General features: G+C 40.9%; 1 protein-coding gene and 1 long non-coding RNA gene across 2 annotated transcripts; one reads left to right on the plus strand and one right to left on the minus strand.

Annotated features, from left to right (window-relative positions):
• Window positions 1–15,380: 15,380 nt before the first annotated feature.
• Window positions 15,381–16,488, minus strand: DNAJB8 (DnaJ heat shock protein family (Hsp40) member B8). Its single transcript, XM_051976192.1, has one exon. It carries the CDS (start codon window positions 16,202–16,204, stop codon window positions 15,500–15,502), a length of 705 nt encoding a protein of 234 aa, XP_051832152.1. The 5' UTR covers window positions 16,205–16,488; the 3' UTR covers window positions 15,381–15,499.
• Window positions 16,489–23,160: 6,672 nt separating this feature from the next.
• On the plus strand, window positions 23,161–33,962 carry LOC127548737 (uncharacterized). The gene is made up of 2 exons (XR_007950465.1): window positions 23,161–23,219; window positions 33,644–33,962. It is a non-coding gene; the product is annotated as an uncharacterized LOC127548737 (long non-coding RNA).
• Window positions 33,963–66,800: the final 32,838 nt, after the last annotated feature.

Consider the following 66,800-nt stretch of genomic DNA (forward strand, 5'->3'; position numbering starts at 1 on the left):
TATTCAACTAGATGGTAATGACTGTGCCAGAAAGAAAGTGTGATACCCCAGAAAGAATTTTGGATTTGGAGTAGGGAGATTTAGAAGAGGTGAAGAAAAGGAAGAAGGCAGGATTCACTACAGACTACCCCAAAACTTTCTGGCAGTAACATCACCTTCCCTAAGGTTTTTTTGGTCTGGGGTAGAGTCCTTAGCATTCACTGAAGGCAGTGATACTTCTGCCTTCCTGCCATTACCATCCATCTTCCAAAGGTTAGCCTTATTCATCTTATACATGGAAAGTCCATGGACTGATCCAGATAATCATAATTCCTTGGTCTGATTAACATCCCTGAACCAACCCATTCATGAGTCATGACCCACGTAACACTGATAACTGCTCAGGAAGAATATTCACAAGTGTGAGAATGAGGCACAATGAAGAAGACCTGAATTTGACACATCTTCAGTATGTGGAATGGAAGCTGAACCTGTGACTTTAGGATCATAGGGAACCTCTGAATAAGGAAACTCCCTCTGCTGAGGGAGCATCCCCTCTTCATTGTATAGTCTTAGGCAATTGCCTAGGACCCTCAGAGGTTAAATGACCTGGCCAGGGCCACACAGAAAGCAAATGTCAAGAGGGGAGGACTTTTAACTGAGGTCTTCCTGACTCCACAGCCCACTGACTCCTACAACAAGTTGCCTCTAATCAGTGTATGACCCTGGACACACCACTGAACCTCTCAGTTCCCAAGCTAAACCCTTAGATTTTAAGTAATCCATGAGTGAGCCAAGGAAGGAGCTTCCACAAAGGGAGAAATCACGAGTACAGACAGAATGCTCCTATGCAGCAGCAGTAGGCTGCTCACTTAAAATGCTAGGCTTGGAGGCACAAATCCCAATACTGAATCTTGCTAACTAACCCTAAGTAACTCTTATATGCTCCAGGACTTAGCTACTGAGCTCCAGACAAGTGGCTGGCTGCCTTGGTGAAAGGAACTTTCCATTCAAGAGTTCTCCACTTCTAAAGTCACAGGTTCTTCTTATTCAAATATCATTCCCAAATGAGGAGTCACATAATCACGGTAGCTACAAAATCCACTCTTCTTCTACATCAATGGGCCATCACCCATGGCTTCATGTGTTTTATGTTCTGTTTAACTGGTTTCTGCCTCAGCCTCACCTACAGCTGTGTATTCTAATGGAATGGTGACTGGACCTGGGATAGAGCACCTGCTCTGCTGTTAATTTTTGTGTCCAGGTCTTGGTTTCTTCAATAATTTGGGGACATTAAACTAAAATGACCTTTTCAGGTCCTTTTCAAGCTTGAGACTATGTGATCCCATGACTTTAGGGGATGGTTGGGAAGTGACTCCAGGGCTGGCTGAAGTCTGATCATCAGGAACCAGGAGTCTGTGGAAAGACAATAGTTTCCTGCAACTATAACAATTAGTGTGATGGACCTGAATTCAAATTCTCTCACAGATATTTACTAGCTGTGTGATGGTGAGTAAGTCAGAGGCAGCTAGGTAGCCCAGTGAATAAAGTGCTGGACCTGGAATCAGGGAGATCTGAGTTCAGATCTTAAGACACTTGACTAGCTATGTGATCCTGGATAAGTTATTTGACCTCTGTCTGCTTTGGCTTTCTCATCTGTAAAATGGGATAATTAATAGCATCTACCAGTGTGTCTTATGAAACTTAACTGTTTGCTTTGTATATCTTAAAGTACTATATAAATGCTAGCTATTATTTTTTACTATTTCTACACTTAGCACAATACTCAGCATATAGTAGGCACCTAATAAATGCTTATTGACTGATTGACCAACTTTAAAGTTGATAAACTGAGAAATTTTAAAGTCTATCAATGCCAATTAGTAATTGGCATTACTATTGCTCAGAGAGAGGATTTGCTAATGGGAGGTCTGGGACTAGATTGGGGGGGGTGCTTAATCCCAGATCTGGACATATGGGAATCTTCATGATTTTCTTATCCTCTGAAGGTGGGACACCCAAGTAATTCTTAGGTAATTCTTATAGGTCCCTCTCTCCTCTTTTGTTTTTCTTCTTCTTCCTATATCCCTGAGCCTTAACCCTTTTTATGGCCCATATAAACCAAGAACAGCAGATGCTAGATGAGGAAAATGGCCAAAAATGAAGCTGTTCTTTCTCCCAGAGGCGTTCCGAAAGCTGGAGTGAGGAATCACTTGGAAGGACAGATTTATGGAAAATGCTTCTTTTTGCAGTTTTTGATAATAGGAAACTCTGTCCTGCACCCTGGCCCTCTCAGGGGCAGGGAAGATTCAGTGAGGCTTCCTCTAAGGTCAGAATCCACCTCAACACAGATTCAGAGCAGAAACAAAGTTTATGTGGGGAACTGAAGGGAAAAGAGAAATGTCTAATTTCTAAACTGAACCATCATCTCAGGAAATTTTTGCTTGTGTTGCTCCATTTTTTCCTAATCACCAGAACCTAGTTTTAGAGAGCAATTATCTTATCTCTCTGAGATTTGTTTCCTCATCTTCCATATGCTCCGATTTTCTCACAGCTTTCTCCCATTTGTCTTCCTTTCTGGGGACCCCTTTTTTTCTCCTGTGTACATTCTCTCTTCCTTTCTATCTCTTCTCTCCTCTACTGCTTTTCTCCTCTCATTTCTCTTTTCTCTCTTCCCTTCTCATCTTTTACTCCTTTCCTCTATCCTTTTCTCTCCATCTTTCCCCCCTCCCAGTCTCTCTTCTCTCCCTTTCTGTTTTCTTCTCTTCCTGTCTTCATCTGTTTCTTTTCTCCACTCCTCTTTCCTTTCCTCCCTTCTCCTCTCTTCTTCCCCATCTCTTCCTCTCCTAGTCTCTTTCCACTTTTCATTTCTCTACCATTGATATCTCTTCCCTTCTTCCTTCTATCTCCCTTTCATTTCTCCCTTCCCACTTTCTCTTTATTCTTGTCTCCCCTTTTCACAACCATTAAAACCTCTCTTCTCCTAGCATCTCTTCCCCACCCCACCCCTTTTTTTTTTGCTCTGCATCCTCAATACCTCTCCCACCATCATCTCTTTCATTCAGTGACTCTCTCCCATATCATTCTCCTTCCACTTTCTAAGCTTTTCTATTTCTCACTGTGTACCCCAACCCCTTTCCCTTGTCACCCCCCTCCCTTGATGTCTCTCCCCCCATTCATTCCCCTCCCAGTTTCTCTGCCCATCCTTGTCTGTCTTTTCCCTGTCTCCCCCCACTTCAGAACTTCTTTTCTCTTTTCTCCCTCCCACCTTCCCTCCCTCCCCTTAGAGCGCCCTTATCTGGGATTTTGGCAAAGAGCACATTTGCTGGGAGCCGATCCCCATGGCAACGGGGCAGATGGTGACTTTTGATTAGCTCTGCCTGGTTTTCTCTCCCCTCCTGCCACAGCACAATCCGTCTTTGAAATTAAATCAGCCTGCGATACCATCGCTTGTTCTGGAGAGGGGACTAGGGAGAAACAAGGCTGCGCCAGGCCCGGCTGAGAGAGAGCCCAGGGTTGGGGGCAGATACTCAGCCCCCCGCCCCTTTCCTCCAGCCCTGCCCACTCTCTGTTCCATGCCCACCCAGTTCCCCACCCCTTCCATGGCCTCCCAGACCAAACTATCAGTCCAGGTAGCTTCTGTATATGCAGCCTTTTCTTCCCACCTCTACCCCTTTCCCATCCTATGGCCTCAACCTTAGTCACTGTGATGGGGAGGACACCAGTGGCTGATGGGAATTTATCAGGGAGATGTCCTAGGTTCCAGGCACCAGTTGAAAGGAGCATTCTCCCCTAGAGTTCCTGACCTTGCCCAGCCTCTTCCATCCCTCAGCTGGAAGTCTGTTCCTGTGTAACTCCTCTACCTCTGCAAACTGTTTCTGGGATTCAGACCTAAGGACCCACTAAGGTAGGGGACAAGACCTAAAGCCTCATCCTAGGCACTGACTCCTAGTCTTCTTGGGGGCTGGATACTCCCCTGACCACCAGACTCAGCTGTTCTAGTAGAAGCAGCTCTGCATTTGGAGTCAGGGAACCTGACTGGAATTCTAATTCTTCCTCTGTTCCTCACCTGTAAAATGAGCTGTACTAGCCCAATATCTGATAATTTTGTTTTCTGTGTAACCTAAATCCCAAGAGCAGGACCCCACTAACATGGGACGAAAGGGAGAGGATCAGGGCATTGCCTGGTATCCCAAGGTAAGAGGCAGTGAGGAACTTTAGCCCTATCCTGCAGGAGAGTAACCTGAGGAAGCCCCGACTCTGCTCATTGCCTTGTCACCAGAATGAGAACCTGAGGGTCATGGCTGAGTCAAATGTCCAGGAAGAGCCATCAGCTGCCACAGTGCAGAGAGAGATGATCCAAGGCTCCCTGAGACATGGTACTGATGACTCAATTATAAAAAGCCCAGATGTGTCCAAAGGACAATTTCACCCATTTGCTGTCCGAAAACAGCTGGATTCTGGTCCCAGCCATTAAGCCCATGAATAAACTTAGATACGTCATCTGGTCTCTCTGAAAGTTATCTCTAAGGTGGAGGTCATAGATTTAGTGCTGGAAAGGATCTTAGACTAGAACAAAATCCTAAACCCAGAGGAGTGTCTTTCTCCAAGCTAATGGATAGCAAACCCACAAAGAATTGAATTCAGATCCTGAGAAAATAGATCTAGGATTCTTTCTACCACACTTCAGTTTTTCCTGACAATGAACACTTTTTCTACCTATTACACAGAAATGCTGCAGGTCCCAAATGAAAGCTTGGCTATCTTAAAGGTTAAAGATTGTAGAATCAAAGAACCTTAATGTTGGAAGGAATCCCTAGTCAAAGGTCCCACCCAGTGAAGAAACATCCCTTTCTTCCCTGAACCCTTCCAGTGTTGGAGACCATCATGGCTCCCTCTTTATATTAAACCAGAATCTATCTCCCTGTGACTTCCAGTGGTCTTTGTCCTGCCCTCTGGTCTCACACAGAACAAATCTGATCATGACTCACTGAAGTCTTTCATTCTCCAAAGCAAGCACCCAGGGCTCCTCATATGGTGAGTGAATCCCCTTTGCTATCTTGAGATCACCGCCCTTTGCATTGATTCCCATTTGCCAATGCTTTCCTTAAAATGTACCCCTTTGTAAAGTGGGAGTCTGTGGGTGTGGAACAGTGCATACAATGTCAATCTTTTTTCTATGTGTTGGTTAACTGCTAAACAGTTTCTTTTCTCCTTTTATTATTCTGTTATAAGAGATGGTACTTTGGGAAGGAAGCTGGGAACAGGTACAATGGGAAATCTAGGTTATATAAAAAGCAAAATAAAAAAAATTTTAAATATGCTCAGAACTGGGCACAGGATTGAAAATATTATCAATCACAAGTTTTAGGAAGAGCTGATAATATATGATTCCCTAATGTCATCCTAACCTTCCTCAAAGTGTCCCTTGATGGTTCCAGGGCTGGAAGGTCAATCGAATCTAACAAAAGGAAGACAAAAGCCTTTTTTTTTTTATTTTAAATAGTTTATTTTTTCCAATTACATGTTAAGAGAATTTTCACATCCATTACACTTTCTTTTTACTGTGACAGACCCAAACTTTAATTCTTGTACTCATTAACTATGAAATTTAGGCCAATACCTAACTTCCCTGGGCCTCATCTGTAAAATCAAGGAATTAGACTGATGGCCTCCAAGTCTCATGAACAATTAGGCCCGTTTTACAGACAAGAACACTGAAGCTTAGAAAGGAGAAATGTCTTTGAACCTGACTCTCCAAAAGCCAGGGCTAGGGATCTTCCCATCACACCATATTGCCTTTCTGGCTGCTAGTCAAAGAGAAAAAAAGGCTCTTGGATGGACTCCAGTTTCCCTTAGCCAGTTCTATCTCCCAGGCCTGAAGCCTCTGACTCCAGTCCTATTAGAGCCAGAAGAGAGGAAAGCAGGTAGGCCCTGGGACGGTTAGACATAATTGGATTTCCAGAGCAGATGTCATTAGTGCTAAACAGTCCCCACTTGACTCAGCCACTCGGGCAGCCTCGGTAATTGCTAAAATTAGCAGGTTGGTGGGGGACAGAGGTCAGGTGGTTAATGTTGTGATTTAGGCTTTCATAAAGTTAATTCCCAGCTCCTAGGGCCCGGGCAGGTTCCTGCTCCTTCCTTCCCTCCCTCCCTTTGAGCTCCCAGGAGCATCAGCCTGCAGTCATTGGTCGTCTCCCAGCCCATCCTGCCCAGTCCAGAGATTTCAGACCTGTTTCCCTCAGAGCCCACCCCATCCAGGCATTTGCCTTGAGCCTCCCAGGCTCAAGGATGGCGAACAACTTGAAAAAAGAGTCAATCATCAGGGAGGTCTTGGCAGTGCCCAATATTCATTTTTTCTTATTGGAGATTTTTGCTACAAAATGACGAATATGCAAATACGTTTTATATAATTGTACATGTATAACTTGCATCAAATTATTTACCATCTGAGGAAGGGGGGAGGGAAAGGAGGGAAGGATAGAATCTGGAACTTCCAAGTTAAAAAAAAATGATTGTTAAAATTTGTTTTTAAATGTAATTGGGAAACATTTGTGACACAAGGTTTTGCAAGGATGAAAGTTGAAAACTGTATGTATTTTGAAAAATAAAAAGCTATTATAAAAATTGGGGGAAAATATTCTTTTAAATGAGTCAGACTTAAAGTCTTTAGAAGCCCCTTCTAGTTCCTCTTCTAAGCACCTTATCCCTTCTGATTTTACTTTCTGAGGCTCCTGCTCTGCTTCCCCCCAAATCCTGACTTGGGTTTTCCTCAATTCTCCAAATTAGAAAGTTGGAATCTACCAGGAAATCAGTTTCTACTGTTCCCCCTCCTGCATAGCTCAGTGCTAGCCTTTGGGGATGACAAATGCTGACAATAACCACCCCAGCTGGGTAGATAATTATTTAATTGTAGAAAGTAGAAATTGGACTAAATCAGGATTTTTTCAGGTTTTGTTTTAGGCAGAGTTGTGGCTTAAGCAGGATCACATATATAGTAAAGTGTCTGAGGCCATATTTGCACTCAGGTCTGCCTGGCTCTAGGGCCAATGCTCTGTTCACTACACCACTTTACTAACCTTAGATCAGTTCTTAATTTCTGTGACTTGGTCCCCCCTTTGCCAGTCTGATAAAGCTTATGAACCCTTTCTCTGAATAATATTTTTAAATGCATAAAACACAAAACACAGTGTTAAAAAGGAAACTAATTATATTGAAAGCATCTTGTCAAAATATTTAAATAAGTTCACAGACCCTAAGTTCCTAACTTTTGAACTAGATACCCGCCCTTCTAGCTCTAATAATCTATGATTTTCTGACATTCTAAACCTCTGAACAGATGGATTATATAACCAGATCTATGTTTGGCGATTGCGTGAAGCATAGAATGGAGGAGCAAGAGAACAGACAAAGCAGAAAGACATGCAAAATTGTACGGTTTGATGTAAGATACAGATCTGACCGTGTTAGTCTCTCATCAACAATCTTTAGTAGCTTCCTCTTTCCTCTAGGATAAAATGTGGGCTCTTCTGTCCACCACAGAGGAGTCCCAATCTCCTTTCCCCTATATATTTCATACAAGTCCTCTTCATGCCTTTTACATCCTATCCAAATGGGCTACCTAACTTTTCCCCAAACTCAACATGCCAGCCATTACCTTTGTACTTATTCCCCACCTTCTCTTACAATCCCTCTTTAGCTCAGGTTCCCCCCTCCTGTAAGAAACCTTTCCTGATTCTCATCTCACCCCCTCCGATTATTCTCTGTTCTCCTGAAATTGGTTAGAATTTATGGGCCCTGCATTTTCCCACTAAAATACAAGCTTCTTCAAGGCAGGGGCCATTTATTTCATCTTTGTGCAGTCTCAGCACCTTGATTGTAGTAGGCACTTAATAAATGCTCCTTGAATTATTAGAAACTACAGCAACGATCCAAAGGATTGCTCATTAGAAACTAAACTGAGTGGGGTATTGAAAATGGAGAAAGGCCTAGCTATTGAATTCCCATTGGATTTCTAGTGACCACTGTTTCTTTCCTAGTTATTCAGATCCTACTTAAGTTTTTTTAACTGGTCCAGTTCCTACCGCAGTCCCTTGAACATAGTAAATGTTTCAAAGCCAATGCAGCCAAGATTAAAAAGTAAGTAGAAAGCTAGGAAAAACTTTTTATAGCTAGTGTTTCTGATAATTTCTAAAATAGAGAACTTTCTCGAATTTACAGTAATACAAGTCATTCCCCAATTAATAAATGGTCAAGGGATATGAACAGATAATTTTCAGATAAAGAAATTAAAGCCATTCCTAGTCTTATGAAAAAATGCTCTAAATCACTATTAATTTTAAGAAATACAAATTAAAACAAATCTGAGGTACTCCCTCAAACCTCTCAGATTGGCTAAGATAGGAAAAGATGATAAATGTTGGAAGGGATGTGAGAAAACTGGAACACTAATACATTGTTAGTGAAGTTGTGAAATGATCCAACCATTCTAGAGCAAATTTGGAACTATGCCCAAAGGGCTACCAAACTGAGCATATGCTACTGGGTCTATATCCCAAAGAGATCATAATAAAGAGAAAAGGATCCATAGATGCAAAAATGTTTGCAACCGTTCCTTTTGTAGTGGCAAGGAATTAGAAATTGAGTGGAACTGAATGGGATGCCCATCACTTGGGGAATGGCTGAATAAGTTATGGGATGTGAAGGTAATGGAATATTATTCTTCTATAAGAAATAATGAGCAGGTTAACTTTAGAAAAGCCTGGAAAGACTTACATGAACTGATGCTGAGTGAAATGAACAGAACCAGGAGAACATTGTACACAGTTACAAGATTATATGATGATTAACTGTAATGGACTATTCCAGTAGACTTGGGATGGAAAACGCCAATCATATCCAGAGAGAGAACTATGGAAACGAAATGTGGATTGAAACATAGTATTTTCACTTTTTTGTTTTCTGTTTGTTTTATTCTAGTGTTTTTTTCCCTTTTGGTCTGACTTTATTTGTACAACATGATATGAAAATGTTTAAAAAGATTGCACATTATTTAATCTATATCAGATTGCTTCCTCTCTTAGGGAGGATGGAAGAGAGGGAGAAAACTTTAGAACACAAGACTTTTACAAAAATTAATATTAAAAACTATCTTCACATGTTATTTGGAAAAATACTATTTTTAAAAAGAACATAGTAGGTGCTTAAGATATAGTTATTGTGCTAAGTGAAATGAGCAGAACCAGGAGATCATTATACACTTCAACAACAATACTGTATGAGGATGTATTCTGATGGAAGTGGATTTCTTTGACAAAGAGACCTAACTCACTTTCAATTGATCATTGATGGACAGAAGCAGCTACACCCAAAGAAAGAACACTAGCAAATGAATGTAAACTGCATTTTTGCTTTTCTTCCTGGGTTATTTATACCTTCTGAATCCAATTCTCCCTGTGCAACAAGAGAACTATTTGGTTCTGCAAACATATATTGTATCTAGGATATACTGCGACATACCTAACATATATAGGACTGCTTGCCATCTAGGGGAGGGGGTGGAGGGAGGGAGGGAAGGGAAAAAATCGGAACAGAAGTGAGTGCAAGGGATAATGTTGTAAAAAAATTACCCTGGCATGGGTTCTGTCAATAAAAAGTTATTATAAAATAAAATTAAATTAAATTACTTTTAAAAAAGATATAGTTATTGGATTTGAATTTTAGAATTTAGAATTTTATATATACTTTCAATATACATACATATTTGCACAAAATGTGTAAAAATTAAACAATATGCTTGTTGATTCTGTTTTCCTAGGAAATAAGGGTCTATTTTACCTCTGGTGGGAATTATCACTCAATGCATATCTTAAGATATTCATTTTGTGATGAATCCTGAAGTGACTGACCAGTGGACACCTGAATGGTAAAGGCTGGTTAATCTGGTGGTGAAGGATTTCATCACTGATTAGACTCAAAATCTACAAAAGGAGCAGGGCTGGAGGCCTCCTTCAGACCAGGAACAGAAACTTGGCCAGGAAGCCCAAAAGAAAACTAGGACTCTTGCCTGTAGAAAGTAAGCTCCCCAAAGGCAGGGACTGATTCCAGATTTTCTCTTTGATCTTCAAGACCTAACTCAATGTCTCACATAGAGAGTAGGTTAAACTTAATAAATGAGTAAACTTAATGACTATTATAATGAATCAAATCAAAAAGATGGAGAGACAACCTCCAGCTTCTGGGAGGGGTCAATCTGATTCCCATCATTCCTGATATGTGCTTTTGAAGCCACAGGGTCATCAAAGATGAGGTTATATTGACTTTGAACTTAGAACAGTAAGTGAAGGAAGTGTCATTTACCCCCAGCTGGTGAATGTGATTCAGGCAAACAGAACAGGATAGGAATAGGTCAGAGATGAGAAACAGGGCTTCCCATGGGGTTGGAGCCATAAACACCTCAAAGAGATTAGAAGGAGCCAATTCCCAGGTCAAAGCAGGATTCCTGAAGCCCATGGAAAAAGTCCTGGGGCCAAATAGGAAGTGCCTTCCTCCAACCCAGGGGCCGAGGTGCAGCCCAGCACAAAGCTGGAGGTGGGGCTCACCTGGAGATGGGAACTTTTAAGGAGTAGGTTGGATGAACAGACAAGTCCATAATCTCATTCATTTCTATGCTTTTGACTTTCCATGGGATTGATCTTTTTCTTAGATTCTTGGCAAAAGTTTCTTTGTAAAAGACTGTTATTTGTCTAGCTGAACCAACCAGCAGGCAGGAAGGTCCCACATCCTTGTCCTAAAGGATTTAGAGCAAAAAAAATTTCAGAAATGATCTAGTTTAACTTTGGCCCCATTTTACTGAAGTGGAAACTGAAGCCCAGAGATGTACCCCAAGAAGCTAGGTAAGGTTCTGGCAATTAGACAAAAATGATCTTGCGAGAAGTAATCAGCTGAGACATCTGCCTTCCTGAAGTACTTCTCCACACACATGAGCACACGTACATACAAGTGTCTTTCTTTCTTACCTTATCTTCCATTCATTGGGGAAACCCTTACAGACCCAAGCTCACGTCTGGATCTATTTTGTCCCCAGCTCTGAGCAATCTGTGTTGATAGAGACAACATAATGCAGTGTCCAGGGTATAAAAGACATTGGGCAGTGCCATTCAGTCTCTCTCCAGATCTCAGTTTCCTCATCACTAAACTTCTAAGGAACCTTTCCTTTCTATTATTTTATAAGTTCAATCACAGTAATGATGGCAGCCAAGCTTAATCCTACAAAATAAGACAATGTACTTCTCCCCTTTCTTGGGGGAGCTAAAGAATTAAGGGTGTGAAACACTGCACACACTTTTGGACTTTATTGATGTGCCGATTAGTTTTGCCAAATATCTTCCCTCTTCCCTCAATTCCTTGCCTCTTTTTTATGTTTTGTTATAGAAGATGGCTCTCTAGTTAGAAGAGATGACTGGGAGAAACATTTGGAAATGAAGGTGATGTAATAAGAAACTATGTCAATACTTTTAAACCACTCTATGAACTCAATGAGTGGGTTAATCGAATGAATTTCCACCAACCTAGAATAATATATGGAATAGCACGACGTGACAATGTCCAGAGAATATATTGACACATGCCTCCCCACCAGCTTTGAAATGAAAGCCGTTGTCTCTTATGAAATCTGGGTATAAAATGAGTTCTGAGCTCAATGATCCTCTTTTCTAAATTAAAGGCATATTGGGAAATACATCTTATGAAAGCTTTACCTTTTCCTCAAGTAAGCAGTAGTTGCCTTGTGGTTCTCAGACCACCAAAACCCCAAAAGCCATCAGTTGTTTTCCTGATTTGCTGAGAACAGGTTTGGATTGCAAGCTGACTAATGGGTTGTGGCCCAAGGGAGCAATTCTCAATAGACAGGCAATGCTCTGCGTCCAACATCACTTAAGATTTTCTTGTTGTGAGTTCCAGGCTCCCTGAAAAGCTCTTATCTTAAAACTTTAAACTTCATCTAACCTAGGATGGCAGAATTCTAGGGTGGGAACCTTTACAAATACTTTTGATTACCTGGATATTTTGGATCTACTCCCCTTATTTTAAAAACCCCTAGAAAACACATTCCTAAGCTGATGACAGTGGGGAAAAAATGAGACAAGGGAATAATTGCTAGAATCTGTCAATAAGATACTGAGGCAGGGTCAGGAGGAGGACTGGGCGTATCAGATATCCAAATCTAGAGTCCTAAACATGCTCAGGATGAACCCAACATGCAGGCACACAAACATTTTTAAATTGGTAATGGAAAAATTGTTGGTTCAAAGATGTTATCGCAGTAGAATATAAGCTCCTTAAGGACAAGGACTATTTGACCATAGTATTTGTACCTTCTCCAGCATCTACTCCAGGGGTTTGCACATAGTAGCTGTCTAATAGATGCTTACTGATAGACTAAGAATCTCATGATCTAATCTAGAAGTAGATATGATCAGCAAAGCTTAAGACATCATTGTCACCTCTCCAAGCTAGTCTCTCCACTAAGACAACAGGAAGGATAACCAAAGGCATTGTGGTGGTCTAGAAAGAGCTCTAGATTGGAGACATGGAAGTCATGGCTCTCTTCCCTATCAACTGCATGATTGGCAAAATGAATGCCTTTATGTTTTTGTAAGGGTCTGGTTTTGTTTCATTCTGTTTTTCAATGGTGGGGGAGGTAGGAAAGAGACACAATAAATGCTTAGTAATTATAAAAATTATTTTTAAGTGAAAGTTTTGGATGTCCATCTCTCTGGATGGATCTTGGTAGGCTTTCCATCCCATTCTAAATGTATGAATCCCTATCCTTCTCCTTCTCCTTAGGTGGCTGGAAGTTACTCTAAACTCAGTCATTCTCTTTATTTTTGGAACTAGACTTCTGCCTGAACTGTTGAGGATTTTAAAATCCCTTTGTTACTTTCCTGGCACTTTTACCCTCATAAAATGCAAAGAGCCTTTCATTTGGAAAGCATGGTACAGATTCAGAGTCAGAAGACCTGTTTCAGGATTCACATTTGGCTGGGTGACTTTGGGCTATAGTCCTTTCCTCTCTGTGGAACTCTACTTCATCAATGGAGATCATGGTATTTCATATACCTTAGATCCCTTCCAGTTTTCAAAAGCCTGAGCTCCAAAATGGTTGGTGCCATATTGATCTGAATAATGAAGCATAAGAAAGCTTACTTTCTTCTTGGCGGAGACCTACAGATCCTAGGAAAAGAACACATGGAACTGATCTCCCTTATTCCATAATAGTCCCTCCAGTCACCTCAGTCAAATCAAGTTACACTCCCTTGCTCTGAAACATTTAGTTTCTTGAAATAAAGTCTAATTTGCTTAGCCTGGCATTCAAAGCTTTCAGTGAATTGGCTCTACCAGCCTTTGTTTTATCCCAAATGGAGTCCCCAAAGAAGACAATCCCCCAATGGAGCCTTCTATTCTACTCTTCTACTGATTCTGGTCTACTCACTGCCTCCCTACTGTGGATTTTATTTTTCTGCCTTTATGCCTTAGTATTTGCCATTTTCATGCCCAAAGATATTCTTCATATTCCAAACACCCCTTTGTCTGACTCCTTCCTTCTCTTTAAGTCCTAGCTTGAGAACCAACTCCACCAGGGAGCCTCCCTGATTACTCCTGGCCATACTCCCTCTTCCACTCAACTTTAGAATTAACTAAGTGCATCTTTCACAGCCCACCTTACTTTTATTCCTCCTCATCATCAATATTCTTACATTTCTCTAATGCTTTAAGGTTTGCAGAATACTTTCTCAACAATATTCCTGTAAGCAAAGTATCATAACTCATTGTGCCCATTTGACAAAACAAAAAGAAAATTAAAAAAAACCTGAGACTCAGAGATAAGCTTGTAAAACGTGGCTCCAAATCCAGAGCTCTTGCTCTTGAACATAGGACCATAAATTTAAATCTGGAAGGGACCCCAGAGGTGAAACCTAAATAGTGACTTACCCAACACCATATGGATAAACAATAAATGGCAGAGCTAGGGTTCTATCCCAGGTCCTCATTCCAGGGTTCTTAGGGGGCAAAGGCTGGACCTCTTTTACTTCCTTATTTCTCAGTATTACCACAAAGGTCTTCCACCATTTAGACATCTCCCACATATTAAGACCCAGCCCTTCAGTCCAACCTCCCCAACCTCAACCCCATTTCTTTCACAGAATCTCAAAATAGAAAAGGATTATGGGATTGTAGAACTTAGACCTGGAAAAGGCCCTGGAAATTATGTAATCCACCCCCCATTTTGTAGACGAGGAACTGAAGGAAACGGCTTGTCCAAGGCCACACAAATACCAAGTAAGAAAATCAGAATTTGAAGTTAAGTCTCCAGACTCTGAAAATCAGGGTTCTCTCTACTATACAAGGTTTCCATCAGAGGTCAACCAGGTAGATTCAACAGTCCTCCCTGAAGTATGAAACCATTCTCTTGACAACGCTCCTCATGGACCCAGCCCTAGCTCAAAGACCTTCAGAGACAGAGAGCTCACCACCTCCCCAAGGTGGCCTTTTCCATTCTTGAACAGCTGTCATTATAAAGTTCTTCCTTATACTGCGGCCAAAATCCCTGTACCTTTTCTCCTTGGTTTTCTTTCTGCCCTCTGGGCTCTCCCCCACCCTCACTCCCCAGAATAAGTCTGTTCTTTCTTGTATTTGATGGCCCTTTCGTTGAAGATAATTATCATGGTCTCTGTGTTCTCCCTATGGTCTTTGCCCAGCTCTTTCCACAGATCCATGCATCTATGGCACCATGCCCAGAGCCCCCTCACTACTCCATCTCTGGAAGTGCTCCAGTTTGTCTGTGTCCTCAAAGTATGGCGCCCACAGTGAACACAGTGCTCCAGATGTGCGAGGAGCATGGGGGGCAGAGAACACTGGGGCTGTTTCTTCCCTCACTAGCCTTCTAATCAGATTCTTGGCAGCCAAATCACACGACTGGCTCATCTTGAGCTTACAATCCGCTAAAGCCGAGACCTCTTTCACATGAACTCTTGTCACTACCCACACTCTCTCACAGGGGCCCCCAGGAATTTACAAGTAAACAGCAAGAGTCCTCCGGCACCCCGGCCATAGGGTCAAACCCTGCCCCTCACCCACCCTCGCCCCCCATTCCCCAGGAGGGGTCTGGGCTAAGGCCAGTGTGAGCTTCCTGTGTGCTCCCTGGCTTCCCCCATCCCTTTCCCGCTCCTATTGGGCCTGCTCTCTGACTGTCTCTGTCCTCCTCTCCCCCCCGCCCAGGGATTCCAGGGTCATCTGGGAAGAGAGGAGGAAGGGGCACACTGGGAGTGCAGCAATCTCCCCCTAACATCCGACACCCCTCTCCCTCCCTGAAAGATGCTCCACAAAACCGGTTCCAGCGCTTCCATGAACTCACTTGTGGCATTTATTAGTAGCCTAGACTTGAGGACATCAAGCCAGAACCCAATGTGTGACTGGGCAAAATTCCCAGCAGGGCAAGGGTAGACAGGAGCAGTGGCTCTCACTTGTTGTCCACCCATTTGAGCTGTTCCTTCCCATTGATGGTCACTGACTTCAGTTGCCCATCCTCCTCAATCTCTATTCGCTCCTGCCCATTCTCCACAATCCGCTTGGTGGTGATCTTCCGCCCATTGATCATCTCCGTGGACGACATCACCGACTTGTAGCCGGAGCTACCTGAACCTGACCCCCCAAAGGAAGTGGAGGAAAAGGTGGCCCTCCCTCCATGACCTAGGGAGTCAAAAGAGGAGAAGGCCTCCATGAAGGCAGGGAATTCTCCGAAGCCAGCGGAAAAGGCTCCCCGCAAACCACGACCTCTGCTGCTTTCCCGATCCCGGTCACTGCTGAAAGGGTTGTCCCAGAAGTCAAAAGAAAATGGATCCATACCACCGAAAAACTCCTTGAAGATGTCTTCGGGATTACGGAAGGTGTAGCCAGAGCTGAAGGGGCTGTTGTAGGTGGCTCCCGCCCCGCCGCCGCCAGCCCGCCAGCCATCTGACCCTGACCTGTCGTACATGGACCTCTTCTTGGAGTCGGAGAGAACTTCATAGGCTTCAGACACCTGCTTGAACTTTTTCTCTGCCTCCTCCTTATTGTCCGGGTTCTTGTCTGGGTGCCAGCGCAGGGCAAGCTTACGATATGCTTTCTTTATGTCCTCCTGAGAGGCGCTCGACTGTACGCCGAGCACCTCATAGTAGTTTACCATCCGAAAAGGTGGGTAGGGAGCAAGGCTTGAGAGGCTTGGGACTCGGTTGTGGGCGTGGGGTTGATGTAAAGCAGCGGAATTAGCCCAAACAGTCAGATAAATCTGCTGGTACCCCCGGTCCCAGAAATCCTCCCGGTGTCTATTGTCCCCCCCCTCAGCTTTCTAAGTATTTACCTTTTCATAGTATCTGCTAAAGAAGGATGTGAATAATGGACTTCGGTGTGGAGGGGGATGGGGGAAGGGAAGGCCACCACCAACTCCTTGGCGGCTGAGGGCCCTAGGAACTCCAGGGGAGCATCTCAGCTGGGAGTTAGGGGAAAGATTATGACATCAATGCAGCCCAGCCAATCAGGGGCCAGGGTTGGTGGGTGCTCTCCTTTTGCAAACCCCTACCCCATTGGGTGGGAGAGTTAAAGCCTCACTGTGGGCCTGCTGAACCTTCCTTCCTGTCCTATTTTTGTGTCTTCAACATGAAGACTCAAGGACACCGGGAGATAGTTATGGCTCTGGGAGGGTACCAGAAGGCCAGGAGTCTGCAAGACACAGTCCTGGTCTCCATGAAACAATGCTCATCTAAGAAACAGTTATATTTGCATAGGATGTTGGGAGCCAGGATTCCCAAACTGGTTCAGGAGGGAAACTGAGGACCCAACTGTTTAAGGAAGACTTCCATGAGCAGGTGGATGAGGGGGGACACTCTACTATCTGGCTTAATTCAGCCAAATCACAGGATTAGATTGTTTTGGGGGGAGGGAGGTTAAGAATGTAGTGGGATAGGATGGAATGAATAAGGATAGAACAAGAGGAAATGTAATGGAATGCCACAGATAGAATAGGGGTGTGAGATGAGCATAAGATGAAGATGAAATAGAGTGAAAGACAATGAGGCAAAAAGAATAGGATGAATTGGAATAAAATGGGAGAAATAACAAGGGGGTAAGATAAAAAACAGTGGTAGGGAGTATGATCCAACTATCTTTTTAAAGAGTTCTTGAAGCTATCTGGCTAAAGCTCCAACAAGTCTGTGCCTTCTGAGGTTGGATTTCCCATTTTTGTGCCCCTCACTCTAGAAACTTTATGAAGCAAAAATCCCTTTGATTTTGAATTGGTCATATCAATGGTTTGTCCTTGCCCTATTACTACAATCCCCCAACCTGGATCCCCAGAGCCCCAATTCTGCCAGCAAACTCAATCCCATAGGATGAAACAACCATTGAAGGAAAAGTCCAGCTTCAACCAAAGAGAGGAAGGTTGATAGCTAACTCTGGACCCATCATCCTTGTTTTCTTTTCTCTCTAACAGGCTCCTGCACCACAGGTAGAACAATACAGTGGCAAAAACCCCAGATTTGGCAACTGAAGATCTGTATCCTAGCTACAGATCCGTCGATTATTAGCCATGCAACCTCAAACAAATCACCTCTCTGAGCAGCCTCAGTTTCTTTATCTGCAAATGGAAACAGTAATTCTTACACTACCTTCCTCAAAGAGCAATTATGAGGATTTAATGACATCATGAATATAGATCTCATTGTAACTGCAAAATATAATATAAATAGGTCAAGTTCACATGCTTGGTGATCTGGGTTCTGCAACTGCCACTTCAATGATCACTAGAGCATACCTGACCCCCAATGGAGATACCTGGGTTCCCCCTGATTCTTTTGACCAAGGTATGAGAAAACTCCTCCCCTTGGTTTAACATTTTTTCAAAAGGAGCCTTTAAAGGGCATGTGAGGAGGAAGAAAATTATACAGCATAAAAACCATAGAATCCACATAGTGGGAAGAAAGCCCAGAGATATGGTTCCTGGATCTGGGAACATGGGAAAGCCCCTAATCTATCTTAGGTTCAATCTCTTCATCTCAAAACAAAAAGGGGGGGCAAGAAAATAACATTTGCATTATATATATGATCAGTGGAAAGATTTGGAATCAAAGGACTAGAGATCACATTATATCCTGTGAGAACATGAAGCAAGCCACTTTATTTCTTTGGTCTCAGTTTCCTTATCTGTAAGGGGATTGGTCTAAATCTTCCAAGTCTAAGCATGATCCAATGCCACAATATAATTGTGGAAAAAGCACTTTTTAAATAGAAATGTAAATTGCTTTTGTTTTTAGAGGTAGAAGGGATATTAGAAAATATCAAATCAACTTTCTCATTTTACAAAAGAGTCAGACAAATTATTTGTCCAAGGCCATTTAGTCAGCTGAAAAGATCTTTTGGTCCCAAGTTTAGGTCTCTTCCCCCATTATATCACCTTGAATATTCATGACCTAGAAATGGGTTGACCTGCACAATTTTGAATGTGCTTTTTTGACATCTTTTCTTTACACAATCCATCAATACCTTTTTTCTCAATAGAATCTGGTAAGTCCATATTGAGAACATGATGACATAGACGGAATGCTGGTTGGACACAAGGTGATCAAGGTTCTACCTCAAATGGTACACAAACTGTTAGCCTTGATATCTAGAAAATGGGGATGATACCTGTTGTACCTACATCACAAGGTTATTGGGAGGCTTAGTTGGGATAAAGTGCTTGGCAAACCTTAGAGCACTGTATAAATGCCAGTTTATTATTATTATTAACAGGAAATAGGTGTGAGAATCACAGAATCTCAAATTGGAAGGAATGGTGGTGACCACCTAGTCCATTTCCCAACTGAGAAAGAATCCCCTCCTCCTACTGGATTACTTTCAAGTGGTTAACCTGTCTTTGCTTGAACATTTCTAGTGAAGATGACTTCCTGAACAGAGCTATATATAAACAGGGTATAACAACTGGGAATTTTAAGGAGATAGATAACAATGACACTCCTCCAGCAACTAGAAACAATTGAGCTTTGTGCCTTGTGAACAAGAGTTAAAATAGGATGCTGCCAGATGACTGGCATCCCAGCAACCTTATACTAGGTGAGTCCTCCAGACCCAATAGTAGCTTCCCTCGTGATTGGTTTGGGGGTGTCCCAGAGTTTGTCTTATCCAGCTATATAACTTAAGCCAGACTTTTAGTTTTTGGCAAATACTATGCAATTCACATGGTATAAATTTGTCTTAAAAGGTTGATGTGGCTCTGTTCTAAAACAGCTCAGTCTAAATATTAGGAAAATTTCCCTTACATCAAGCCTAATTTTGTTTCTTTGTGACTTCTACTCATAGCTACTGCCCCAGGATGGGAGGGGTGGGGTAGAGGGGAGTAAGGGATGAGAGGAGGGGGCAAGCAGATCAAGCTCAATGCCACAGATAGATATAGCTCTTCAGATAATTAAAGACAGGTAGCATATCAGCTCTAGGTCTTCTTCAGGCTAAATATTCCAAGTTCCTCCAACAACAGATCCTTATATGGTATGAATTCAAAGCTCTTTGTCATCCTGGTTACCCCCTTCTGGATGACCTCAAGCTAATACAAATAGAAAATAATCCTACCTTCCAGCTCTAATCATGCTTGGGAAATATAGTGGTTAGGCAAAGGGGGGGAGGAGGAAAGGGGGACAGAGGAGCTTCTTTGTATATCTATAACTATTTTATCTATGTCCAACTATATATCTTTTTGTCTATCTTACATTTGTTCTTATACTTGTTTCTTATTGTGTGGCTGTCTCTCTGCATGTTTTGAGTCTTATAATAACAATAAGTAGTAATGACTACTAATAACTAGTGATGGTTGAAGGTTTACATGGGAAGGTTTTGTGTCTCTGTGTATATATATGAATCTGAAACTCGTATACTCCTGAGTACACTACACCGTGTGAATTGTACAACATTTTCCAAAAGCTAAAAGTCTGGTTTAAGTTGTATAGCTGGATGCTTTGGCCCCTCTAGCCTGACCTACACAAACACTTTGCCGTTTGTCCATCTGCTTCTGACAGCTTGAGGCAGAAGAGCAACAGCCCAGCCTCCACTCACCCTTAAACAAGCCTGCTGGACAGCTCCCAGGCTCAGGGGACTGATGGGGGAAGGGGGAGAGGCTAGGGGAAAGGAGGGGAAGAAGTGGCTCTAGAGAGGGGATCTTAGTTTTATTTATATCATGGCCATCTTAAGTAGTCTGGTGACTACCCATTTAAATGGGTATTATATATATACATTTTAAATTATTTAAATGCATAAAATATGTAGAATCAAATGTATAAAATATATAGAATTACAAAGGCAATTAATCATATTGAAATACAGTAATCAAAATGTGTTTGGTTTGTTGTTTTTTAAGCACAAATTCACAGTCTCCTGTTCTAGAGGGTCAGTGCCCAGGCAGCAATGGGGGACCAGTTGGTAAGTGGCCAGAGCTGAGAGAACAGGACAGAATCCCTTCATGCTTAACCCTACACTACTTCATTGATTAGCTTATTATAAGCCACTTTCCTCTCTTTGCTGTTTGAACTTTTTCTCCATCAAAACTGTTATGTTATTTAACATATATTGGCCAACCTGCCATCTGGGGGAGGGGGTGGGAAGAAGGAGGGGAAAAATTAGAACAAAAGGTTTGGCAATTGTCAGTGCTATAAAATTATCCATGCATATAACTTGTAAATAAAAAGCTATAATAAAAAAAATAACTTAAAAAACTGTTATGTTACACTTGAACAGAAATCCAAGCCTTCATTTTATTATTTTTTCATATCCAATCCCTTTCAAAGTAAAAATCAACCAGAAGATGGTAAAACTGTGATTAATTGCGCTCCTGTTCAACCAGATAGTACACATTTATTCATCACAGAGCATTCTTATTAAACCTCAGCTCTAGGAGAAGACTTGTACTAGATGGTTATGTAGAGACAGATAGACATAGCATTTAGATAAGACAAGGAAGGGTCTCTCCCCTCAAGGAGCTTAATCTAGTGTGGTGATGACAGCCTTACATAAATATATTACCCAAAATGATACATAATTATCCCTCAAATCCCACACATCTTTGAATACCCTAACTTCTCATTCCAGCCCCAATTCCCCCCCCATCTTTCATCCTCAGTCACCTCATTCTCTTATCCATTTCCTAGATCCCAGCTACTAGTCTTTACCATCTCCCCCAGTTATTTATCTCTCATTTTTATCCCTCTCCAATCTCTCCATGCCCCATTCCAATAACCCCACTCTAGATCTCCCTTCTATCTTGTCTCTGTAAACTACTCAAGAGACAGAACTGCTATCCTTGATGACATCCCATCCTATAAGCACTCTGTGGTAGTGAAACCACTTTATATTTCTGTTTTTAAACCTTTAATTCTATTTTAGTGTGTTCTCAAGGGTTATCTGATGAAATAAGTTTGGTTTTGTAACCCTTTCAGAAAGTCGCTTCCTATCTGAGTTTATGAGAGCAGGAAGTGTGAGGAAATAAAAAGAACACCAGACTCTGAGACCAGACACCAAAATATACACTGCTCAATCTAGAGAAGGTGGAGGGTGTAAATAAGTGTTTTACAAAAAGCTCATTTTATTCTCACTAAAACCTGGGAGATGGGTACTGTTATTATTTCTTATTTATGGTTGAGGAAACTGAGGCAAATGGGTTAAGCGATTCTCCTTACGTCCCAGGGATAGTAAGTCTCCAAAAGAAGATTTGAACTCAGATGTCCCTGACTCCAGGTCCAATAATGGGTGCCTTTGGGTCCCTTCCTACTCTAACATAAGATTCTAAGAAGTATAGTTCACAAAGAGATATGTTGCAAATAGTCACTATACATGGGAAGAAAGTCTTTTCCCTGAACACAATGTGTGACTTTGGATGGTTCACTTATTTGCCTGATCTAAGCTTCAGTTTCTTCATGTGGTAAAGCGAGGGAGTCTGATGATATTATTGCTTTAGTCTCTCTCAATTCTATAGTCCTTATGTCTCTAGTCCAGTGATTCTTGTGTCTGTGTTCTGGCCCCCTTGTGTAATCTGGTGAAATTTAGGAGCCACTTCTCAGCACAACATTTTAAAATGCATAAAATAAAATATATAGGATTACAACAAAAAGCAATTATACTAAAATATAGTTACCAAAAAAGCCTTACAAGTTCCTCGACCCTTGTTCTCGTCATTGAGACCAAAAGGAAAGAAACATATGTAAAGTGACTGAGAAAATTACTTCCATCTGCCTGAGGAAAATACAAGCATAGGGTTTCATGGTTTTGTAATGGAAGTAATAACTCAGAGGGCTAAGAAGGCACTCAACACCTTCCATCAAAACGTGCACTTATAGCAAAGGGCTTTCTTCACAATACCCCAGATACCTCGGGTTTGACAAAGTAGGTAGTATAAGAATTATCATCCCCATTTTACAGATAAAAAATCTGAGGCTCTGAGAAGTACCTTGACCCTTGGTTACACAGCTAATAAGTAGATCCTAGAGGATTTTAGATTTGTGTCTGAAAGGAACCTCAGGGGCCCTTTAGCTCAGTCCTTCCGTTTTATAGATGAGGATCCTAAGGCTAAATTAGGAGCTTAAATGTCTTGCCCTAGGTCTCACTGGTAACAAACATCAGAGATAGGATTTAAAATCAGATTTTCTAATTTAAAAGGAAGTGCTCCCGCAAATCCAGTTTTCCTAATTAAGAGGCAGAACTCTAGATTTAAATGTTCTCTAAGAGACAGTGAAGACTAAAGGGAAGTTACTAGTAGGTAGATAAAACAGTCTTTAAGAGCTTGATTTGTCAAAATGAACAGAAATTGGAACCAAATACAACTCAAAAGGTTTGAGTCAAGGTGGCTTAAAAGAATCATTCTAGTAAAGAAGTAAGCAGTAATTAATAATCACACTTAAGATAGAAAGGTTATCTAAAATCCCTAGACATTTGTATTTAACTCCTGCTCTCAATAGACATAAATCTTTGGGAAGCTATTTGGATCAGCAATACTTTTCTTCTGATAGCATTATCCAAGTTGCCTCAAAACTCCAGAGGAAGTAAATAGGATCATAAAATCATAGGATTTGTAGATGGTGATTATCTAATCTAAATCCCTCATTTTACAGATAACGAATCTCAAATTCCAAAGAGACTTAAGTGATTCACTTGATGACTTCCTGATGGTAAGTAATGAAGCAAGGATTTGAATACAGATCTTCTGATCCTGAATTTAGTGCTATTTTCACCGTACTACATGGTCTTTTCTGGTAAACCTCAAACTCTATTTTTATCCTCTAAACTATTATTTTTCCAAATACATGTAAAGACAGTTGTCAACATCCATTTTTGTGAGATTTTGTATTCCAAATTTTTATCCCTCTCTGACTTACCTGCCCTTTCCCCAAGACATCAAGCACTCTGATATAGGTTATATAAGTGCAATTCTTTTAAATATATTTCTATATTTGTCACATTGTACAAAAATAAACCCAAAGCTCTTAATGCCAATACAAATAACCACAAATATTACATACACCATCCCTCCCCTTCTAATATACTCATCTCTCCCAACCATTCCTGCCTTCTCTTAATATACCCATCTCTTCCAGAATCTAGCACAATTCCATGCACACAAGAGGTACTTAATGAAGGAATATGTCCATGTGTCCACTATATATGTCCAACACGCTTCCTACAGCAAAGAAACGAGACAGGAGAATAGGTGACTTCAGGGATGGTGGAACAGTATGACTTGATGATGGAGATGAAGAATAGATCAAGGACTTTGTAAAATGTTTTGGGCGAGTGATAATTTTATTGTTACTCTCCAAGAGGTCCTTGTGAGAACTCTCAGAGACAGAGAGACAAATGCTGTACTTCTGGATAGAGTTTTGATGGTGATATTTTGATGAAGTTATCATGTTGGTGGTGATGGCAAATGGTGATGGTCATATTAGATGATGACAATGTTTGATAGTAATAATGAGGATGGGGAATATGTCTGGTAATTATTTCAGTGATTAGCAATGATGGTGATGGCTATTGGTAGTGAAGATGGTTATCAGCGACAGTTACGGTTGTTGGTCATGAGATAGTGAGCAAAATGGTGATGTTTAGCAATTATTGTGACGATGGTTGTTGGTTGTAGCAGTGGGGGTAGCAACGACGATAAAGAGAGAGTTGTGTGGTAACGTGGTAATGATAATATTAATAATGATGACTGTAGTTAAGATAATTTTACAGATAATATTGATACCAATCATCTTGATAGTCACGACAATGAATGAAGACAAAGATTATTAGAATGAACAAAGTATCAATGAGGAAATGATATGGAACACTTGGTTGATGAAGACAGTAATGAGGATGACCAAGAAGATCAGGATGAGGATAAGGGTGATGATTATTGTTGTGACCTAGATGCCCAGCATCTGAAGGGTTAATGGGATGAAGACTGATCAACAATGGATGGTATCAACCAAAGTCAGCAGGGGGCAGTGAAGAACTTTGAGAGGCAAAATTCAAATTGTGGCAAATTATTCCACCTGATGTTGCTCCCAATATACACAGAGGAAGAGTCAATAGAACAGAAGGACCCAGAGTGCAGCCCACCTAAGTCCATGTTCTAAAAACCAGGCAATCGGTCATATATGGTGTGAGCCAATCACTGTGAGTTAACATTATAATGTATACATCAGGAAAGTCAATGTCATGTTGTGGACCACAAATAGCAGTCCATGAATCAAAAGGTGATGGTTCCATGGTCCTCTGCACTGGTCAGAACAAACCTGGGGTATTGTGATTGGTTCTGCATATCGTATTTCAGGATGAACATTATTAAGTTGGAAAATGTCCAGGGGATAGTGAAGGTTCTTGAGTTAAAGGAGAACCACCAGAAGGAATCAGGGGTGTAGAGCCTAGAGAAGAAGAGGGATAGCTACTTCCAAATATTTGAAGGGCTTTCATGTGGAAATGAGATTACACTAGCCATGATTAGCCCCAGAAGGCAGAACTAGGAATAGCAGAGAGAGGTTACAAAGAAGCAATTTTGGACTTGAAGGCCTACTAAGTGCCTACTGTTTGCAAACCACCCTGGAAAGAAAAATTCCCCAAGGATTATAGCTATCTAAAATATAATGGCCTGTGTCTAAAGAGCAGATAAATCCTCCTTCACTTAAGATTTAGAAGCAAAGGATGAATGAATGATCAACCACCCATTAGATATGTCCTAGGATGGACCCTTTTCTAATTCAATTCAACAAATATTTATTAAAATACTATTAGGTATCAGGATACAAACACAAAGCCAGAACCCCTGCTTTCAAAGAGTTTAAACTCTACTGGGAAAACAATATGAAAAATATGAAATAAGTACAATACATATATTGAATCAGGATTGACCTCCTCAAGAGTGGTAACATGTAGGCTACGATAGAGATTCCAAGAGGCAGAAATGAGAAAGGGCATTTCAGGCACGGGGGCCAGCCTGTTGGGAAAAAATATGGAGGTAGGAAACAGAAAGGCAGCAAATAGGCAAGTTTAGAAAAGTAGACTATAGTTGAATTGTAAAAGTCTTTAATGTCAGGAGAATTTGTGTTTTGCCCTAGAAGCAAGAGGAAACAACTGAAGTTTCTTGAGAGAGATAGGCAAGTACTTCAGTTTGGCAGTTGTGTGGAGAGTGAATGGGAAAGGGGGAGGCCATAAAGATTAGAAGACTCAATGGGAAGCAATTATAATGATTCAGGGGAGAGAGGTAATGATATCTAAACCACTGGAGTGGCCATGCGAATGAACAAAGGGAGTGGTATGAGAGATACTGTGGAGGTAAAATTGCTAAGACTTTGCAGCAGACTGGATAAGGAAAATGTGGGTAAGGGAGAATGAAGCTCCCTGAGTGACTGCAAGTGTGATTTACACAGAAACAGTGAATTTAGGAAAAGAGGTGAGTCTGAAGGAAAGAGAATGAATTGGGCATTAGATTTAAAATGGCTACAGGACATCTTAAGGCCTTGCTGATATGGAATTACAGCTCAGAAGACAAATAGAAGCTGGATATATAGGCTGAAGAATTATCTGCATAGAGATAATAATTGAATCAATCGGAACTAGTTAAATTACCAAGACAGAGGAGGAAAAGAAAAAAAAAAAAGAATGCTCAGGAAAACTTTAGAGTATACCAATGCAAAAATGATTTGTCATGGAAAATGATCCAGCAAAGGTGACTAAGAAAGAATGATCGTACAGGTAGGATGTAAACAAGGAGGAGATGATTTTTAGGAAGAGGGAATGATCAATGGTATCAGCAGCCATACAACAAACAAGAATAACAATTGAAAAAGAACATACCATTTGGAAAACATTAGTAATCTTGGAGAAACAAGCTCCAGATGAATGACAGGGTCCAAAACCAAATTGTAAAGGCTTGAAAAGTGAGTGGGAGCAATAGCCAACCACAATTGCAGAGGACCTATGATAAAACATGCTATCAGCCTCCAGCTAGAGAGGTGATGGACTCTAAGTACAGATTGAGACATAATTTTTTAGTCTAATGCAAGAACATGTTTTGCTTAACAGTATACATTTGTAACAAAGACTTTATTTTTCTTCTTAGAGAGGGAAAGGGGAGTCAGGAGAGAGAAAATTCAGAACTGAAAATAAAATTGAATTAAAAAGGTGAGAAAATAGAAGCAGCAAGCTCTCGGAATTTGGTAGTGAAAGGAAAAGAGATTTAAGAGGATGGCAGGACTGTGCAGATTGTTTAAGGATGGGAAGATTGGGACATGCTTATAGAGAAAGAGTTAGTAGATAGCCTGAAGATCTAAAAGGAAGGAGAGAATAATTGAAAGAGAAATCTCAAAAGAAGAGGAAAAAGGGGATGAGATCAAAGACACAGATAGAGGGAGTAGCCTTGGCAAGGATAAGGACTATCTCTTCCTCCAAGACTGAAATAAAGGAGGAAAGAATGGAGAAAGATTGAGTCACAGTAGAGGGGAGAAAAGGGAATGGCTGAAGATGGCCTGAATTTTTTCAAAGTAGAATGAGATAAGGTCCTCTGTTGAAAAAGAGGGAAAGATCAGTGTGGGTGACCCAGAGAGAGGAGAAGGTCTGGAAAAGATAGCAAGATAATGAGTCAGAGAACAGTTAAAGAATTGCCAGTCAATAGCAAAGGTTCATCGGAGATTATCTAGTAATAGACCAGTTAGCATGGTTATGGAACTTCCTATAGCAGCTCATGAGTGGGAATTGAAAAAATGGAGAGAGATGATAATTCAAGGTTGGAGTTTGATAAAAGTGAGAGCAGCAAGAGGACAAGAGAAGGAGTCAAACTGAACTGGTTATGATGAATAGCATCATTTCAAAGGGAATAAAGTGAAACCAAAACAGAGATAATGAACTGAGAAAACGGTAAAAAGTGAAGTTACTAGATATTACAGTAAAGGCGGAGAATAGATTTAGTAGCATTGAAGCACAAGGAAAGATGAAAGGACAAGAGATTACAGTGATTCAGAAATTTCAATTTTGGACTGTGAATGTATAAAGGGGGTCAGGGAACACTGAATGGAAGGGAGAATAATCATTGTGGAGAGGAAAGCAAGTAGATTCTGTGCAAAAATGAACTTCAGGAAACTGAGTGGATGCCCATCAGGTGGGGAATGGCTAAATAAGTTATGGTATATAAATGTTATGAAATATTATTGTTCTATAAGAAATGATCGACAGGATGATATCAGAGAGGTCTGGAGAGACTTAAAGGAACTCATTCTAAGTGAAAAGAACATTATATGCAGCAACAACAAGATTGTACAATGATCAATTCTGATGGACTTGGCTCTTTTCAACAATGAGGTGATTCAGGCCAATTCCAATAGACTTGTGATGGAGAAATGCATCCCAGAGAGAGGACTGTGGGAACTGAGTGTGGATCACAATATAATATTCTCACTCTTTTTTTGTTGTTTGCCTGCTTTTTTTTTTCTTATTTTTTTCTTTTTTGATCGGATTTTTCTTGTGCAGCACGATAAATGTGAAAATTTGTATAAAAGAACTGCACATGTTTAACATATATTGGATTACTTGCTGTCTAGAGGAGAGGAGGTAGGTGAAAGGAGGGAGGAAAATGTGAAAAACAAGGTTTTGCAAGAGTAAATGTTGGAAACTATCCTTGCAAGTATTTTGAAAATAAAAAAAAGCTATTATTATTAAAAATGAGCTCCAGGAGAACCCCCCAACTTCCTTAATTTAAATTCACAGCGGAAAGCCCCAACACCAGGAACAAAGCTAAATGAAGGCTCTCCAGTTCAGTAGTCCCAAGGCTCAGAGAAATTCCCCAGCCCCCACCTACCTTATCATTTCTAGATTTGAGTTTGCCTCAAGGGCTTATCAATGCTAGGTCAAGGGGTATACATTATGGGTTGTGGTTATATAATGACTCCACAATCCCCTGGTCATGGGAATCCAAATGAGATCCTTCTTATATCTCAACTTGAACTGAATCTTTTTTGAGGGTCAAAGACCTCTTCTCAAATCTCTATCCAAGCCAACATTAACTAAAGAACAAGAATTTAGGCCACCCACAAGTTTTGAATTTATCAGATACATATGTACCATGGGCTCTGAGGCATAATCTCCCAAATCCCCACTCTCAATGACAGGCTGGGTTCCCAGAGGCTGGCTGGCTACTTCTCATCTTAGGGTTCTAAAGACTAACCCTGAGGAATTAGGTTTTTTTTTCCCCTAATCACTACTGCTCATGCACCCCAACATTTTACTTCCCTTGATGATTATCCATTGACATAAATGGATAATCATCCATTGACATAAATTAGCCAGCCAGACTCAATTAGCTTTTAGAAATAGATGTTTACTAGGGTGATAGAGTAAGAAAAGTTGGCTCAAAACATATCCTCCCTCTTCCACCCCTAAGAAATATAGGATCACGCTCCACAAGTACAGTTAGAGTTCAGGAAGAAATGAACTTACATTTAGAGACCTCATGTAAGCCACAGTTCCAGGTGGCTGGAAGTCCCTTTATCCATTTGTGGAGTATTTGTGATATTCATCTTGGGTGTGGTTAGTTTTCTGCTAGGCTCCTGGTAGATTCCTAAAGCAGTTTTTCTTCAGCATCTTGAATTTGTCCTTTTCTCCTGAGGCAAATTTTATTCTCAGACACTGACTGCTACAGTGGGGACATGCTAGGAAAAAGCCCAAGGACTTTGGAACTTTTGAAGACCCCAAAATCTTTCTCTGAACAAGACAGGGATGAGACAAAGACTCTTCTACTCGCCTAAGCAATTCCTTTTCAAGGGATTGGCTAGAATAGCTTCCACCACTGAGTTGACCTTATTCAAATACTTAGGTTTCTATCTGGTTTGCAATTTTATACAAAATCCATAAAACATGACTAAATCTCTCATTAGCCATTCTCAATACATTTCCTGCATAGTCACTTAATTTTATCTAATAACTTTCTATCTTTCCATATTGATTAGACTTTTTGTACCTAGTTCAAAACTTTAGGTTTTTTGATCAATAGAGATATTCTCACTTGAATAAAGTAGTTGTTTTAAGTAGGATGTGACTACTGATTAATAAAGAAACTCCCACCCTTACACACAGAAATAAATAAGAATGCAAAGAGGTATTATGAAAAAGTAAAGAAAATACCACCCACTTTGGCTAGCCTCAGACTCGTACTAGCTGTATGACTTTGAACGAAGCACTTAACTTCCATTTTGTCTCAGTTTCCTCAACTGTAAAACTGGAATCAAAACAATAGCACTTAACCTCCCAGAGTTGTTATGAAAAATTTATAAAAGTACTTAGTACAATGCTTAGCACATAATAGGTACTCTACATATGCTTATTTCCTCTCTTCCCCTCTCATCCTCAAACATAACTTACTGAGGCACCTCAAACTCAACTAATCCCAAAGTTCATCATCCTAGCCCACCCTTCCTCAAACATATCTATCCTCCTGATTTGTCTATCTGGCAATGAATGGCAAAGTGAGTCTAACAGTCACCCAGATTGGAACCCTGAGTTTTCTCCTTCCCCTTCCATTATTTACACACAGGAAAAATGAGGCTCATGAGAAGTGTCTCCCACTCTTTCAAAGGTGAACAGTCCTGACTAGGTTATGCATTTTGATTCTAAAATATTATTTTCTGCTGTTCTGTACTTTTTTTTTTTCCCAGTAAGAGTCCTCAATTAGACTACACAGTAGAGAGAGTGTTAGATGGGCTCAGAAAGACTTGAATTCAAATCTCTCCTCAACTACTTACTGTCTTCATGGCTCTGATAAAGTCACTAAATCTGTATCTACCAGGTTCCTCATCTATAAAATGGAGCTAATAATAGCACCCCTCACGGAGCTGTTTTGAGATGATGCATATAAAGTGCTTTGCAAACCCTAAGAAGCTCTTATTAGATTTGTCAGAAAAAAATAAAAGATTAAAAAAATTTCTCAAGAATGATACTCACTGGAATTCAGAGTCAATACCTTGATTTTTAATTTTTTTATTTTCAAAAATATGCACAGAAAAGTTTCAAAAGTCAGCCTTACAAAACTTTGTATTCCAAAATGTTTTCTCCTCCCTTCCCCTACCCTCTCTCCCCTAAACAGCAAGTAATACAATATATGTTAAAAATGTGTAATTCTTCTGTACGTATTTCTACAAATATCATCCTGCATAAGAAAAAAATCAGATCAAAAAGGAAAAAAATGAGAAAGAAAACAAAATGGAAGCAAACAATAGCAAAAAAAGTGAAAATACTATGTTGTGATCCACACTCAGTCTCCACAGTCCTCTCTTTACTTGCAGATGACTCTCTATATCACAAGACCATTGGAACTGAACACTTTGATTTTTTAGAGAAAAGAAAGATAAATTCCAAAATTTCAATAGACCAGTAAAGCTTGATGTTGATTCCTGGCTATCTATCATGATTTTTTTTAAGGAAATGATTTGTGAATACTTAGAAAATAAAGCTGGGGTTTAGACAGAGCTATATCATGGAAAGAGCATTCATTTTGAGATCTGAGGGTCTTCCTCTGACATTATCTGTATGACTTTGGGTTTGTAATTTGACCTCTCATGGACTTCAGTTTCCTCATCTATAAAATGAAGATACTGTACTAAAAGGTCTCAAGGTTCCCATCCTCTTCTAAATCTATAATTCTCAGATGTGATCTGGTGAAAGCTTTGGGGGAGAGGGATGTTACTACAAAAGAATCATGACAGATGAACCTCACTTCCCATTTTGACAGGGTTATTAGACTAGTAGTTCAGGAGAATGTTACAGATACTAATTGGTGGCAACCAAACAAATTCTCCTATGATAGTTTTATAGACAAGATGTAGAATTTGGGGCTGGAAATTAAATTGATTTCCACCTACAGGCTGAGATAACTATATCCAAAGAATGATGATAAACATCTTTGAATAGTAGGGTATACACATACCTTTGTCTCTGATGCTAGAACATCCAACATTTTTACCAGTGATGAAGGCAGGCTATCAACTTAGAGAACCACACAAAGTTGAAAGTGATAATTATACCTCCTGATGATAGAGCCAAGCTCCAAAAAAGAAAAGCTATTAACAGGCTGGAACAATAGTTTAAATCTAAGGTAGATTTAATAGGAATAAATGTAAATTCCTGAACTTGGACTAGATGGTCAGTAAAGTTCCTTCCATCCCTAAATGTATGAGCCCATGGTGTATATATGGAGTTTTGTGGCTCAGTTCCAGGTACCATTCTTCAAGAGTGACATTAACAAAACAAAATAATGTTCAGCAGAAAAGTTAGGGTGGTGAGGAAACTCTAAACCACAAGAATTACTAAAGGAGTAAAGAATGTTATCCTAAAGAAGAGAATACTTACAATTGATAGCTATCTTCTGATTTATGAAAGGTTGTTATGATGAAGAGGAAGCAGACTCATTCTGAGTGACTCCAGAAAAGAGACCTAAGGGCAAGGCAGAAAAGTTAAAGAATGGTAGATCTGAGTCCAATAAAGAAAGGAATTTCTAATAACTGGTAGGTTATAAGTACATAGGTAATAAGCTCCTCATCCCTGTCAGCTCAAACAAGGGCTAGATGACTACTCATAGGAGGTGAAATTTATATCAAACAGCACATTGACAGCACATTCTACTGTAATGGTAATCAAAGACTATTCAACCAAACATGGACTTTTGAGGTCGTCTAGTCAAACTACCTCATTTTTTAAAATAATATTTTTATTTCCCCAATTACATGCAAAAATAATTTTTAATGTTTGTGGCTTTTTTTTAAAAGAAGTTTTGTTTCAAATTCTATGCCTTCAATTCCTCCCCTCCCTACACTCTTGAGATGATAAAGAAATCTACATGTGCAATCATATAAAACACTTTCAAAAAGAAAAGAAGAAAGAAAGAAAGAAAGAGCAAAAGAAAGAAAGAGAGGAAGAGAGAGAGGAAGGGAAGGGAGGAAAGAAGGGAGGAAAGGAGGGAGGGAGAAAAGGAAGGAGAGAGGAAAGAAGGAAGGAAGGAAGGAAGGAAGGAAGGAAGGAAGGAAAGAAGGAAGGAAGGAAAGAAAGAAGGAAGGAAAGAAAGAAGGAAGGAAGAGAAGGAAAAAAGAAGGAAGGAAGGAAAAAAGGAAGGAAGGAAAGAAAGAAGGAAGGAAGGAAGAAAAGAAGGAAGAGAAGGAAGAGAAGGAAGGGAAGAAGGAGGGAAGAAGGAAAGAAAGAGAAGGAGAGAAGAATGAAAGAGAAAAAATGGCAGTACCATGAGCTCTTTCTTTGAAGGCAGATAGTATATTTTATCATGAATCCTTTGGGACAATCTTGGATCATAATGTTGCTGAAAATAACTGCCATTCAGTTCTCCATTGAATGATATCACTTAAAGAACTCTGGAAGAAGACTATGAACCACTACATAAAATTTCCAATCCCTATATTTTTGTCTGTCTGCATTTTTTATTTCCTTCACAGGTTAATTATACATTATTTCAAAGTCCAATTCTTTTTATACAGCAAAATAACCGTTTGGACATGTATACATATATTGTATTTAACTTATACTTTAACATATTTAACATATATTGGTCAACCTGCCATCTGGGGGAGGAGGTGGAGGAAAGGAGGGGAAAATTGGAACAAAAGGATTTGCAACTGTCAATGTTGAAAAATTACCCCTGCATATATCTTGTAAATAAAAAGCTATAGTAATTTTTAAAAAAGAGAATGATATTGCTTTTACTGTATACAGCATTCTCTGGTTCTGTTCACTTCATTATGCATCGGTTCATATAAGTCTTTCCAGGCTATATTAAAACTGTCCTGCTTGTCATTTCTTACAGCACAATGATATTCCTTTGCAAAAATATAGTTTATTTAGACATTCTCCCACTGATGGACACTCTCTCAATTTCTAATTCTTTGTCATAAAAAGAAACTGCCACCAACATTTTTGCACATGTGGGTCCTTTTTCCTTTTTTATGATCCCTTTGAGACACAGACATAGCCATGATACTGCTGGGTCAAAAAGTATGCACAGTTTGATAGCCCTTTGGGCATCATTCCAAATTGCTCTGCAGAATGCCAACTCCCTCACTTTTTACAGATGGAGAAACTGAGTCCCAGAGAAGGGACTGGCCCAACATCACCAAAGGCAATACGTGGCTATTGTTCTCCTGCTTCTGGTGCCTTTTGCTGGGTCACTGCCCTAAGATTCCGTAAGTCTGAAGTAACTGCCATCTACGACCCCTTCTCTTGGCCGACAAATCTACTGCTCTAGACCAAACTCTTGTTGCATCTCTCTCCTGACTGTGGCAAAATGTCCCACTCCTATTCGTCCTCCACCTAGCTGCCAAAGTGAGTTTCCTGAAAGATGATTCTGACCATGATCTCTCCCAATTCAATAAACTTCCTTTAGAATTCTATATAGACTTTTCTTTTTAGAATTTAAAGCTCTTTATCACCTGGTCCCTTTCTGCCTTACCATCCTCCATGTGTCCTGTGGTCCAGGAATACTCTCCTGTTTGCCACTTCTCACACTGCTGACCCTTCCATCCCTTCCCTTTATTGGCTGTCTCCCACGCTTGGAAAGTGTTTGTCTTCCCTCGCAGAATCTCTGGAATGATGGGAAGCTTCGAGACTCAGCTCCAATACTCCACTACTTCTCAAGGAGACCTTTCTAGCTCCCCACCCCCAGCTCCCCATCTGGGGGGCTTTTTCTAGCTGGCCCCTCCACAGCTGCTAGAGCCTCCCTCTCGAAGGGGCTACCTTCCTTCTACCCTGTATGTATTTTGCATGCATTGCAAATATCCATTTCTCTACATATCTACTCCCAATAAAGTATAAGCTCCTTGAGGGCAGGATCTTTCTTGCTATTTCTTCAAATCCCCAATGCCTAGAATTAATAAGTGCTTACTGACTGATTAATCAACAAAATTGTTTTGGGAGAAATAGTCATCTACTCTATGGAGCAGGGAGAGTTCTGTCAGCTGAGCACAGGATACAAGGCAGAGGCCTGAGGTCCATAAAATTCAGTCTGGAATTGAAAAAGGTGGAATTTCTCCCACTTTAAGGCCAGTACAGTACTCTTTCCATTACCCTGGACCTGCCCAAGGAGGAGGGAGGGAAACAGAGCCACGGAATCAGGCCCTTGTCCCTAGGAGAATAGCCAATGGTAGGTGAAAAGATCCAAAGGGGACAAGCAAAGAGGGGGGTCCAAGAAAAAGGGAGAGATCAGGAGGGAGCTGGCCCATTCCTCCTTTCCTCAACTGTCCAGCCCCAGTCCTGAAAACCCAGGCTTGGAAATGAGCAATGTTCTGTATCTCAGATCTCAAGTACCAACAATAAAAACCAGCCCCAGCATTCTTTGAAGAGAAAGTGCCGCTGACCGGAGCAGTGGTTATCAGCCGAGTCATTAAGATAAACCCTTAGTGACTTACAGCCTCCCACACTGGAAGCAGCTTCAGCCCCGCCCTCCCAGACTCCCCTCTCTCTCTCCTTTCCTATCCTCTCCCTTCAACTCATCCACTCTTCCCTAATTCTGGTATGGATTCTCTCTCTCCCCTTCCCTCCTTCCCCTTCCTCTTCTCCATCTTCCTCCATCTTCTCCTCCTTCCTTTTTTTCTACTCTCACCTCCCTTCCTCCTATCCCCCTCTTTCCTCTTCTTCTCCTATATTTCACCCTATCTCTCCTTTTTTTCTACTCTCATCTCCCTCCCTCCTATCCCCTTTCCCTTGCTCTTCTCCTCCATCTTCCCCCATTCTCTTCTTTCCCCCTTTTTTCTGCTCTCACCTCCTTCCCTCCTTCCTTCTTTACCTTCTCTCCTGTATCACCTTGTTTCCTGCTTCGTCTTCATATCCTCCACCTCTTCTGTCCTCTTATTTCTCTGCATTTCTACCTTCTCTCCTCTATTACCCTCTTCCCCTCCTGGCTCCCCTATTCTATCTCTCTCTGACTCTGTCTTTTTCTCTGTCTCTGTTTGTGTCTGTCTCTCTTTCTATCTCTACTTTTCCCTCCTTTCCTTCCCCCTCCCCTCTCTCTCCTTCCTCCTCCTTTCTCCCTTCCTCCCTTCTCCCTTCCCTCCCTGACTTTCCACAACCCCCCTTCCTTTCCCTGTAGCACCTCCCTCTTTACTTGGCTAGGACAAAAATCAATGGGACTGCCTTGTCCCTAAAACCCCTCTCCAGAGTCCTGGGCAGCCCAGGGCTGATGGAGGTGAGATTAGTGTCCATATTTGTATTCGAATCAGCCAGGAGGCCCCTCTCTGTCTCTGTAATTAATGGAGTGGCTTTTTAAAAGGATCCTAATCATCTGTGATCCTATCTGCTTATCAACAGCGGCCCTAATTAGATGATACGAGCTGCAGTTCTGCTAATTCCCTCATCTGAACAGCACATCCTGCCCAGATAAAGTGAAGCTTCTTCTTAATGAGAAACAAGCAGAGCCCCAACCTCTCCCACCTTTATCCTGGGATCTGGGGGAGGGAAAGGCCCGGGAAGGGTGTCCTGCTTTGGCCCTCTCCACTCCCCACCCCCACCAAGGTCCCAGCTCCCTTGGACTTTGGATGCCAGATGGACAGTTTCAGTGACTTCTCCCCCTCCAAACCCTTGTCTCCTTAACTGAATTATGGTACTGATGGATGGATGGATAGATGGATGGGTAGATGGATGGATGGATGGATGGGTGGATGGGTGGAAAGTCCAGAATACTCTGGTAAAGATTTGGAAAGTAAAGGACTGCAGGGGACTGTTTTTACCCTTCCTGTGTCCACTTAAGATCAGGAATTCTGAAACAATGGATTTGAGAGATGGAGGGCTGAAAAAAAAAGGGCATAGAACTACATTGGGAAAGAGTTGGGGGCGGGGAGATTGGCTCCATGGGATAGAGATAATTTTAGAGGATCATCTCATTCCATAGAGCCTTCAGTACCAGTGAATACAGTGCCCAAAGTCAGGGTGAGGATTTGAGTTCATCTGCCTTTTGGCAGCTAAGACTCTAGACCCAGACTAAGACAGGAGCCTCACTGGTTCTGCAAGCAATGGCTTCAGTAAGAAAGTAAGAAAGTTGGTCCAGTCTCAACATCAGGGATTAGACAGTCCCCTGAGGCATGGAGCAATGAGACCATCTGAGATGAAATGATGGCCTGGGGTGGGGAACAAAGCAGAACTTCCGGGGTCACATTTAGCATTCTAAGTCAAAATTAGATTCCCCCAATCTCACTGCCCCCCATTCCACTGGCCTCCAATTCTATAATCCCCTGGCTGCTGTATTCTCTTATCCCCCTCCCAAGGCTACTGTCCCCAAGCCCACTGTTTCCTCATCCTCATCAAGGCCTACTAAGCCTTGACTCCCTCAAGTTCAAACTCTAACCCCATTGCTTTCTTGTCTGCTAATGTCCCCAACCTCATTATCTCCAGACCTTATTGTAACTGATTCCATGTGCTCTTATCCTCCAGTCCTACTCTCCTCAACTCTATTACCTCCAACTCTGCTGTTCCCTACTGTCTCTCACCTTTTCCCTCTCCCCAGGAACTAGGGACCTCTTGTTTCTTTCTAGAGTCTCTGGATCGAGTAACATAATTTTGAGAGGGGGGAAGAGTCCTAAAGTCCCCCTCCATTCTTCTCAACTCTATTACCTCCAACTTTGCTGTTCCCTACTATCTCTCACCTTTCCCCTCTCCCCAGGGACTGGGGGCCTCTTGTTTCTTTCTAGAGTCTCTGGATCAGGTAACATAATTTTGAGAGGGGAAAAGGAGAAAAGGGATGAAAGCTCCCTCCCTTCCCTCTGCCACCTTTCCTTCTCCCCCAAGAGGAAGCTGGATTTTTTCCTGATCTCCCCACCCCCACAACACCATCTCTTCCTTCCCATCAGCCTAGAAGACAACCTCTTTCTCTGCCCCATGGGGCCTTCAAAGGATCCTGGAGTCTGCTCCTGGGCCTGGCCAGGGTGAAGGGTCCTGGTGTCTGCTGAGGTGTCAAGCCACAGCTGGAAGTAGGTGGAGACATGACTGGTTTCACACCTGGAGGTTAGGCTGAGGGAGCATCCTTCTTAAGTCATCCAGAGAAAGGGGCCCTCCTTTCCCCCAACATTTTCAGGGGATTCAGAGGGAAGTTGGGAGCCATTCTCTCCCTTTGTGATAGTATATCCCTGGGCCCCCCAATTTGACTTCTCTGAAATTCCCATGACTCTCCTTATAACTCTCCCCCAATATGGTCCTTCTGTGACCCTCCCATGGATTTCCCAGATGATGCTATCCAATCTTGATTTTTTCCCACTTGCCCCAAATCATTCATTACATACTGAACCCTTTGAGTAATGACCCCTGCTCAATCCCCCTAAATGCATATCCTCCTCTGGAAGCTGTGAAGAGACCTTCAGAGTGATTCCTGGAGCACATGGAGACACCGTCCCTCTGGGTCATTTGCACACTTGGGGTACATTGCACATCTGGACCACCCTAAACATCTGAACCCAAGACTCTCCAAACACACACATACACACACGCCAGACTCACCACCTGGATAAAAGGCAATGTTCTCTAATAGGGACAACTACTGAATTTGAGATGCAAAAATGCCCTCCTGAGAAGTCAGAAAAACACAAATCCAATGGGATCCCAAGCAAGCCTTAATCTTCCTCCTGGACAGCTGAGTGTACTCACAAGGGCACTAGCTTGGGAATGAGAAGATCTCAAAGGTGGAACTCTGCTATTTACTGTATGACTCTGAACCCACTTCCCTTCTCTAATTCTCCATTTACGGATCCATAAAGCAAGGGAGGTGCCCTTGAAGATCCCCGTGGTCCCTTCTAAACTCACAGATGCTATAATTTTCCCCTCTCCCAAATCCCGGCTAATTCTGTTTTGGTATTTGTTATCATCTGCATTCCTGAATCTGCCTGTAAATGAATCCCTCTTAGGCATGAATAATTGTCTCAAACCTGGGCGGCCTTTTGTCATTCCCATAACCCTTTCATAAATATTATTTTATCCAGTCTCTGCCCTGTCTATCTTGTGAGGAAAACAGGGCAGGGATTACCCTACCTGTGCTACAGACGAAGAAGCTGAGGATCAAAGATATTCAGGACCTTGCCCAAACTCCCAGTAAATGAGGCAGATCCCAAGGATGGACAATGAGACAGATGGGGGAAGGGAAGAGAGGAGTGGGCTACAGCTGGCAGGAAAATAAAAGAGTTCAGGCTCCCTGCTTCAGAGGCTCTAGCTTCATAGAAGTGATCAACCTCCAGCGTCCCTCCAATCCCAGCCATCCCTTTCCCTGATGAGGTGACCTAGTAACCTCACCTCGTTAGGAGCTTCCCCTCCCATCTCTCCCCCCAACAAACTCCAGAAGGGAGAGAACCAGACCAGCGTTTTCCCAAGATCCTCCAGGGACATCCCCGATCTCATCTCAGTGTGGGTCCCAGAGAGGGTTATGGGGGGGAGGGTCAGAGGGCACGCCTAGTTAAGCATATAGCTCCCTGAGGACCGGACAAGCCAGTATGGACTCTGACCCTGGGGAGCTGGGCTGGGAGGTGGAGCTAAACCCGGGAATGGGGACAGGATCACTTAGAATAAGGTGCCAGGATGAGGATCGCTCTCAGGGTACCCCCCCATCTGCCCAGATTCCCTTTCTGTCCCTAAATCAGTCCTAGAGAACTTCCCCAAATCCTACTGACCTCTTGAGACCCTCCTGGATCTAGATCTGTAGGAGGAAGAGATGGGGCTGATCTTTGGCTCTTACCATTGTCCCCAGAGGCTGACTTCTCCCAGCTAGCCTCAGCCCCACAAACTCCCAAGACTTATAGAGCATCTTCTACCCCTTTGTTCCTTATACCATGTACTGAGGTGGCTCAGAACAATAAAGACAATTACAAGATATGGAAACTAGTAATACTTTCCTTTAAAATATTAAATAGGAAACTATGTAAGTGTCAAATACATAGCCACCTTAATTTTTCCAATATGAAGATAGACTTAATGTCCCTTTGTTTTCCTGTACATTTTATTCTAAGAGTATTCTAAAAATATCTATTTGAGACATACTTCCAAACAGGGTTTAGGGGTTTCACTGACACATTTCCAGATTGTCAAAATATAGAAATATGTTTAAAAGGCTTGCACATGTTTAACTTATATCAGATTGCTACTGCTTGGAGAGGGGGGATATCAGGGGGAGAGAGAGAAAAATTTACATCACAAAGTTTTACAAAAATGAGTGTTGAAAGCTATCTTTATATGTATTTGGAAAATAAAATTTGATTTTTCCAAAAAATAAATTAGTTAATTAAGACAAAAAAGCATTTGTCAACCACTTTAATATAGAAAACACTGCTTTAATCTCACTCCTTCGTGTTATAGAGGAAGAAACTGAATAGAAAGAGGAAGTCCCTTGTCCAATGTGACACAGCTGATCAATTTGCTTTGACCTCGTGTCCTCCTCCCTTCTCATTTTTTCCACTCAAAACTGGCCTGTGTTTCCAGTTAGTCAAATAAGAACCTACTGTGTACCAAGCTTTAAAGACTTTAAAAGCAGGGAATGTAATATGGTCATGAACACTTGACCCAAGTCAGGATGGCTTTGTTCTAGGCCCAGCCTTCTCATTAATTATCTGGGTAACTCTGGGCAAAATTCTTTAATCTATCTGGATCTCAGTTTCTTCCAAGGCAAAATGGATCTGTTGGACTAAGTGATTTCTAATCTTTAATGTTTGTTACCACTGAGTCTATAGCTAAGATGAAGTGTTGTGACTCTTCCACCTTCACCTAATTCCATGGACTCCCTGGATCCTAAGAAGCTAAGCAACACAAAGGTTAGTGGGGAGCCCGAAATAACATTGAGTTTAAGCTTTGATAACCAACCAGTCATGCTACTCCCTGATCCAGAGCGCTCTTCCACTTCTATAGAAAAGGAAGGACAAATTTCAGTCTTGAGGAAGTGAAGAAAGACAGTAAGAAAAGGAGGAAAGAAATAACTTCCCTAAGTAAAGTTAGAAGGCAAATTTCGATCTTAAATAAAACCAGGAGGCTATCATGAGCAGCCTAGAGGAAAGGGGAAAGGAAGAGGAGAAAGTGACAAGAGTGAAGGAGTAATAACAAAGGAAGTTTCCTTCTTTTAAGAATATACTATAAAATTCATTATAAAATGAATATTCCTTTCCTTCATTTTACCATGACTCATCTATCTTCTCACCTGTTCTATAATAATATAATTATATTCCTACCCATAGATAATCATATTCATTTTATACTAAATGCTACTAAAAGTCCTGGTTTCATAAGAAAAATGATAAGATAGGGGCCAAGTGGAGAGATGGTGGAGGTTGAAGAGTGAGAAAATTGATGGGTGATGGAAATAGTGAGGAGACGGGGTTCTTGTAGGAGGGGAGATAGATAAGAAGAAATAGGGTAATGGGAGATGGTGAGGTGGGATGATAAGAGATAGGGTAGATGGGGTGATGGGACAGGGATAAGAGAAATAGAAAGGTTGGTTAATGGGGAGAAGGGAGATGGAAAAAAGGAGATGGAGAGACGTCAGATGGGATGAGTAGAGATGGGGCGATAGGAGATAAGTGGAGATGGAGTGATGGGAAGAGGATAATGGAGGTGGGGAGGTAGAGTAATGGAGAGATAGGAGATGGATAGAGGGAGATGGGTAGTGATGGGTGATGAGACAATGGGGTAACGGGTAGGAAGATAGATGAGTCATGGAATAATGAAGGCAAGGAAGCCCAGAGCATGAAGGGGGATGGGGAAACAGGAGCCTGCAACGAGGGCTGTTCATTAACCCTTTGCCTTCTGGGGGAATGAGAAGGAAAAAGAGTCCTAGGGTTTCACTGGGGTATGGATTTCCCTGTAAATCTCTTTTCTTAACCATGATACAGCACTGAGGCCCAAACTAACTGGGCAGAAAGGCCTCATTCCAGGTCAAAAGTCAAAGGTTGGAGGGAAACTGACTCTTTGATGTATTTGATATAGTTTGGGCTGGAGACCTGGGGATGGGGGAGGAGAGAAAGATAAGAAGAGGATGGAAGGGAATGGAATGAGGGGGAAGAGAGCAGGAGGAGGAGGGAAAGAAATGAGCATGGGAGGGGAGGAGAAAAAATTTCATGATTCCCTCTTCCACCTTAGAGTGGCAATATTCAGGTCTCTTGTTTCACAAGATTTGGAATGGAATCTCCCTCAGAGGCAAACAGAGACAAAGCCACAGACACTTACTGGCTGCATGACTCTGGGTAAATCACTTAGCCCTGTTGCCTCAGTTTCTTTATCTGTAAAATGAAGGTTTAGACTCTGAGCCCCCAGATCCCCTCCAGCTCCCGGCCCGCTGGCCAATCTTTCCACTCCTTTGTTTCAAAAACCCTCTAAAAACAGGCAAACGTGTCACCCCGGGCACTAGTTCATAAGGAGCGGCGGGGCCACGTATGAACGGCCAGCGAATCGAAGTTTGAGACCACGCTCATCGGCCTCCACGAGTCCATCTCACTTTTGACCTTTTAATTCAGTCTGCGCCACATGGAAGGAGGCCGGGGAATGACTCAGATCCTGGAAACATTCCACAAGCGGGTGACCAAGGTCCAAAAGGAAATGAGAAAAAGCAAAGGGTCCGAGCCCTGTTTGACCCACTAGCCTCCAGCTGTCCCCATCTTCTCCCCATCCCCCACCTCACATACACACACAATGTAAATGCACAGGTAAATTTGCACAAAATACACATATATGCCCATATATAAAAATATACAGTTTTAGGCACAAAGATGCACACACATGTACACACACCCTGAGCTCCTCCAGCTTTTGATGGGTGAAAAGTGTTCATCATGGCATGGAGCTGCAGGAGCCTGTCTCTGTGGAACCCCCACTGCCGTCCTTCAGTCCCCTGGGGAGGAAGTAGGGATTTGGGGTTTCGAGTGGGGGGGACTCTGACTCAGGTAGGAAAGGCGGGATGCTTGGGCACTGAGCAATGCACACGGGGGCTCGGGTCCCTGCACACGCCTCCTGCTCCACAAAGCTGCTGCTTCCTCCTCACCTCCAGCCCCAGCTCCTCCGGCCGCATTCCTGCGCCTGAGTCACCGAATCCCACCGGGGGAAACCGGAGCTCCTAACCCGATTTGCTGAAACCCCAGTGTTTCCTGCTAATGGTGTCCCAGGGAGGCCACCTGATCGCATTTCTGGGGGGTGAGCAGTGACAAGGAAGAGAGAGCAAAGCCTGGGACCAGCTGAGGTTGGAGGGTTCCCCTGGGAAGAGGTTTAGTGGGGGACAATTTCAGGGCTCTGATGACCATGAGCTAACGTCTGCCTTCTCCATAGTCCAAGACACATGCAAGAGCAATTTACCTATCTCCTCCTCTTCAAGGGCCCCCTGTTCCCAAAGGGTCCAGCCTAGCAACAGAGCTGGATCGGTTAACATTGCTAAGGTTCACATGGCTTTCTCCCGAGCAGGGACGCATTAACACTCCGAACATTAACTTACTAATCACTCTCTGTTTCAGGCAAGCAATGTGTAGGACCAAAAATCTGGTCCTACCATCCGTTCTCTCAAGTCAACTCCCCCTTCTGATCTGGTGTCGGTAAAAGTATAAACTGGTCTAAATATTCTCTGGAATCATGCTAAAAAAATTTGCTAAAATGTTCCTTTCCCCCACAGCTTTGGCTTGGCATATAACCTCCAAGAGGTCAAAGAGAGAAAGAAAGGTTCTATATGCACCAGAATATTTATTGTAGCTCTTTTTATAGTAACAAAGAACTGGAAACAAGTGAACAACTGGAAACAGAAAAAAGCTATCAAAGTTGTGGTTTTATATCAATGAAATAGATGATTTCTGCATTATACAAATATGATGACTTTGGAGAAATGTGAGAAAATTTATATGAACTGAGGCAGAGAGAAGTCAGCAATGCCAGAAACATAATTCCTACAATAACTATGACAATGTGGATGGAAAAAACTAAAAAAATAAATTGTTCAATGATACCAATACTGTTCAATGATAATGTCAAGTTTGGCCCTGGAGAATAGAGAAGTAAATTACTTACTTCTCTTCTCTGCATGTGCAAAGTTCTATGGAAATGAAATATCATATATGCTTCACAATCAATGAGTATGCTAGCTAATTTTCCTAAACCACTTTTTTCCTCTTATATTTTATTAGGAGAAATACTTGTTGGTAGGGAAATGAAGAAGATATTAAAAATGAAGATAATGTAAAATTTTTTTAAGTCCATAAGTTTTTCTTGAAAAACAGCAGTGCTGTACTAGATTACTTCTATGGTCCCTTCCAAATCTAACAGTCTAGATTCTAATATTCCACGTGTCTAAACTCCTTTTTGGTCATGACAATAATAATTCACAGCTTTATAGCTATTTAAAGTTAGCAAAGCACTTCCTCAGAAGGAGGTAGTGCATATTATCATAATCATTCTCTCCTTCACCTCATTTTTCAGTTTAGAAACTGAATCTCTAAAAAATTAAGTGAATTGTACATAGTCATTTAACTAGTTAAGTATATGCCTTGGAATTTGAAGCCAGTTCTCCATCGAAGGCCCAAGTAGCAACTAAGCCACTGCTATACTTCATCTCTGGAGTCCAAAGTTCCTTCTAGCTTCTACCTTCTACAGCTTTGTAATCCATATTCTAATCTCCCTTCTAGTTCTGACATTTCTAAGATGAGTCAAGCTAGCACTAAAGCCTGTTTCCACATTTCTGGTCTCCAATTCCAAATCAGAATTCCATCTTCTCACCACATGGTGCAGACCTATAAACACTTCACCAAAATCATCATATTTGTATGATGCACAAATAACCCATTACATTTATATAAAACCACAATTTTGATAGCTTTTTTCTATTCAACGGACATCTGTTTCCAGTTGAACACTTGTTTCCAGTTCTTTGTTACCATAAGTTGCCCTCCTCAGAACTGGCAGTCACTCTCTCTCTTGCCCTATCATCATCTCTTCTTGATACTAACAGAGAGCTCTTAGGTCCAATTGATTCATTTCTACAAGAACTTTTAAAATACCTATCATGTTCAAGGAGCAGAAGAGACAAGGCCAAAATTTTTTAAAATAATCCTTGTCCTCCAGGAACTAACATTCTATTGATGAAATACAACAAATCAGAAAATTCATCATTAATATGATATAATACAGTTACTAAGTACCAACTATGTGCCAGGCACTGTGCTAAATTCTAGGAACAGAAATAGGAAAGTTAAGAGAATTTGAGAAGAAGACTAGTAGAATGGTAGTTCCCTTAATAAAAACTGAAATGTTTTGGGAGAAAGCATTCTTATGAATCCCCAGGAAGTTTCTAAAGGGAAAATACAATCTCAAGGCACCACCTCCAATAGCAAATTATTTCAATGGAACAACTGGTTTTCTGCTTTATCTTGTCACCAAGGGTCCAGAGCCTGATAATAGTAAAGGAAAAAGCATCCTGTTAGCTTGCTCTAAGTGGATAGAGGTTTGGGGGCAGGTAGATCATACTTAGTATGATATTGAGTAAATAATAAGCTCTTAATAAATACTTTTCACCTTGTTGCTTGACTATATAATGGGAGTACTTCCACCATCCTCCAATAACAATTAGATAAAATTAAAACTAAAGCTAGAAAATACCAATAAAACCATACCTATATTCTTGGATCTATCTACAAGCAAACAACAACAACAAAAATGAAAATACTATGTTGTGGTCCACAGTCAGTTCCCAGTCTTCTCTCTGGGTGTAGATGGCTCTCTTCATTACAAGACCATTGGAACTGGCCTCAATCACCTCACTGCTGAAGGGCAGCTTACTTTAATGAAAGAAGACAACACATTAGAGGGAGTTGTAAATGGGAATAGAAAAGTACCTAGAACATTAGAAGCAGAGCCGGGAGAGCTTGCATAATCACATAATCAGAACTGTAAGATCAGTATTCTATAAGATAATATTTTAAATGAAATGAAAGTTGATTGATCTTTGCAGAAATGAATGCAGAAAATCATCTTTGCATGTATTTAGAAAAATAAAATACTGTTTTAAAAAGTTGATTAATCATAGTAATAACAAAATTTGCCTTTAACTCCATTTTGTTTGTTTCTTTTAAATGAGTGAAATAACTTTCCTACATGAATTTATATTGACATTCCTTCAAATGTCATTTGTATCAAAGAGCTTACAGAATCAGTTTGGGAGGACCAGACCTATTGGAAAAAGATATTCCCTCTGAGGAAACTCTATCTACCAATACTGATTGGCATCTGTTTTGCAATTTATAGTTTTAGAGAATTGCCTAGAGTACTGGGAGATTGACTATCTTGCACAGGACCACACAGATACTAGCTGTTAGAGGATAAGGCCCCTCTCCATTCATTAAGCCATGGCTTCTTCTCATTTTCAAATTATACAAGTCTATTAAACTATATATCTCATGATATATATTATATGTTATTATGGAATATTATTGTTCTATAAGAAATGATGAAGAGGATGATTTCAGAAAAGTCTGGAAAGGCATAAACTGATGCTAATGAAGCTAGCAGAACCAGGAAAACATCGTACACAGCAGCAGAAAGATTATGTGATAATCAATTATGATAGACTTAGCTCTTGCAGTAATTCAGTGATCCAAGGCAATTCCAATAAACTTTGGAAGGAAAATGTCATCTGCATCCAGCAAAAGGATTGTGGAGGTTTAATTTGGATTGAAGAATACTGTTTTTGTTTTTTTGTTTTTTTCCCATGGTTTTTTCCCCCTTTTGTTCCAATTTTTCTCCCCCAACATGATTCATAAGGAATTATGTAAAAAATAAATATACTGGGATTAACTAAAATATATATATTTTTTTATTTTAAACTATATACTTTCTCTGTATCCCTATCCTCAGCATGGCACTTGTGACATAGTAGGCAATTAATAGATGCTAATTGACTGACTTCTATCTTTTCTTTTGATATTCCAACACAAAGCTTCTTTACAATGAAATCAATCCCCTGAAGTCTCCTATATCTATTATTTGTTGATCAGAAAGAAACAACTTTCTACCTTACCCCTTTTAGAAAAGCGAAACTGCCTCCTCCCTCCCTTTTAAAATTTGTTTTTAGCAGTTGACTTGTACACATGCTAGTACTTTCCTTAGTAAGGTTGTTAACAACAGTTTCAGCATATAAACCTCTTCTGAACACAGAATTATTAGACTTTATGCTGGAAGAAACTTAAAAGATCACCTAATCCAAACTGATTACTTTAGATAAGGAAAATGAGACTCTAAGAGATAGACTTATAACCTTTATTGAGCTTTTCAGGTGAAAGTGATCTTTCCCTATTCAAAGTTTCTTAGAGAACCCTATCTCCTTTACCCTCTACTTTGTACACCTTTCAAATCTGTTTGTATATCACATCCCTATCCCTCTAGATCCTAAGCTGTTTAAGAAAAGACTATTCTTTTTATTTATATGCCCAGAATTTTGTACATAGTTAAACATTTAATAAATTTCTGCTGAATTAATTTAACACAATATCATAAACAAATTTTAAACAAGATATTTAAAAGTTATAAATCTGTATCATGTAGGTCTGAACTGGATAAAGTTGCAACCACGATTTTGGGTCAAAAATTAAAGCCATGGCATGTATTATTACCTCGTAAAACATACATATTGAAACTATCCCTCATTTAAGCTGTATTTTTTAATGAGTGATTTGATTTCATTTACATTTATGTATTTTTTAAAAAGACTGCCTAAAATAAGAGCACCATACTTCATAAATAGACTAATTATACAGATTCAGTATTGGGTTTCTTTGGATAATTAATCAGATGGACATTAAAGATGCAGTGTCTTTAAACTGACAGCATCATCTGGAATGCCCTCTGTAAACCATTTTAAAATTTTCCCTCTGCCTTTTTTTGCCAACAGTGTTTTAAATAAAGACCATCAAATGCTAAAAGTAAAAAAAAAAAAAAAACCTTCAAGCCATGGATATAAAATGAGCAGCTCAGAGGACATAGATTGGAAGTGGAGATCCCAGAATGTGAATTTGGAGTGGACGTTCAGAGCTGAGTAGGTCAGATTGGCAGCTGATTAATGCAGAAAGGTGGAGGTCAGCCTACCCTTGACTAGGTCCTACAGCCAGTCATTAAGGCACCACCTTGGACTCTTTGGGGAAGAATGAATGGTATTATTACTTATCTTCATCTTGACCATCTAAGTATAGATCTAGTACTGGAAGGAATCTCAGGATCATCTCATTCTCTCTCTCTCTCTCTCTCTCTCTTTCTCTCTCTCTCTCTCTCTCTCTCTCACACACACACACACGCACACACACACACACACACACACACACACGTCCCCTACCGAACCTTAATTTGATCAAAGTCACACAAATAGTAAATAGCAAGGTCAAAATTTGTACTGAGGTCTTCTGGTGATTTGGCTCTTTTTCACATAATCTCCAGTCTCTCAGACCCCACTTTGCTTTCCCCTTCACAACATTCCTTCCCATTCACTCCATCCCTCCCAATATGCCCATGATCCCTTCTCCTTCACTCCTCTGGGTCCATTTCCTTGATTTACTCATTCAACAAGCATTTAAAGAAAATCTGCTGTGTGTAAGGCACTGAGGAGGAGGAGGCAGGGAAGAGGATAAGTCCCTGTGCTCGAAGAGCTTATAGTCTAAAACAGTGAAAAGAAAGGGTGAAACATTATTGCAAGTGACTGATACATAGGAACCATGTCAACACCAGCTGATGCTCATTAGCACATTGGCAATGGAATCAGCTTGAAAACGGACAGCTCCCGGCAAACCATGAGCTGCTTGCAAACTCCTCAGAGCCATCCCAGACCCACTGAATTCCTATGTTCCCTGAACTCTTTGTAATAAACACAAACATGAACTGATACTTCCTTCCTCTGTGACCACAGGCAAAACACTTAACCTCTCTGAGTCTCATCTTCTTCACCTGTAAAAACAAGGGGACTGGGACAAAACAAATGAATCAAAATGTTTTGAAATTATGATAAGCAAGCTTGGTCCCAAGAGATGTGATATCTGACAGATGGGAGTGCTTGTAACTATATAACCCATATATACTTTTTAATCTTTCATGCTTCTTGTGTATTCTTGGGATAGGACCATTATCCATCTATATTGCCTTACATACACACACACACACACACACACACACACACACACACATATACACACACACACACACACACACACATATACACACACATACTAAAAGAATATCTTTATAGACTTGCCCATCCAACTGCATGTTATAGTCTGGAAAAAAAATAGGCATTTTGTATTGTAGTATTCACTTCCCCCTGCTTCCCAATCATATAAAAATATAGCTATATATATTGATATATATCAATACATATTGATATATATATGCACACACATATACATATACACATGTATGTGAGTGAGTATTTGTGAGCATGAACATTTAAATGTACATACATTATTTATACAAATGTGTGTATATAAAAGTATCCATACATACATTGAATTAACCCAGTGCAATAAAAATTCTTTGGGGATAAAAATTATTTAATTCTTAACCATATATCAAAGTAGGAACTTAATTTAAAAATGCTTATTAAAATGAGAAAAAAAAAGATGTAAGAAGATGCCTTCCTTTTTCCACATGATATTAAACTTTTTTTAGTAGGTTGATTTGTTTTTCTGGACTCCCCTCTCCTTTTTAAAATTACTTATTATAAGGAACATCTTTCTAGAAAGGAGAAGAGTAGGGATGCCTTTGGAAATGTAGGTGATGGTGTGTACATTTGGCACAGCCCTGTAACTCTAGCTACCAGGAAGGCTGAGCCTGGCAGATCTCCTGAGCCGAAGTGGGTTATGGAGATCAAGATGCTGAGCCTCCTGGCACAGGAGAATCACCAGCTTGTCTAAATAGGGTGAATCTGGCCAGGTCGATCAATAGTAGGATCTGGCTTATAACAAGCCCCTTTACTTCCAGGCTGTGAAATGGGAAGATCCAGACTTTGAAAAGGTGGTTGGATGGTGCAATGAATAGAATGCTGGGTATGGAGTCAGGAAAACTCATCTTCCTAAGTTCAAATCTAACTCCAGACACTTATGAGTTGTGTGATTCTGGGCAAGTCACTTAAATTCTATCTGCTTCAATTTCCTCATATGTAAAATGGGGATAATAATAATATTCCTTCCAGTTATTGTTTGAATAAAATAATATTGGCAAAGTTCCTCAGACACTTACTAGCTGTATGATCCTGAGCAAGTCATTTAACTGCTATCTGCCTCAATTTCCTCATATGTAAAATGGGGATAATTAATACTCCTCCCAGAATTATTGTGAGAATAAAATAATATTGACAAAGTGTCTCAGACACTTACAAGCTGTTCATATAAAAAAATAGGGATAATAATAGAATAAAAATTCTGCCTCAACTTCCTCATATGTAAAATGGGGATAATTAATACTTCTCCCAGGGTTATTGTGAGAAATTGGCAAAGTGCCTCAGACACTTATTACCTGGGTGATCCTGGGCAAGGTACTTAACTGCTATCTGTCTCAATTTCCTCATTTGTAAAATGAAATGGAGAAGGAAATGGAAAACCATTCAGTATCTTTGCCAAGAAAACACCAAATGAGTCACGAAGAGTCAGACAAGATTGAACAACAGCAATAGACTTTTTAAAAAAGTTCCATAGAAATAAAAGCTTTTAATAACAATGTATATTTAAAAAGGAGTTGCTTCGAAAGTCCCTTCCAGCTCTAAATGCACAAACTTATAAGATTTATCTAGTGTGTTAAGATTGGCATATGTTTTACCTGGATTATCTTTTTTAATCCCTACACAATCCTATAAGGTAAGTCAAGTCAATAAGCATTTATCAAACATCTCCTATGTGTCAAGCACTGTAGTAAATCTGAGAGGGGTGGGAAGAGATACTAAGAAAGGCAAAAAACCAGTCCCTGCTCTCAAGGATTTCACAAAGTCCTCTCAAGGATCTGATGGGGAGATCAACGTGCAGACAGGGAGGTACAAACAAGATATAGACCGTGGGCTTTTCTGAGGTGAAGATAAACAGGAAAGCCAATTTGTTAACAATAGGACAAGATTTTCTGGGGCAGACTGGAAAGACAGGAACCCCAAAGGATGGGGCTGATATGGGAGGGTATGAAGGAACAGGGAGTGCGGGGATCGGCAGGGGAGGGTCTGTAGAGGAAGACAAGACTATCATGTCTTTCACAGCTACAGATGTCATACTTAGAGGAAGAAGATGGCACCGTAGATGGCTGGTCTCCGATCTTATGTGATGATCAAGACAAGAGTTGTATCCAAACCCAGACTCATTGAGATTTCCACTGCACCATAATGCCTGTCAATGGTAGGAAATAATAGTTCCAGAAAAGCTGCTACTTACTCAATATCACATTAATAAGTGTCCAAGGCAAAATTTGAACTCCCGACTTTCTGATTCCTTTTCTTCATCATTACCTTTCTATTATTATTTACTTTGTCATTATTACATTTCATTATTACCTATTCTTCATTATTCATACCTTCCCGGCTCCTGTTCCAAAGAAGAAAAACCAAATTCTTTAGTTCCTTTCATTGCTTATTGAGAGAAAGTTAGGAGAATGGACTGATTGTGGGGTTTAAGGTATTGACAATTAGTGTATAAATTTCCTTCCAGGTCAACAATTGTGTGTCCTAAGGGTCTTCCTGATATTTTATGTCCTGGGGTCACTTCCAGTTTTAAAATTCTATGCTCTTTTTCTTTTCCTTTTTTTGCAAAGCAATTGGGATTAAGTGAGTTACCCGAGGTCACACAGCTAGGAAGTGCTCATTAAGTCTTTGAGGCCAGATTTTGAACTCATGTCCTCCGGATTGCAATGCCAGTATTCTATCAACTGAGCCCTCTAGCTGCCCTCTAAAATTCTATGTCGCAATAGTCCATTACTTGAGAATCAACCAATTATTAACAAATGCTTTTTAAAGGATCTACTCTGGATCTAACCCCCTTTGTATCCTCAGAGGGGGAAGTAAAAGCCTGTATTCAAATCCCGCCTCTGACACTTAGCTTTGTGATGACAGGCAAGTCACTGAACCTCTAAGACTCAGCATTTTTGTCTGGAGGGTTTACCTACAGGATCAAATATAAAATCCTCCTTATAAGAGGCTTTAAGAACCTTTCATAACCTAACCCCTTCCCACCCTTCCAGTTCTACTCCTCTCTGTTTTCTGCAACTGAAATAAGTCGGAAGTCCTGAGTTCAAATGTCAGAGACTTTGATTTACAGCTATATTATTTACAGCAACAACTTTTCTTTGGGGTGACCATAGGATGGAGAGAGGAACAGAGGGACCCAAAACAGTTTTTACATTGCCTGAGGGATGGGGATGGGATTAAAATTGAGGATGCTACTTGACAGGGAAGAAAATTCAATCCAGGATTTGGGACACCTTTTAATTTGGAGCATCCAGGGACTTTGTTCTGATTGCCATACCTTAGTTAGGACTCTAAAACCGGATAATCTTTAAGCAAGGAGAAAAGATGTTGCATTTTTTCATGCAGATCCTTTTTGTTTGAATTTTACAGAAACAAAAAGGAGAAAATAGAAAAATCCTGAAAAAGACAGAGCCTTTTATTCAATCTATCAAAATCAAGACTTAGACACTTTCTTGCTGAGTAATCATTGGCAACTCACTTAACCTCTCTGGGATACAGTTGCTTTTTTTCCTACAATGGGAATAATATACAGCTTATCTCTCAGGATCGTTGTGAATCAACAAACTTTAAGGCACTATAGAAATGTAGGTAGTTATTACTGTTATTATTATGTCTCAGGTCTTTTATTTAAAAGAGCATTTAAAAATTCAAGATAAAGCAACAAGAGTCTTTTTGGAGCTACAGGTAGCCATCCCTGACTGCGAGGTGGTGGGATGGACTTCAGAAGCTCCTCCTGCCCAAGCTCCAAAGCCTGCAAGAGGCTGTCCTGAAAGGCAGTTTGCCAGCCAGCTGCTCCCTGGGGGGGCCAGATGCTGCCTGCCATGGATGAGTTATCAGCTGGGGCCGTTCCCCTGACTCTCTTCACTAGCCCATGCTGATAGATCCTGATTAAATAAAAGATGTTTCTTCCGCCTCCTCCTTTGTCCCCCTAAGATTGCAGCAGGGACTGAGAGTCTCCAGAGGTCAGCCCAGGACGTGGGAAAGGCCGCATCCAGCATTTCACGGCAGATAATGCCCCCACTGATTTACAAGTGGCTCCAGAGTCTGCTGTCCTTCTGCCAATGCCAGCACCTCCAACCACCAATGGTGAGAATGCCAGCCTTCCAACACCAATACTGAGGCTGCCAAGGCTTCCAACCTCGGAGAGTCCCACTGCCAGCACCTCCCCACACCCGGAGGAGTCTGAGCTCCCTTCTAGCCACACAGCCACTGCCAACACCTCTATCCAGAGACTTCCACTGTCCCCGGCCATTGCCAAGAGCTCCAGCCACCAACCTAACCAGCGCCAGCGCTTCCGACCACCAATACTAAGACTGCCAACGTTTTCCACCATTAACACGCAAACTGCCAACACCTCCATCATGTTTCCCACCACTGCCAACGCTTCTAACCACCAACAGACGCACTGCCAGCCCTTCCAACCACCAGTACTGAGACTGTCAGCACTTCCAACCACCAATAATGGGATTGTCGACACCTTCAGGCACCAATCTCAGCAGCTCTTCCCACCAATACAGTCACTGCCAGTACCTCTAACCCCCAACGCTGGATTGTCAGTGTCTCTAGTCATAAGCATAACTACCAATAATATAGCCAACCCCTGATACAACCAGCGCCAATATCTCCAGCCTTCAATACTTACAAACCTTAACAAGACCATGGCCAATATCTCAGATCACCAACGTGAAGGCTGTCAACAGTTCCAACCGCCAATTTATATCATCAAAATGATCTGTTAGACTAGAAGCTCCCTGAGAGTACGGACTGAATTTTACTTCATTTTATCTCCCCAGTGCTTAGGACATTGCCTGCCACACAACAGGTGCTTAACGTTTATCGAATGAACGAACTGAATAAATCTATTTTATCTTTTGATTGCCTCTATTTCTTGTTTGGTTAAGAACTCTGCCTACAATTCCAATGAGCCTGTGATGAAGAGAGTCATCTACACTCAGAGATAGGACTGTGGGAACTGAGTGTGGATCACAACATAGCATTTTCACTCTTTTTGTTGTCATTTGCTTGCATTTTGTTTCCTTTCTCTTTTTTCCTTTTTGATCTAATTTTTTTTTTGTGCAGCAAGATAATTCTATAAATATGCATATATATTGGATTTAACATATATTTTTAACATGTTTAACACATATTGGATTACTTGACATTTAGAGGAGTGAGTGGGGAGAAGGGGGGAGAAAGGTCAACGTTGAAAAATTATCCATGCATATGTTTTGAAAATAAAAAGCTTTAATAAAAAGAAGAATTTTAAAAAGAGAACTCTCTGTTTAGTCAGAGCTATGTAATGTATCTTATCTGTTTCTCTTCTAATTGTTTTTAAGGTATGACCTTTAGTATTCAGATCATGGATCCAGTTGGAGTTTATTGTGATATATGATGTAAGATGTTGATTGAAATCTGATATCTGCCAAAACACTTCAAAGTTTTCCAAGTAATTCTCATTAAATATTACCCACTGAGACAAACACTGCTGACTATAACCACCAGCATTGAAACTGTCTACATATAGATTACCTTACCAATATTTCTATCAACATTTGACATACCATCATAAACTATTCTTTTTTAATTTAAATTTTTTTATCAACTTGAAAAGCATTAACAAATATGAAAATTTTAATATAGAACTCAAGGTTCACATATTAAACTTGTGAACTTCTAGTAGTTTTTTTTAATTAAAGCTTTTTTTTTCAAACATGCATAGATAATTTTTCAACATTGACCCTTGCAAAACTTTGTGTTCCAATTTGTCCCCTTTTTCCTCCTATCCCCTTCCCTAAAGGGCAAGTAACCCAACATATGTTAAACATGATAAAAATATACATCGTAACTATTCTTGCTACTTGAAACATTTCTAGCTGCTACTATCACCGATACCCCAACCTACCCAATCACAATAGTAGCATCTCAAATACTATCTCCACCAAGAAGTCAGTCAGTCTCTCTCTCTCTCTCTCTCTCTCTCTCTCTCTCTCTCTCTCTCTCTCTCTCTGTCTCTTTCTCTATCTGTCTGTCTGTCTGTCTCTCTCTTTTGCCTTCCTCCTCTGAATGGCACATATATGGCTATGCCATATTTTATACAATTGAGGTATGATATATCAAATACTGGAAACTCCTCTCCCAATTTCCAGAACCAGGTTGCTATATTTCTTATCAGGATTCAAGTAGATCCTGAGGGATGGGTAGTGGTTTTCTAATGATATGCTCCTGGGTCCCTACTTAGGTCTCTATCTAGGTCCTTCTCCCTCCAATTCCCCCACTCCCCCCCCCCACCCCTTGATTAGCAATTGAGATCAGTCAGCAAGTATGCATTAGTTTTTCCAACCAGTCTTTCGCTTAGGTGAAATAGTATGAAGAGGTGGTAGTAAAGTGGAAGAGTAAGAAGAAACACATCCCCCAAAAATCTTCTAAGAGTACATAAAGATTCCAGGAGATTGAGGCAACTCCATACCCTCTCTAGGTAATTCCCTTTCAAGAACTTGAATAGAACAGCCATCTCCCCTCTACACTGCCAGACTTCAAACTAGCTTGCTGACTTTATAATATCACATGGTGCATCTACCTATTTCTCAACCAATCTAGAATATATCTCCCCGTCGCATTTAGATGAAATAACTTTGATTGATTGATTGATTGATTCAAGAAGTTGAAGTCTTGTTCATACTTCTGATTAATTCATTGATTCAATAAGATGTTTTCACCCCACAAAGACTTTGGGGCTAGAGCTTTTTGTTGGTTGAGAGAGGTGAGGTAATTGATCCACTCTATGACCCCATCCTAACAAGTACCACCAAACCAACCACCAAAAGTGACCACCTCTTCCAATGATGATAACTGCTATCAAAGTTAGCACTAGTAATAGACAGTGTAGGTGGATGGTGTCTCAGACACAGTACACAATAAAGTGGGCACATATAAAACTCATATACTACAATGTATCTGTGATGTCAGAGTAGACCATCTAAGGATGAAGATCTCAAGTCACCTCTCTCTGCTTAGACCATGTACTCTTGTTGTATCCTGTCTTAAATCCAAAACTACTGGCCCATCCAATGTGCTAGGGATCTACTTCTCATTCTCATGATGTTGGTTGGATATTAACAGAACCTTAGAAACTCCACTTTTTAAATTAAACCTATGATTTCATCAGGGTGGGGAGCTTTCTTCCACCAATACAGATCAGCAAATTCTCTCCCATTTGTACTTGTACAGAATTGCTCAAAGCCCTGAGAAGTGAAATGATTTGGCCAGGATCACACAATCAGTATGTGTCAGAAGCAGGAAATGACTCCTGATATTCTGGACCTTGTGTTCCTTCTCTATCCATTAAGCCATGGTTGCCTCTCATTATGAAATATACAACTCTCTATTAAACTTTAAGTTTTCTGAAACATTATAAAAATATTTGTTACAAAGTTTGGGTTTTCTCTTTTTCTTTCAGTGACAGGAGAGGGGGAAAAAGAGAAATAAATGTTTGTTAAGTGAAAATAGAGTAAATTTTTTAAAAGATAATTGCCTGACAGCCAGCCTTCTTGTGATAAGTTGCCCCAAATTTTGCTAGCGTGGTCCTTGATTACTAGATATATATAGTCATCCCCAGGCCTCTTTCCCTTTTGCCTATCCAGTTTGTGGTACCTACCAGATGAACATCTATAACTTTGAGAACCAGGGTCATAAAAAGGCATTTGAGGAGGGCTTTAGAGGAGGTTTTAAAATATTACTTTTTATAAATGACATGTTTTTAACACCAGAAAGTTCCATTTTGCCATAGAATGTAAGTGTAAATGTTCTAATAAGTTCAGTGGGAAGAGAAACAGACCAGTCTAGTAAATAGAGAGTTTGCCTCAGAGTCTGGAGTTCTAGGTTTGCCTCTGATACATAGCTGGCTGTGACTCTGTTTATTTCATATGTAGTCTCTAGTTTTTTATATATCTCACCCATCAGAATGGGAGTTCCCTGATGGCTAGAACTGTTTTTGCCTTCCTCTATATCCCCTGCCTTTAACATAGTGTCAAGAACATAATAAGCACTTAATAAATACTTTACTGCCTGACTACTTGACTGACTGGCAACCTCTCTGTGCCCCTAGGCAACTCCTCAGGACAAGGAGGGGCAGAGCAGGTGCTGACTATCACTGGCACAGGCAACTAATTTTTCAAGAGCTGGCCATATTAAAGAAATAATTGACCCAGACCAAAAAAAAACAAACCAGAGCAACAAAATTTCAAAATTCAGAGGAAGGATCAGTTTTTAAATTTTTTTTTTAAGTTTTAATTTAAAAACCCGCCTGGGGCATACAATTTGATTCAATGTTTATTAAGAGGCAGGGACTGTGCTATGAGACTGCTTTGACTCTCTTTTCCCAGCCATAAGGCACCCACCTCCTATCAAATGAGATAGTATTGTGCAAATCTTATACATGCTAGTTTTCATCACCATTGTCATCATTAGTATCTAAAAATCTAATCCTGTTCCACGAAGTCTTCTCCGATTCTTGCCCCATCACTCCTTTGTCCATTCATTCATTCATTGATTCAGCACACATTAATTAAGCTTTGTATAAGGTATATGCCATGTGTTGATGATGATAAAAAGTCTAAAATTCAAGAGCATCATCCTCATTGTCAGGTGGGGATGGGAAAGGAGAGGGAAAGAGTAAAAGATGCCCACAAATGAGTGGGGTATGATGGGATAAAGGAGAAGGCAAAGCAAAAGGCTCTAAGGCTGGACAGATGACAAAGCCTCCTACCTGAATGGCCTCAGGGAAGTCCTCAAGACCCTCTGGGAATCTCAGTTTTCTCAGAATGAAAATGAAGAACTTGGATTAGAAGGTTTTGAGGTTCCTCCACCTCTGATGGAGCAGATCCCTTGGTTAGGGTCACAACTGAGCAGGACCTTGAAAGAGAAAAAGGATTTCAGCTGGTGGAGTATACTTCAGACACAAAGAATCTGAACAAATAGAGGGAATAAGGATAAGATCAGGATTAAGGAGATAGAATGTCAAGATCATGGAACAGCTAGGGAGTCTCTCAGTAAATGTGGAGCATGAGAAGAGAAGGTTGAGAAATAAATAAGACCAGAGAGACAATTTCTGATGTTGGTTTTCTCCCAGCAGAACATAAACTTCTCAAGGGCATGAGCTTTTTCTTTTCTCTTTTTTTTCCCCCCCTTTCATTTCTTTTTCTTTTCTTTTTTTAATTTGACTTCCCAGTTTTTAATTGGTTCATAAATGCCTCTAGCCTTGACTTTGTGGGATAGGTTATCCTACACCACCAATGGAAGATTTCTTTGTTCTGACTTACATAGCCTCATGGGATTTAAAGCTAGAGTCTCTTCCATTCTCCACATTTTACAGTTGAGATAGTCTCAGGAAGGTTGGTTCAATCAGTCAGTGGAGGATTTGCTAGTCTCATACACACCGCAACCAGGTAGAGGCCAGATTGGAGCCCCTTCAGTCACTTGATTCCAAATCTGCAGAGTTTCTAGGTGTGTCTAATAAAAACAATAGTTTACATTTCAATAGCATTTGAGGGTTTAAAGAGTCTTTATTCACTAAGACCTGGAGAGTCCAGTGGTGCAAATGGTATTAACAAATTTTATGGATGCTCTGAGGTTTAAATTTCATGACCTGGATCTCAAAGCTAACTGAGTGACAGACTCCTGAACCCAGTTTCTGGATTATGAGCCACTTTTTTTCATAAATTGGATCTCCCCAGTTTGGCTAACTGCAAAGGCAAGGAGCAGGTTTCCATGTCCACCCACAGGTCCTGGGATGTGCTCGATACCTGTTGATCACCTGGAGTTTCTTCTCTTCCCCTACTCCCCCAAAGGTAAGATCGAGTGGGGAGTCTCTTGCCCGACAGGTTTGTCTGGACACCCAGAGCCAGGGCTCCAAGCACGAAAGAGAGGCTGGGGTCACTGGTCTCGAGGGATGAGGGGAATAAAGACATTTTAATAGGTTTGTGACTGGGCTGGAAAGAAGAGATGGGGTAGGGGAGTGGAGAATACTGTGGGTGTGTGGCAGGATTCAGGCCAGAACTGACCCGAGGAGGGGACCCAGCAAACCTTCAGAGCCAGAATTCCACTGGGCCTGCCAGATCCCGGCTCCTCCCTGAGGCAGTCCCGAGAGGAAGGGAGTAGGTAGGAACAAAGCGGGGCCCCCACCCCAACTGAGCTACAGGCCAGCCACCAGGCTCTCTACCCATTAAGGAGCAGACTGACTGGCTCCGGCCACAGAGCGGCCAGCCTTTGTCCTAGTCCCTGCCCCACCCACTCCCAAGATCACCTCCCCTCTTTGGCTCCCACCTTGAAGCCCCACCCTCTCCACGATCTTCCCCCACAAACCCTCCCCCTTCCACCCCTCTTCGTAAGCCCCTCCCCTGATGTTGCCCACCCAAGCTGCCCTCGTCCGACAATCTACCTCATAGCCCCTCCCCCCACCCCTCTGCAACCCAAGGACCCCCTTTTTTTCCCCAAGGATGGGGGAGTACAAACTGAACTGAGGCTTCAGTCCTTGAGGAGGAAGGCTAAGAGAAAATCTGAGAAGGCTCCCGATATCTCTGGCCACCCACACCTTTCCTGGAGAGCTCCAATTTCAAGAAATGAAAATGCTTTTAATGAGGTTTTGCAAACTAAAAGGTCTCACCTGCCTTCAAGTCTTGATTTTTGGGTTTGGGAAACTCAGTCTCCTAAGTGATAACCTGATAATAAATACCTGTCCACCCACACAAACTGACCCTCCCCCTCTTCTCCCCACTCCCCCCAATTCCTCATTTGCTAAGATTGCTAAGAAAGAGTGCTTAAAAGTCACCTAGCCCAACTTTCCCATTTCACAGACGTGAAAACTGAGAACTTTCTCAATATCATCCAAGAATCAGAAACAAGATTTGAACTTGCTTCCTCTCCCTGCAGGTCAACATTTTTTTCAAGGTTATCAGGGTATCTGTCTTTATGTTAAGCCCCCACCCTGGAAAATCCAGCCCACAGGAATACTCCTAATAGCAAGAGCTTAGATGGTTGCCTGCAGTGTCTGCAGATGCCTCCATCACTGGAGTGTTGTAAGGAAAGGACAATTTAAGCCTCAGAGGACCTGGATCTGGCGTGGAGCCCACTCTCTGGACAGCCAGACTTAAGATTGCTTCCCAGCCTCCACTCTTTTGCACAGGCAGTTCCTGCTGCCTGCAATGCCCTCCTTCCCCTCGGCTTCTCAGAACCCTGGCCTCCTGCTTCTTTCCAGATTGCAGGAATCCCCTCCCCCTGGGGAATTATTGCAAGACCAATTTTGCATTTGTTTTGTAAATAGTTTTCATTTTACTTACTCAGGTTCGGAATAAGTTATCTCCCCGGTGGAAAAATAAGCTCTCAGGGGGCAGGGCTCATCTGTTCCCGAAGTTCTGCTGTCTAACACTCCACCAGCCGGGCACAAAGTTAGTGCTCCCTAGATAACGGTTGGATATTTCCTAGCTGGGTACATTTTTAGATCTCTCCCCCATCAGCCTCAAGAGTCCGCATCCGTAAGATGGGAATAATAATAGCACCTACCTCTCTGGCAGTCGAGACGGTGAGATGAGACAATTAACACGTGTAAAATGCTGGGCAGACCTGAAAACTCTCCCTGCAAGCTAGCTGTGACTGGGATTGAATTAAATTGAATTGGATTAGCCTTGCTAGGGAGAGAATAAGCACCCCAAGGCAGGAACCCCATTATAGCCACTCCCCTGGTCTCTTCCCACAAGGCAAGACACACAGTAGGCCCCAATACATACTCTAAATTCAATTGAAGGAGAGGTGACTGACCCGAGACTGGAAGTCTGGGACACACCCAAGCCAGACTGGGCTGTTACCGGAGTGGGGGTAAAGGATGGGGGGTGGAGAGGGAGGGAGCCCCATTGTTTTGGTAACCAAGGCTCAAAGACCCTTTTGAAGGGAGAATTACAGGTGAATGACTCTGGAAGTAAGAGCTGGAGCCAGATTGGGGTGGAGGGCCTGGCCTGGGGGTTCCCCGGTCTGTCTTGCATATATGTAAGGCTGACAGTCTTCCCACCCCGCCTGGGCTGGCCTGGCAGGCCACTGGGTTCAGACTCCAGCTGGTGGCGGACACAGAGAAAGAGGGAAGCCTGGGTAATCCTCAGGGAGAGGAGACTGGCTCCCAGCACTGGATGGTAGGGGCCCCGAACCTGGAGGACCAAAAAGGGGGTTGGGGGATTCATCGGGGCCCGCGCTCACCCTTCCCCCAGAGTCTGAGTCATCAATAAATCACTGCCATCCTCTTCCTCCTCTTTGGATTCCATCCAGTAAACAATTAAGCCCCTGCCACGTCCATAGTATTCTACCACTTAACAGGAATACGAAGAAAATGAGATCCTTTAAGGGAACAGAGAAAGCGGAGGTTTGGAAAACCTACTAAGCTGCTAATTCAGTTGTGTCTTCTGCCTCAGTTTCCTCATTTGTTAAAGGAAGCAGTTGCACTGAGAGCTAATTGATTATGAATGGATTATGAAAGGAAAAAACAAGGGGAGATAGGAGAAGGATGAGAGTAGGGGGAAAACAAAAGAAAAGAAAATCAGCAGGGGAGAGGAAACCAGACATAACCAACAATGTGTAACTCAGTCTTAATGTCTTCCTCTACTTCCATACCCCTCACATCTCAGAGGGAGAGAACTGGCTGAAGGAGGGTGGTAGGTGACCGGGTATAAAGCAGGGGAGGAAAAAGTACCGCATTGGGACTTAAAAGATGCTTGGTTTAAACTCAGACTAATCCTTGTGACCTTGGACCACATAACCTGCCTGAGACTCAGTTTTCTCAGTTATAAAATGGGAAAAGGGAAGTCTAATCTCTAAGATCTCTTGAAGACCTGAATCTAAGATCCTTATTGCCTCCTTATTTATTCCCAATCTTATCTATACTAAATAACCCTAAATAGACTTCCAGATAGACTAGAAACTTTCTGGTTCCATCCCCCCACCACACAGACACACACACAAACACATACACACACATTCACCATATTCTGTCTCTGTCTGATTTATACAGTTTCTGTCCTCCCCATCCCCACCTACTGTGCTTTCTTAATCCTCACCAGAAACTCAAACTTCGTTCAGTCTCACTCCTACCAGTATGAAAGAAGCTTGAATTTGACCAAAATTCAGCTGATTCCTAGCAAGTCATTTTTCTTCTGTAAAATGGATATAATTATAGCTGCACCACCTACCTCGTGGCAAAAACTCCAATATTGAGAACTAAAAAGCTCCTCCGACAAAATCTAGTTGAACTCTCTTATTCCTGGTCTCAGAGAAGTTAACTGATTCATATTTACCATTTGTTGCACTACTGAGTTTGCTAATTTAGCACTTAATTACCCCTTTAGCACTTAAAAACCCTTTGTTTCTAATGTGAGAAGTATAGACCTCCAGCTACCACAAATCAAGTCTTTCCCATTCCTTAAGGTGGGGTTAGAATCACTAGAGGTATTCAATTCTTCAATGAATCTACATTCTAAGCCTCTAGGACTTGTTTCAATTCAATTCTACAAACTTTTTAAAAGGCAGTCAGCCAATAAGCCTTTTATGAAGTGCCTACTATGTGCTAGCTATGGTACTAGGTCCTGGTGTTTCTGAGGGAGGGAAATGAAGCAGTCTCTACCTTCTGAGAGTTTACATTCTACTGGCTAGATGCATGCATACATATCTTAAATCAAGATCCTGTCAACAAGTCAACTAGCATTAAGCACCTACTATGTGCTAATCTATGTACTAAGAAGGACAAAAAACTATCCCTGCTCTAAAGATCTCACAGTGTAATAAGGAACACTACATGCAAATAACTAAGTATAAATGAGCTACCTAATGGGCAAATTGGAGATAATCTGGAGAGGAAAAGCACTAGAATTAAGAGAGTCTGATTTAGATTTTATTCCTTTATTTAGACTTCATTAAATTCCATTCAACAAACTCTATTAACCACCTTTTCTGTACCAGACACTGCTAGGAAGTGAGGGCATAAAGACAAAATTAAGCAGTTCCTTTCTTCAAGGAGCTTACATTTTATTGGTGGGGATATAATATCTACAAGAATACAAAGTAAATTCTAGGAAGAGCATGTTAGCTCCTAATTAGAGGTTGAGAGATCAGGAAAAGTCCCGTTCTTGGTAAGAGACTAGTGCCTGAAAACTTGATTTTGAAGAAAGACAGGGATTTTACTAGGTAGAGGTAAGAAGGGAGGGCATTTTAGACATGGGAGTCCCCTTGTGCGAAGGCATGAGAAAGCACTTTGAAATGTCAGCCATCTACAGGGGACTGGCCTGTTTGACCAGGACAGAGTTCCCATGAAAGGGAATTTTGTGAAATAAGGTTGAAAAAGTAGGTGGACTTCAAATGCCAGTATGAACCACCCTCCCTTTACTGAAGAATTACAGCACAGCTTCTGGATGTGGGGGGTCAGAAATATTTGACAACAGTAAAAGGTATCAAATATTCCGCCAACATTTAATTTTATGTAAAAATAAGCAAGCTTATCCATCTTATTAGTATGCTTTCATCTTTAATAAATGGCAAAAGTATATGCATGTCAAAGAATTGTTTTAAAATAAATTTCTTTATGATTTGATGAATGTTTGATTTGTAAATCATATATCTATATAACTGGGTCTCATAAAAATTTACAAATGTTTATCAAATTAAATTGTGGAATTGAATGTTCTCTGATTTTTCTTCATTCTCATCAAAAGGGATCTCCAATGGAAAAAGTTTAAGAAGTCTTGATTTAAAAGATCCTTTTCCAGACCATATTGTCAAATGTATTTTCAGTGTCTGTTGAATTGTTGAATTTGCTTAGCTATTTTTCTTACGAACAAGGAAATGTTTGGGGGAACTAAGAGAAACATAATGTCTGCTTAGAACTATTATATAAAAGCAAAAGACTTGGGAGAAAAAAAATTTTTTTAATGTAAGTATCCAGGTTAAAAGTTGGTATTTTATCCTAGAGATAGCATTGAAGACTTTTGAGCTATGGTGGTGAACTTGGTCAGATGTCTGTTGTGGAAATATCGATTTGTCGGCTATGTGGAGGATGCACTGGAGCAAAGATAGAAGTTGAGGAGACCAATTGAGAGACTGTCCCTATTAAGGGAGTGGAAGATCTGGATGCAAAAGATTTGGTTCAGAGAGAAGTGACAAATTTTTGAAGAGTTTAACAATCCAATACTGGAGGGAAAAAAATGTGTGTACAAGTAATTAAGATAAAAGGGCGAATGAGATAAAATGCCAAGGAAAGTGCCAGGCAAAGGACCAAGAGGCATTTGAGAAGGAAGAGATCATACTCAGCTTGAGAGAACTTTGGAGAAGTGAGTGTCAGAGTTCACACACACACACACACACACACACACACACACACACACCTCAAGAATTTCAACTCATGTTGGGAAAAGGAGAGAAACATGGACTACACATTTGAATCCAGCCATGGGACTAGGGTAAACAGTTATCCAAATTGAAAAGTACAAGACAGGAACAAGAAATGGAGAGCAGTTCCATGTGGCCAACATGCAAGTAGACCTTGAATGTCAGCATCAGAGATTTCTACTTTCTCCTGCAGCTATAGAAGATTTTCACTAAAAAGGTGAGATGAAAGGAAAGTATCTGAAGCTGGGAGTAAAACTCAGCTTCATTGCCCCTTCAGCTATGGAGTGTGAGTAAATGACTCAGTTCTCACAAAATCACAGTATTGAAATACTGAAGAGTATGAAGAAAAATCAGAGAACATTCAAATCCACAATTTAATTTGATAAACATTTATTAAGCATCTATTATATAAAAGGTGCTATTGTATACACAGGTAAATACAAAAACAAAAGTAAAAGTCTCTTACTCTCAAGGGGCTTCCAATCTAAAAAGGGAAAATGTATACAAAGAAGTGAAATTTAAAATATAAAAATAAATACAAAGTAACTTTGTCAGGAGAGCATTAACAATGGGAAAAGGGGAGTGGGGGATTGTTGTAGAAGGAAGCACTTAGTTGATTCTTAAATCTCAGAGTTCCAAGAGGCTAAAATAAAGAGGAAGAACATTCACAATATAGGATAAAAGCTTGCATAAAAGCCCAAAGGTAGGTGATAAAATATTGTGTACAGGGAACAGCTAATAAGCCAAGATGGCAACATTATAGAGTTAATGGAATGGTAGTAATGTGAATTTAATGGGGAAAGATACTTTCCTCACTAATGCAATGGAGGGTCCTCTTTGTTTCATTAATAGTTAAGATATTTAAATAATAGTTAGATTGGAAAAGGTTTACAATTCCAAATAGGGAAGAGAAAGAGAGAGACAGAGACAGAGACAGAGAGACACACAGAGAGACAGACAGAGACAGAGACAGAGAAACAGGGAGACAGACAGAGACAGACAGAGAGAGAGAGATAGTGACAGAGACAGAGAGAAACAGAGAGACAGAGAGAGAGATAGAAAGAGATAGAGAGAGAGAAACAGAGAGACAGAGAGAGAGACAAAGAGAGACAGAGACAGAGACAGAGAAACAGAGAGACAGACAGACAGAGAGAGAGAGAGAGAGAGAGAGAGAGAGACAGAGACAGAGACAGAGACAGAGACAGAGAGAATGAGAGAGAGAGAGAGCACACATTGAAAACTTTTAAGCTATAGTGGTGAATATAGTCAGATGGATAGCAATTTATTGTGAAGGATGCAGTGGAGAAGGGACAGGCAGGAAGCAGGAAGACCAAAGACTGTTACTGTTAGAGAAGCAGAAGGCTTGGTTGCAAGAAATTTTGTTCAGGGAGAAGTGATAGATTTTTCAGGAGTTTAACAATCCAATAGTGTTCAAAATTTGTGTGTACAAATAATTAAGATAAAAGGGATAGTAAAAGGAAAGTGCCAAAGGACCAAGAAAAATTTGAGGATGAAGACATCACACTTAGCTTGGGGGATCAGAGAAGGAAATGTGTGTGTTGCTCCATATATATGTATGTATGTATGTTTGTGTATACACACACATATGTTCATGTCAAGTGCTAGTAATTTTGCTAAGAACCGTGGGATCTTTCTATTGGACTTATAGCTGAAAATCTTTAAATGTGTTGTCTTCTCATTAGAATCAATACTTTTTTCCAAGATTAAATAATGTGAAGAAGGTGAAGTTACTTTATTTAGTAATTAATAATAATACAATACTAACTTTTTAAAATTTCCGAGTGTTCATAACTATAACAAGAATTGAAATTTGGCAATGATTTTGTATATCTCATTTTACTGATTTAACATAACACTCCTGGCTCTAATTTGCAACATGATTACATTTCCTTGATGAATGTGAGTTTTTATAATGAAACTTAGTTGTTTCTCAGCTTGAAATATATCTTTCTATGTTTAATGTCTTACTCTAGATTTACTCTAGCCTCTATCGATGGATCCTAAATAGAATCAAAACTCTTGAGAGCAGAGACTGCCTGACTTTTCCATTTGTATCTTCAGTGCTTAGCCTAGTGTTTGTTATATGACACACAGTAGGTGCTTATTAAATGCTTCATCCATTCATTCATTTCATGGGTTGCTCTCTAACATTGACAGGCTCCCATGAGGAGTTAGTGGCAATGCACAGATCACAGAAACAAAAAGGACCGCTAACTTAAAAGGGGGAATAGCTAGCAGTTGTTTTTTGGTGCTTTTTTAAATGGCATTTAGGACAAAACTTGGTTCCATGCTAGATCCTGGGAATGCAAAGACCAAAAAGAGAAACAGATTTTGCTGCCAAGGAACTTAGATTGTAAGAAAGATGCATTGTGATCCACTACACTAACTTTCCTCCCTACCTTCTAATAAGACAGGTAGTACAGAGTTTTATTATCCCACCTTATACATGAGGAAAGCTTGAAACTCAGATCACGTGGTGTCAAGATCACTTGTTCCTGGTCATACAATTTGTAAGTGGCTGAATAAGGACTCAAATTCTGCTCCCTCTGCCACAAGCTACCTTTCTGACTGGCTTTCTAAGCCACATTGAACCTTAGAATAGACTTCCCAATAA

The sequence above is a fragment of the Antechinus flavipes genome, chromosome 1, assembly GCF_016432865.1.
Source record: "Antechinus flavipes isolate AdamAnt ecotype Samford, QLD, Australia chromosome 1, AdamAnt_v2, whole genome shotgun sequence".
NCBI lineage: Eukaryota > Metazoa > Chordata > Mammalia > Dasyuromorphia > Dasyuridae > Antechinus > Antechinus flavipes.

Coding starts and splice junctions, on each gene's coding strand:
- DNAJB8 (XM_051976192.1), bottom strand. CDS start 16,204: ATGGTAAACTACTATGAGGTGCTCGGCGTACAGTCGAGCGCCTCTCAG.